Source organism: Schistocerca gregaria, chromosome 3 (genome assembly GCF_023897955.1).
Source record: "Schistocerca gregaria isolate iqSchGreg1 chromosome 3, iqSchGreg1.2, whole genome shotgun sequence".
NCBI lineage: Eukaryota > Metazoa > Arthropoda > Insecta > Orthoptera > Acrididae > Schistocerca > Schistocerca gregaria.
The window spans coordinates 46,760,632-46,832,720 of NC_064922.1; positions in this window are offsets into that span (position 1 = coordinate 46,760,632).

The window sequence follows — 72,089 nt, forward strand, 5'->3', positions numbered from 1 at the left end:
TGTTTGAGACATTACTCCAATGGGCAAATGGACGCATGGTGCCTGTTGTATTCAATCCCGATGCAATTTCTGTGTTTCCTCAACACTTTGAAGGTCCACAGATTACAGAATGCCTCCAGATGTGCATCGGAAACTACTACTGGGCTTCCAGGGAACGATCAAAGCGTAGACTGTTTGAGACATTACTCCCATGGAGGGAAGTCCGCATGGTGACAGTTGTATTCAATCCCGATGCAATTTCTGTGTTTCAACAACACTCTGATAGTAAACAGATTACAGAATGCCTCCAGATGTGCATCAGAAACTACTACTGGTCTTGAGGGAACGATCAAAGCGTAGACTGTTTCAGACATTACTCCCATGGAGGGAAGTGGTCAAGGTGACTGTTGTATTAAATCCCGATGCAATTTCAGTGTTTCAACAACACTCTGATAGTCCACAGATTACAGAATGCCTCCAGATGTGCATCGGAAACTACGCCTGGTCTTGAGGGAACGATTAAAGCGATGACAGTTTGAGACATTACTCCAATGGAGAAATGTACGCATGGTGCAAGTTGTATTCAATCCCGTTGCAATTTCTGTGTTCCATCAACATTTTGAAGGTCCACAGATTACAGAATGCCTCCAGATGTTCATCGGAAACTACTACTGGTCTTCCAGGGAACGATCAAAGCGTAGACTGTTTGAGACATTACTCCCATGGAGGAAAGTGCGCATGGTGACTGTTGTATTCAATCCCGATGCAATTTCAGTGTTTCAACAACACTCTGATAGTCCACAGATTACAGAATGCCTCCAGATGTGCATCGGAAAATACTACTGGTCTTCCAGGGAACGATCAAAGCGTAGACTGTTTGAGACATTACTCCCATGGAGGAAAGTCAGCATGGTGACTGTTGTATTCAATCCCGATCCAATATCTGTGTTTCATTAGCACTCGGATAGTCCACAGATTACAGAATGCCTCCAGATGTGCATCGGAAACTACTAATGGTCTTGAGGGAACGATCAAAGCGGTGACAGTTTGAGACATTACTCCAATGGGAAATGTACGCATGGTGCCTGTTGTAGTCAATCCCGATGCAATTTCTGTGTTTCCTCAACACTTTGAAGGTCCACAGATTACAGAATGCCTCCAGATGTGCATCGGAAACAACTACTGGTCCTGCAGGGGCGATCATAGCGTCGTCAGTTTGAGACATTACTCCAATGGGCAAATGTACGCATGGTGACAGTTGTATTCAATCCCGATGCGACTTCTGTGTTTCCTCAACACTTTGAAGGTCCACGGATTACAGAATGCCTCCAGATGTGCATCGGAAACTACTACTGGTCTTCCAGGGAACGATCAAAGCGTAGACTGTTTGAGACATTACCCCCATGGAGGGAAGTCCGCATGGTGACTGTTGTATTCAATCCCGATGCAATTTCTGTGTTTCAACAGCACTCTGATAGTAAACAGATTACAGAATGCCTCCAGATGTGCATCAGAAACTACTACTGGTTTTGAGGGAATGATCAAAGCGTAGACTGTTTCAGACATTACTCCCATGGAGGGAAGTGGTCAAGGTGACCGTTGTATTCAATCCCGATGCAATTTCAGTGTTTCAAGAACACTCTGATAGTCCACAGATTACAGAATGCCTCCAGATGTGCATCGGAAAATACTACTGGTCTTCCAGGGAACGATCAAAACGTTGACTGTTTGAGACATTACTCCCATGGAGGAAAGTCAGCATGGTGACTGTTGTATTCAATCCCGATGCAATTTCTGTGTTTCAACCACACTCTGATAGGAAACAGATTACAGAATGCCTCCAGATGTGCATCGGAAACTACTACTGGTCTTGATCGAACGATCAAAGCGTAGGATGTTTGAGACAGTACTCCCATGGAGGAAAGTGGTCATCATGACTGTTATATTCAATCCCGATCCAATTTCTGTGTTCATCAACACTCTGATAGACCACAGATTACAGAATGCCTCCAGATGTGCATCGGAAACTACTACTGGACTTCCAGGGAGCGATCAAAGCCTAAACTGTTTGAGACATTACTCCCATGGAGGAAAGTGCGCATGGTGACTGTTGTATTCAATCCCGATGCAATTTCAGTGTTTCAACAACACTCTGATAGTCCACAGATTACAGAATGCCTCCAGATGTGCATCGGAAACTACTACTGGTCTTCCAGGGGCGATCAAAGCGTCGACTGTTTGAGACATTACTCCAATGGGCAAATGTACGCATGGTGCCTGTTGTATTCAATCCCGATGCAATTTCTGTGTTTCATCAACACTTTGAAGGTCCACAGATTACAGAATGCCTCGAGATGTGCATCGGAAACTACTACTGGTCTTCCAGGGAACGATCAAAGCGTAGACTGTTTGAGACATTACTCCCATGGAGGAAAGTGCGCATGGTGGCTATTGTATTCAATCCCGATGCAATTTCTGTGTTTCAACAACACTCTGATAGTCCACAGTTTACAGAATGCTTCCAGATGTGCATCGGAAACTACTACTGGTCTTCCAGGGAACGTTCAAAGCGTAGACTGTTTGAGACATTACTCCCATGGAGGGAAGTCCGCATGGTGACTGTTGTATGCAATCCCGATGCAATTTCTGTGTTTCAACAACATTCTGATAGTAAACAGATTACAGAATGCCTCCAGATGTGCATCAGAAACTACTATTGGTCTTGAGGGAACGGTCAAAGCGTAGACTGTTTCAGACATTACTCCCATGGAGGAAAGTGGTATTGGTGAGTGTTGTATTAAATCCCGATGCAATTTCAGTGTTTCAACAACACTCTGATAGTTCACAGTTTACAGAATGCCTCCAGATGTGCATCGGAAACTACTACTGGTCTTGAGGGGACGATTAAAGCGATGACAGTTTGAGACATTACTCCGATGGAGAAATGTACGCATGGTGCCTGTTGTATTCAATCCGGATGCAATTTCTGTGTTTCATCAACACTTTGAAGGTCCACAGATTACAGAATGCCACCAGATGTTCAACGGAAACTACTACTGGTCTTCCAGGGATCGATTAAAGCGTAGACTGTTTGAGACATTACTCCCATGGAGGAAAATGCGCATGGTGACTGTTGTATTCAATCCCGATGCAATTCCAGTGTTTCAACAACACTCTGATAGTCCACAGATTAGAGAATGCCTCCAGATGTGCATCGGAAACTACTACTGGTCTTGAGGGAACGATCAAAGCGATGACAGTTTGAGACATTACTCCAATGGAGAAATGTACGCATGGTTCCTGTTGTATTCAATCCCGATGCAATTTCAGTGTTTCAAGAACACTCTGATAGTCCACAGATTACAGAATGCCTCCAGATGTGCATCGGAAAATACTACTGGTCTTCCAGGGAACGATCAAAACGTTGACTGTTTGAGACATTACTCCCATGGAAGAAAGTCCGCATGGTGACTTGTATTCAATCCCGATGCAATTTCTGTGTTTCAACAACACTCTGAAAGGAAACAGATTACAGAATGCCTCCAGATGTGCATCGGAAACTACTACTGGTCTTGATCGAACGATCAAAGCGTAGGATGTTTGAGACAGTACTCCCATGGAGGAAATTGGTCATCGTGACTGTTATATTCAATCCCGATCCAATTTCTGTGTTCATCAACACTCTGATAGACCACAGATTACAGAATGCCTCCAGATGTGCATCGGAAACTACTAATGGTCTTGAGGGAACGATCAAAGCGATGACAGTTTGAGACATTACTCCAATGGGCAAATGTACGCATGGTGACAGTTGTATTCAATCCCGATGCAACTTCTGTGTTTCCTCAACACTTTGAAGGTCCACGGATTACAGAATGCCTCCAGATGTGCATCGGAAACTACTACTGGTCTTCCAGGGAACGATCAAAGCGTAGACTGTTTGAGACATTACCCCCATGGAGGGAAGTCCGCATGGTGACTGTTGTATTCAATCCCGATGCAATTTCTGTGTTTCAACAACACTCTGATAGTAAACAGATTACAGAATGCCTCCAGATGTGCATCAGAAACTACTACTGGTTTTGAGGGAATGATCAAAGCGTAGACTGTTTCAGACATTACTCCCATGGAGGGAAGTGGTCAAGGTGACCGTTGTATTCAATCCCGATGTAATTTCAGTGTTTCAACAACACTCTGATAGTCCACAGATTACAGAATGCCTCCAGATGTGCATCGGAAACTACTACTGGGCTTGATCGAACGATCAAAGCGTAGGATGTTTGAGACAGTACACCCATGGAGGAAAGTGGTCATCGTGACTGTTGTATTCAATCCCGAACCAATTTCTGTGTTCATCAACACTCTGATAGACCACAGATTACAAAATGCCTCCAGATGTGCATCGGAAACTACTACTGGACTTCCAGGGAGCGATCAAAGCGTAGACTCTTTGAGTCATTACTCCCATGGAGGAAAGTGCGCATGGTGACTGTTGTATTCAATCCCGATGCAATTTCAGTGTTTCAAGAACACTCTGGTAGTCCACAGATTACAGAATGCCTCCAGATGTGCATCGGAAAATACTACTGGTCTTCCAGGGAACGATCAAAACGTTGACTGTTTGAGACATTACTCCCATGGAGGTAAGTCAGCATGGTGACTGTTGTATTCAATCCCGATGCAATTTCTGTGTTTCAACCACACTCTGATAGGAAACAGATTACAGAATGCCTCCAGATGTGCATCGGAAACTACTACTGGTCTTGATCGAACGATCAAAGCGTAGGATGTTTGAGACAGTACTCCCATGGAGGAAAGTGGTCATCGTGACTGTTATATTCAATCCCGATCCAATTTCTGTGTTCATCAACACTCTGATAGACCACAGATTACAGAATGCCTCCAGATGTGCATCGGAAACTACTACTGGACTTCCAGGGAGCGATCAAAGCCTAAACTGTTTGAGACATTACTCCCATGGAGGAAAGTGCGCATGGTGACTGTTGTATTCAATCCCGATGCAATTTCAGTGTTTCAACAACACTCTGATAGTCCACAGATTACAGAATGCCTCCAGATGTGCATCGGAAACTACTACTGGTCTTCCAGGGGCGATCAAAGCGTCGACTGTTTGAGACCTTACTCCAATGGGCAAATGTACGCATGGTGCCTGTTGTATTCAATCCCGATGCAATTTCTGTGTTTCATCAACACTTTGAAGGTCCACAGATTACAGAATGCCTCGAGATGTGCATCGGAAACTACTACTGGTCTTCCAGGGAACGATCAAAGCGTAGACTGTTTGAGACATTACTCCCATGGAGGAAAGTGCGCATGGTGGCTATTGTATTCAATCCCGATGCAATTTCTGTGTTTCAACAACACTCTGATAGTCCACAGTTTACAGAATGCTTCCAGATGTGCATCGGAAACTACTACTGGTCTTCCAGGGAACGATCAAAGCGTAGACTGTTTGAGACATTACTCCCATGGAGGGAAGTCCGCATGGTGACTGTTGTATGCAATCCCGATGCAATTTCTGTGTTTCAACAACATTCTGATAGTAAACAGATTACAGAATGCCTCCAGATGTGCATCAGAAACTACTATTGGTCTTGAGGGAACGGTCAAAGCGTAGACTGTTTCAGACATTACTCCCATGGAGGAAAGTGGTATTGGTGAGTGTTGTATTAAATCCCGATGCAATTTCAGTGTTTCAACAACACTCTGATAGTTCACAGTTTACAGAATGCCTCCAGATGTGCATCGGAAACTACTACTGGTCTTGAGGGGACGATTAAAGCGATGACAGTTTGAGACATTACTCCGATGGAGAAATGTACGCATGGTGCCTGTTGTATTCAATCCGGATGCAATTTCTGTGTTTCATCAACACTTTGAAGGTCCACAGATTACAGAATGCCACCAGATGTTCAACGGAAACTACTACTGGTCTTCCAGGGATCGATTAAAGCGTAGACTGTTTGAGACATTACTCCCATGGAGGAAAATGCGCATGGTGACTGTTGTATTCAATCCCGATGCAATTCCAGTGTTTCAACAACACTCTGATAGTCCACAGATTAGAGAATGCCTCCAGATGTGCATCGGAAACTACTACTGGTCTTGAGGGAACGATCAAAGCGATGACAGTTTGAGACATTACTCCAATGGAGAAATGTACGCATGGTTCCTGTTGTATTCAATCCCGATGCAATTTCAGTGTTTCAACAACACTCTGATAGTCCACAGATTACAGAATGCCTCCAGATGTGCATCGGAAAATACTACTGGTCTTCCAGGGAACGATCAAAACGTTGACTGTTTGAGACATTACTCCCATGGAGGAAAGTCCGCATGGTGACTTGTATTCAATCCCGATGCAATTTCTGTGTTTCAACAACACTCTGAAAGGAAACAGATTACAGAATGCCTCCAGATGTGCATCGGAAACTACTACTGGTCTTGATCGAACGATCAAAGCGTAGGATGTTTGAGACAGTACTCCCATGGAGGAAATTGGTCATCGTGACTGTTATATTCAATCCCGATCCAATTTCTGTGTTCATCAACACTCTGATAGACCACAGATTACAGAATGCCTCCAGATGTGCATCGGAAACTACTAATGGTCTTGAGGGAACGATCAAAGCGATGACAGTTTGAGACATTACTCCAATGGGCAAATGTACGCATGGTGCCTGTTGTATTCAATCCCGATGCAATTTCTGTGTTTCCTCAACACTTTGAAGGTCCATAGATTACAGAATGCCTCCAGATGTGCATCGGAAACAACGACTGGTCTTCCAGGGGCGATCAAATCGTCGAGTGTTTGAGAGATTACTCCAATGGGCAAATGTACGCATGGTGCCTGTTGTATTGAATCCCGATGCAATTTCTGTGTTTCCTCAACACTTTGAAGGTCCACAGATTACAGAATGCCTCCAGATGTGCATCGGAAACTACTACTGGTCTTCCAGGGAACGATCAAAGCGTAGACTGTTTTAGACATTACTCCCATTGAGGGAAGTCCGCATGGTGACTGTTGTATTCAATCCCGATGCAATTTCTGTGTTTCAACAACACTCTGATAGTAAACAGATTACAGAATGCCTCCAGATGTGCATCAGAAACTACTACTGGTCTTGAGGGAATGATCAAAGCGTAGACTGTTTGAGACATTACTCCCATGGAGGGAAGTCCGCATGGTGACTGTTGTATGCAATCCCGATGCAATTTCTGTGTTTCAACAACATTCTGATAGTAAACAGATTACAGAATGCCTCCAGATGTGCATCAGAAACTACTATTGGTCTTGAGGGAACGGTCAAAGCGTAGACTGTTTCAGACATTACTCCCATGGAGGAAAGTGGTATTGGTGAGTGTTGTATTAAATCCCGATGCAATTTCAGTGTTTCAACAACACTCTGATAGTTCACAGTTTACAGAATGCCTCCAGATGTGCATCGGAAACTACTACTGGTCTTGAGGGGACGATTAAAGCGATGACAGTTTGAGACATTACTCCGATGGAGAAATGTACGCATGGTGCCTGTTGTATTCAATCCGGATGAAATTTCTGTGTTTCATCAACACTTTGAAGGTCCACAGATTACAGAATGCCACCAGATGTTCAACGGAAACTACTACTGGTCTTCCAGGGATCGATTAAAGCGTAGACTGTTTGAGACATTACTCCCATGGAGGAAAATGCGCATGGTGACTGTTGTATTCAATCCCGATGCAATTCCAGTGTTTCAACAACACTCTGATAGTCCACAGATTAGAGAATGCCTCCAGATGTGCATCGGAAACTACTACTGGTCTTGAGGGAACGATCAAAGCGATGACAGTTTGAGACATTACTCCAATGGAGAAATGTACGCATGGTTCCTGTTGTATTCAATCCCGATGCAATTTCAGTGTTTCAACAACACTCTGATAGTCCACAGATTACAGAATGCCTCCAGATGTGCATCGGAAAATACTACTGGTCTTCCAGGGAACGATCAAAACGTTGACTGTTTGAGACATTACTCCCGTGGAGGAAAGTCCGCATGGTGACTTGTATTCAATCCCGATGCAATTTCTGTGTTTCAACAACACTCTGAAAGGAAACAGATTACAGAATGCCTCCAGATGTGCATCGGAAACTACTACTGGTCTTGATCGAACGATCAAAGCGTAGGATGTTTGAGACAGTACTCCCATGGAGGAAATTGGTCATCGTGACTGTTATATTCAATCCCGATCCAATTTCTGTGTTCATCAACACTCTGATAGACCACAGATTACAGAATGCCTCCAGATGTGCATCGGAAACTACTAATGGTCTTGAGGGAACGATCAAAGCGATGACAGTTTGAGACATTACTCCAATGGGCAAATGTACGCATGGTGCCTGTTGTATTCAATCCCGATGCAATTTCTGTGTTTCCTCAACACTTTGAAGGTCCATAGATTACAGAATGCCTCCAGATGTGCATCGGAAACAACGACTGGTCTTCCAGGGGCGATCAAATCGTCGACTGTTTGAGAGATTACTCCAATGGGCAAATGTACGCATGGTGCCTGTTGTATTGAATCCCGATGCAATTTCTGTGTTTCCTCAACACTTTGAAGGTCCACAGATTACAGAATGCCTCCAGATGTGCATCGGAAACTACTACTGGTCTTCCAGGGAACGATCAAAGCGTAGACTGTTTTAGACATTACTCCCATTGAGGGAAGTCCGCATGGTGACTGTTGTATTCAATCCCGATGCAATTTCTGTGTTTCAACAACACTCTGATAGTAATCAGATTACAGAATGCCTCCAGATGTGCATCAGAAACTACTACTGGTATGGAGGGAACGATCAAAGCGTAGACTGTTTCAGACATTACTCCCATGGAGGGAAGTGGTCAAGGTGACTTTTGTATTAAATCCCGATGCAATTTCAGTGTTTCAACAACACTCTGATAGTCCACAGATTACAGAATGCCTCCAGATGTGCATCGGAAACTACTACTGGTCTTGAGGGAACGATTAAAGCGATGACAGTTTGAGACATTACTCCAATGGAGAAATGTACGCATGGTGCCAGTTGTATTCAATCCCGTTGCAATTTCTGTGTTCCATCAACATATGAAGGTCCACAGATTACAGAATGCCTCCAGATGTTCATCGGAAACTACTACTGGTCTTCCAGGGAACGATCAAAGCGTAGACTGTTTGAGACATTACTCCCATGGAGGAAAGTGCGCATGGTGACTGTTGTATTCAATCCCGATGCAATTTCAGTGTTTCAACAACACTCTGATAGTCCACAGATTACAGAATGCCTCCAGATGTGCATCGGAAAATACTACTGGTCTTCCAGGGAACGATCAAAACGTTGACTGTTTGAGACATTACTCCCATGGAGGAAAGTCCGCATGGTGACTTGTATTCAATCCCGATGCAATTTCTGTGTTTCAACAACACTCTGATAGGAAACAGATTACAGAATGCCTCCAGATGTGCATCGGAAACTACTACTGGTCTTGATCGAACGATCAAAGCGTAGGATGTTTGAGACATTACTCCAATGGAGGAAAGTGGTCATGGTGACTGTTGTATTCAATCAAGATCCAATTTCTGTGTTCATCAACACTCTGATAGACCACAGATTACAGAATGCCTCCAGATGTGCATCGGAAACTACTAATGGTCTTGAGGGAACGATCAAAGCGATGACAGTTTGAGACATTACTCCAATGGGCAAATGTACGCATGGTGCCTGTTGTATTCAATCCCGATGCAATTTCTGTGTTTCCTCAACACTTTGAAGGTCCATAGATTACAGAATGCCTCCAGATGTGCATCGGAAACAACGACTGGTCTTCCAGGGGCGATCAAATCGTCGACTGTTTGAGAGATTACTCCAATGGGCAAATGTATGCATGGTGCCTGTTGTATTGAATCCCGATGCAATTTCTGTGTTTCCTCAACACTTTGAAGGTCCACAGATTACAGAATGCCTCCAGATGTGCATCGGAAACTACTACTGGTCTTCCAGGGAACGATCAAAGCGTAGACTGTTTTAGACATTACTCCCATTGAGGGAAGTCCGCATGGTGACTGTTGTATTCAATCCCGATGCAATTTCTGTGTTTCAACAACACTCTGATAGTAATCAGATTACAGAATGCCTCCAGATGTGCATCAGAAACTACTACTGGTATGGAGGGAACGATCAAAGCGTAGACTGTTTCAGACATTACTCCCATGGAGGGAAGTGGTCAAGGTGACTGTTGTATTAAATCCCGATGCAATTTCAGTGTTTCAACAACACTCTGATAGTCCACAGATTACAGAATGCCTCCAGATGTGCATCGGAAACTACTACTGGTCTTGAGGGAACGATTAAAGCGATGACAGTTTGAGACATTACTCCAATGGAGAAATGTACGCATGGTGCCAGTTGTATTCAATCCCGTTGCAATTTCTGTGTTCCATCAACATTTTGAAGGTCCACAGATTACAGAATGCCTCCAGATGTTCATCGGAAACTACTACTGGTCTTCCAGGGAACGATCAAAGCGTAGACTGTTTGAGACATTACTCCCATGGAGGAAAGTGCGCATGGTGACTGTTGTATTTAATCCCGATGCAATTTCAGTGTTCCAACAACACTCTGATAGTCCACAGATTACAGAATGCCTCCAGATGTGCATCGGAAAATACTACTGGTCTTCCAGGGAACGATCAAAACGTTGACTGTTTGAGACATTACTCCCATGGAGGTAAGTCCGCATGGTGACTTGTATTCAATCCCGATGCAATTTCTGTGTTTCAACAACACTCTGATAGGAAACAGATTACAGAATGCCTCCAGATGTGCATCGGAAACTACTACTGGTCTTGATCGAACGATCAAAGCGTAGGATGTTTGAGACATTACTCCAATGGAGGAAAGTGGTCATGGTGACTGTTGTATTCAATCCCGATCCAATTTCTGTGTTCATCAACACTCTGATAGACCACAGATTACAGAATGCCTCCAGATGTGCATCGGAAACTACTACTGGACTTCCAGGGAGCGATCAAAGCCTAAACTGTTTGAGACATTACTCCCATGGAGGAAAGTGCGCATGGTGACTGTTGTATTCAATCCCGATGCAATTTCTGTGTTTCAACAACACTCTGATAGTAAACAGATTACAGAATGCCACCAGATGTGCATCAAAAACTACTACTGGTCTTGAGGGAACGATCAAAGCGTAGACTGTTTCAGACATTACTCCCATGGAGGGAAGTGGTCAAGGTGACTGTTATATTAAATCCCGATGCAATTTCAGTGTTTCAACAACACTCTGATAGTAGACAGATTACAGAATGCCTCCAGATGTGCATCGGAAACTACTACTGGTCTTGAGGGAACGATTAAAGCGATGACAGTTTGAGACATTACTCCAATGGAGAAATGTACGCATGGTGCCAGTTGTATTTAATCCCGTTGCAATTTCTGTGTTCCATCAACACTTTGAAGGTCCACAGATTACAAAATGCCTCCAGATATTCATCGGAAACTACTACTGGTCTTCCAGGGAACGATCAAAGCGTAGACTGTTTGAGACACTACTCCCATGGAGGAAAGTGCGCATGGTGACTGTTGTATTCAATCCCGATGCAATTTCAGTGTTTCAACAACACTCTGATAGTCCACAGATTACAGAATGCCTCCAGATGTGCATCGGAAAATACTACTGGTCTTCCAAGGAACGATCAAAGCGTAGACTGTTTGAGACATTACTCCCATGGAGGAAAGTCCGCATGGTGACTGTTGTATTCAATCCCGATGCAATTTCTGTGTTTCAACAACACTCTGATAGGAAACAGATTACAGAATGCCTCCAGATGTGCATCGGAAACTACTACTGGTCTTGATCGAACGATCAAAGCGTAGGAAGTTTGAGACATTACTCCCATGGAGGAAAGTGGTCATGGTGACTGTTGTATTCAATCCCGATCCAATTTCTGTGTTTCATTAGCACTCGGATAGTCCACAGATTACAGAATGCCTCCAGATGTGCATCGGAAACTACTAATGGTCTTGAGGGAACGAACAAAGCAATCACAGTTTGAGACATTACTCCAATGGAGAAATGTACGCATGGTGCCTGTTGTATTCAATCCCGATGCAATTTCTGTGTTTCCTCAACATTTTGAAGGTCCACAGATTACAGAATGCCTCCAGATGTGCATCGGAAACTACTACTGGTCTTCCAGGGAACGATCAAATCGTAGACTGTTTCAGACATTATTCCCATGGAGGAAAGTGCACATGGTGTCTGTTGTGTTAAATCCCGATGCAATTTCAGTGTTTTAACAACACTCTGATAGTCCACAGATTACAGAATGCCACCAGATGTGCATCGGAAACTACTACTGGTCTTCCAGGGAACGATTAAAGCGTAGACTGTTTGAGACATTACTCCCCTGGAGGAAAGTGCGCATGGTGACTGTTGTATTCAATCCCGATGCATTTTCTTTGTTCATCAACACTCTGATAGACCACAGATTACAGAATGCCTCCAGATGTGCATCGGAAACTACTACTGGTCTTGAGGGAACGATTAATGCGATGACAGTTTGAGACATTACTCCAATGGAGAAATGTACGCATGGTGCCTATTGTATTCAATCCCGATGCAAAATCTGTGTTCCATCAACACTTTGAAGGTCCACAGATTACAGAATGCCTCCAGATGTTCATCGGAAACTACTACTGGTCTTCCAGGGAACGATCAAAGCGTAGACTGTTTGAGACACTACTCCCATGGAGGAAAGTGGTATTGGTGACTGTTGTATTAAATCCCGATGCAATTTCAGTGTTTCAACAACACTCTGATAGTTCACAGATTACAGAATGCCTCCAGATGTGCTTCGGAAACTACTACTGGTCTTGAGGGAACGATTAAAGCGATGACAGTTTGAGACATTACTCCGATGGAGAAATGTACGCATGGTGCCTGTTGTATTCAATCCCAATGCAATTTCTGTGTTTCAACAACACTCTGATAGTAAACAGATTACAGAATGCCTCCAGATGTGCATCGGAAACTACTACTGGTCTTGAGGGAACGATTAAAGCGATGACAGTTTGAGACATTACTCCAATGGAGAAATGTACGCATGGTGCCTGTTGTATTCAATCCCGATGCAATTTCTGTGTTTCATCAACACTTTGAGGGTCCACAGATTACAGAATGCCTCCAGATGTTCATCGGAATCTACTACTGGTCTTCCAGGGAACGATCAAAGCGTAGACTGGTTGAGACATTACTCCCATGGAGGAAAATGCGCATGGTGACTGTTGTATTCAATCCCGATGCAATTCCAGTGTTTCAACAACACTCTGATAGTCCACAGATTACAGAATGCCTCCAGATGTGCATCGGAAACTACTACTGGTCTTGAGGGAACGATCAAAGCGTAGACTGTTTGAGACATTACTCCCATGGAGGAAAATGCGCATGGTGACTGTTGTATTCAATCCCGATGCAATTCCAGTGTTTCAACAACACTCTGATAGTCCACAGATTACAGAATGCCTCCAGATGTGCATCGGAAACTACTACTGGTCTTGAGGGAACGATCAAAGCGATGACAGTTTGAGACATTACTCCAATGGAGAAATGTACGCATGGTGCCTGTTGTATTCAATCCCAATGCAATTTCTGTGTTTCAACAACACTCTGATAGTAAACAGAATACAGAATGCCTCCAGATGTGCATCGGAAACTACTACTGGTCTTCCAGGGAACGAACAAAAGCGTAGACTGTTTGAGACATTACTCCAATGGAGGAAAGTGGTCATGGTGACTGTTGTATTCAATCCCGATGCAATTTCTGTGTTTCATTAGCACTCGGATAGTCCACAGATTACAGAATGCCTCCAGATGTGCATCGGAAACTATTACTGGTCTTGAGGGAACGATCAAAGCGATGACAGTTTGAGACATTACTCCAATGGAGAAATGTACGCATGGTGCCTGTTGTATTCAATCCAAAAGCAATTTCTGTGTTTCATCAACACTTTGAAGGTCCACAGATTACAGAATGCCTCCAGATGTGCATCGGAAACTACTACTGGTCTTCCAGGGAGCGATCAAAGCGTCGACTGTTTGAGACATGACTCCCATGGAGGAAAGTGCGCATGGTGACTGTTGTATTCAATCCCGATGCAATTTCTGTGTTTCATCAACACTTTGAAGGTCCACAGATTACAGAATGCCTCCAGATGTTCATCGGAAACTACTACTGGTCTTCCAGGGAACGATCAAAGCGTAGACTGTTTGAGACATTACTCCCATGGAGGAAAGTGCGCATGGTGACTGTTGTATTCAATCCCGATGCAAAATCTGTGTTTCATCAACACTCTGATTGTCCACAGATCACCCAATGCCTCCAGATGTGCATCCGAAACTACTACTGGTCTTCCAGGGAACGATCAAAGCGTAGACTGTTTGAGACATTACTCCTATGTAGGAAAGTGAGCAGGGTGACTTTGTATTCAATCCCGATGTAATTTCTGTGTTATATCAACGCTCTGATAATTAACAGATTACAGAATGAATCCAGATTTGCATCGGAATCTACTACTGGTCTTCCAGGGAACGATCAAAGCGTAGACTGTTTGAGACAGTACTCCCATGGAGGAAAGTGCGGATGGTGACTGTTGTATTCAATCCCGATGCAATTTCTGTGTTTCAACATCACTCTGATAGTCCACAGATTGCAGAATGCCTCCAGATGTGCATCGGAAACTGCAACTGGCCTTCCAGGGATCGATAAAAGTGTAGACTGTTTGAGACATTACTCCCATGGAGAAAAGTGCGGATGGTTACTGTTGTATTCAATCCCGATGCAATTTCTGTGTTTCAACAACACTCTGATAGTCCACAGATTACAGAATGCCTCCAGATGTGCATCGAAAACTACTACTGGTCTTCCAGGGAACGATCAAAGCGTGGACTGTTTGAGACATTACTCCCATGGAGGGAAGTCCGCATGGTGAGTGTTGTATTCAATCCCGATGCAATTTCTGTGTTTCAACAACACTCTGATAGTAAACAGATTACAGATTGCCTAAAGATGTGCATCAGAAACTACTACTGGTCTTGAGGGAACGATCAAAGCGTAGACCGTTTCAGACATTACTCCCATAGAGGAAAGTGGTCATGGTGACTGTTGTATTAAATCCCGATGCAATTTCAGTGTTTCAACAACACTCTGATAGTCCACAGATTACAGAATGCCTCCAGATGTTCATCGGAAACTACTACTGGTCTTCCAGGGAACGATCAAAGCGTAGACTGTTTGAGACATTACTCCCATGGAGGAAAATGCGCATGGCGACTGTTGTATTCAATCCCGATGCAATTCCAGTGTTTCAACAACACTCTGATAGTCCACAGATTACAGAATGCCTCCAGATGTGAATCGGAAACTACTACTGGTCTTAAGGGAACGATCAAAGCGATGACAGTTTGAGACATTACTCCAATGGAGAAATGTACGCATGGTGCCTGTTGTATTCAATCCCAATGCAATTTCTGTGTTTCAACAACACTCTAATAGTAAACAGATTACAGAATGCCTCCAGATGTGCATCGGAAACTACTACTGGTCTTCCAGGGAACGATCAAAAGCGTAGACTGATTGAGACATTACTCCCATGGAGGAAAATGGTCATGGTGACTGTTGTATTCAATCCCGATGCAATTTCTGTGTTTCATTAGCACTCGGATAGTCCTCAGATTACAGAATGCCTCCAGATGTGCATCGGAAACTACTACTGGTCTTGAGGGAACGATCAAAGCGATGACAGTTTGAGACATTACTCCAATGGAGAAATGTACGCAAGGTGCCTGTTGTATTCAATCCCAAAGCAATTTCTGTGTTTCATCAACACTTTGAAGGTCCACAGATTACAGAATGCCTCCAGATGTGCATCGGAAACTACTACTGGTCTTCCAGGGAGCGATCAAAGCGTCAACTGTTTGACACATTACTCCCATGGAGGAAAGTGCGCGTGGTGACTGTTGTATTCAATCCCGATGCAATTTCTGTGTTTCATCAACACTCTGATAATCCACAGATTGCAGAATGCCGCCAGATGTTCATCGGAAACTACTACAGGTCTTCCAGGGAACGATCAAAGCGTAGACTGTTTGAGACATTTCTCCCATGGAGGAAAGTCCGCATGGTGACTGTCGTATTCAATCCCGATGCCATTTCTGTGTTTCATCAACACTCTGATTGTCCACAGATTACCCAATGCCTCCAGATGTGCATCGGAAACTACTACTGGTCTTCCAGGGAACGATCAAAGCGTAGACTGTTTGAGACATTACTCCTATGTAGGAAAGTGAGCAGGGTGACTTTGTATTCAATCCCGATGTAATTTCTGTGTTATATCAACACTCTGATAATCCACAGATTACAGAATGAATCCAGATTTGCATCGGAATCTACTACTGGTATTCCAGGGAACGATCAAAGCGTAGACTGTTTGAGACATTACTCCCATGGACTAAAGTGCGGATGGTGACTGTTGTATTCAATCCCGATGCAATTTCTGTGTTTCAACAACACTCTGATAGTAAACAGATTACAGAATGCCTCCAGATGTGCATCGGAAACTACTACTGGTCTTCCAGGGAACGATCAAAGCGTAGACTGTTTGAGACATTACTCCCATGGAGGAAAGTGCGGATGGTGACTGTTGTATTCAATGCCGATGCAATTTCTGTGTTTCAACAACACTCTGATAGTCCACAGATTACAGAATGCCTCCTGATGTGCATCAGAAACTACTACTGGTATTGAGGGAACGATCAAAGCATAGATTGTTTCAGACATTACTCCCATGGAGGAAAGTGGTCATGGTGACTGTTGTATTAAATCCAGATGCAATTTCAGTGTTTCAACAACACTCTGATAGTCCACAGATTACAGAATGCCTCCAGATGTGCATCGGAAACTACTACTGGTCTTGAGGGAACGATTAAAGCGATGACAGTTTGAGACATTACTCCCATGGAGAAATGTACGCATGGTGCCTGTTGTATTCAATCCCGATGCAATTTCTGTGTTTCATCAACACTTTGAAGGTCCACAGATTACAGAATGCCTCCAGATGATCATCGGAATCTATTACTGGTCTTCCAGGGAACGATCAAAGCGTAGACTGTTTGAGACATTACTCCCATGGAGGAAAATGCGCATGGTGACTGTTTTATTCAATCCCGATGCAATTCCAGTGTTTCAACAACACTCTGATAGTCCACAGATTACAGAATGCCTCCAGATGTGCATCGGAAACTACTACTGGTCTTGAGGGAACGATCAAAGCGTAGACTGTTTGAGACATTACTCCCATGGAGGAAAATGCGCATGGTGACTGTTGTATTCAATCCCGATGCAATTCCAGTGTTTCAACAACACTCTGATAGTCCACAGATTACAGAATGCCTCCAGATGTGCATCGGAAACTACTACTGGTCTTGAGGGAACGATCAAAGCGATGACAGTTTGAGACATTACTCCAATGGAGAAATATACGTATGGTGCCTGTTGTATTCAATCAAAATGCATTTTCTGTGTTTCAACAACACTCTGATAGTAAACAGATTACAGAATGCCTCCAGATGTGCATCGGAAACTACTACTGATCTTCCAGGGAACGATCAAAAGCGTAGACTGTTTGAGACATTACTCCAATGGAGGAAAGTGGACATGGTGACTGTTGTATTCAATCCCGATGCAATTTCTGTGTTTCATTAGCACTCGGATAGTCCACAGATTACAGAATGCCTCCAGATGTGCATCGGAAACTATTACTGGTCTTGAGGGAACGATCAAAGCGATGACAGTTTGAGACATTACTCAAATGGAGAAATGTACGAATGGTGCCTGTTGTATTCAATCCCAAAGCAATTTCTGTGTTTCATCAACACTTTGAAGGTACACAGATTAAAGAATGCCTCCAGATGTGCATTGGAAACTACTACTGGTCTTCCAGGAAGCGATCAAAGCGTCGACTGTTTGAGACATTACTCCCATGGAGGAAAGTCCGCATGGTGACTGTTGTATTCAATCCCGATGCAATTTCTGTGTTTCATCAACACTCTGATAATCCACAGATTGCAGAATGCCGCCAGATGTTCATCGGAAAGTACTACAGGTCTTCCAGGGAACGATCAAAGCGTAGACTGTTTGAGACATTACTCCCATGGAGGAAAGTCCGCATGGTGACTGCTGTATTCAATCCCGATGCCATTTCTGTGTTTCATCAACACTCTGATTGTCCACAGATTACCCAATGCCTCCAGATGTGCATCGGAAACTACTACTGGTCTTCCAGGGAACGATCAAAGCGTAGACTGTTTGAGACATTACTCCTATGTAGGAAAGTGAGCAGGGTGACTTTGTATTCAATCCCGATGTAATTTCTGTGTTATATCAACACTCTGATAATCCACAGATTACGGAATGAATCCAGATTTTCATCGGAATCTACTACTGGTCTTCCAGGGAACGATCAAAGCGTAGACTGTTTGAGACATTACTCCCATGGACTAAAGTGCGGATGGTGATTGTTGTGTTCAATCCCGATGCAATTTCTGTGTTTCAACAACACTCTGATAGTAAACAGATTACAGAATGCCTCCAGATGTGCATCGGAAACTACTACTGGTCTTCCAGGGAACGATAAAAGCGTAGACTGTTTGAGACATTACTCCCATGGAGGAAAGTGCGGATGGTGACTGTTGTATTCAATCCCGATGCAATTTCTGTGTTTCAACAACACTCTGATAGTCCACAGATTACAGTATGCCTCCTGATGTGCATCAGAAACTACTACTGGTATTGAGGGAACGATCAAAGCATAGATTGTTTCAGACATTACTCCCATGGAGGAAAGTGGTCATGGTGACTGTTGTATTAAATCCAGATGCAATTTCAGTGTTTCAACAACACTCTGATAGTCCACAGATTACAGAATGCCTCCAGATGTGCATCGGAAACTACTACTGGTCTTGAGGGAACGATTAAAGCGATGACAGTTTGAGACATTACTCCCATGGAGAAATGTACGCATGGTGCCTGTTGTATTCAATCCCGATGCAATTTCTGTGTTTCATCAACACTTTGAAAGTCCACAGATTACAGAATGCCTCCAGATGTTCATCGGAATCTACTACTGGTCTTCCAGGGAACGATCAAAGCGTAGACTGTTTGAGACATTACTCCCATGGAGGAAAATGCGCATGGTGACTGTTGTGTTCAATCCCGATGCAATTCCAGTGTTTCAACAACACTCTGATAGTCCACAGATTACAGAATGCCTCCAGATGTGCATCGGAAACTACTACTGGTCTTCCAGGAAGCGATCAAAGCGTCGACTGTTTGAGACATTACTCCCATGGAGGAAAGTGCGCATGGTGACTGTTGTATTCAATCCCGATGCAATTTCTGTGTTTCATCAACACTTTGAAGGTCCACAGATTACAGAATGCCTCCAGATGTTCATCGGAAACTACTACTGGTCTTCCAGGGAACGATCAAAGCGTAGACTGTTTGAGACATTACTCCCATGGAGGAAAGTGCGCATGGTGACTGTTGTATTCAATCCCGATGCAATTTCTGTGTTTCATCAACACTCTGATTGTCCACAGATTACCCAATGCCTCCAGATGTGCATCGGAAACTACTACTGGTGTTCCAGGGAACGATCAAAGCTTAGACTGTTTGAGACATTACTCCTATGTAGGAAAGTGAGCAGGGTGACTTTGTATTCAATCCCGATGTAATTTCTGTGTTATATCAACGCTCTGATAATTGACAGATTACAGAATGAATCCAGATTTGCATCGGAATGAACTACTGGTCTTCCAGGGAACAATCAAAGCGTAGACTGTTTGAGACAGTACTCCCATGGAGGAAAGTGCGGATGGTGACTGTTGTAATCAATCCCGATGCAATTTCTGTGTTTCAACATCACTCTGATAGTCCACAGATTGCAGAATGGCTCCAGATGTGCATCGGAAACTGCTACTGGTCTTCCAGGGAACGATAAAAGCGTAGACTGTTTGAGACATTACTCCCATGGAGAAAAGTGCGGATGGTGACTGTTGTATTCAATCCCGATGCAATTTTTGTGTTTCAACAGCGCTCTGATAGTCCACAGATTACAGAATGCCTCCAGATGTGCATCGAAAACTACTACTGGTCTTCCAGGGAACGATCAAAGCGTGGACTGTTTGAGACATTACTCTCATGGAGGGAAGTCCGCATGGTGAGTGTTGTATTCAATCCCGATGCAATTTCTGTGTTTCAACAACACTCTGATAGTAAACAGATTACAGAATGCCTCCAGATGTTCATCGGAAACTACTACTGGTCTTCCAGGGAACGATCAAAGCGTAGACTGTTTGAGACATTACTCCCATGGAGGAAAGTGCGCTTGGTGACTGTTGTATTCAACCCCGATGCAATTTCAGTGTTTCAACAACACTCTGATAGTCCACAGATTACAGAATGCCTCCAGATGTGCATCGGAAACTACTACTGGTCTTGAGGGAACGATCAAAGCGTAGACTGTCTGAGACATTACTCAATGGAGGAAAATGCGCATGGTGACTGTTGTATTCAATCCCGATGCAATTCCAGTGTTTCAACAACACTCTGATAGTCCACAGATTACAGAATGCCTCCAGATGTGCATCGGAAACTACTACTGGTCTTAAGGGAACGATCAAAGCGATGACAGTTTGAGACATTACTCCAATGGAGAAATGTACGCATGATGCCTGTTGTATTCAATCCCAATGCAACTTCTGTGTTTCAACAACACTCTGATAGTAAACAGATTACAGAATGCCTCCAGATGTGCATCGGAAACTACTACTGGTCTTCCAGGGAACGATCAAAAGCGTAGACTGTTTGAGACATTACTCCCATGCAGGAAAGTACGCATGGTGACTGTTGTATTCAATCCCGATGCAATTTCTGTGTTTCATCAACACTCTGATTGTCCACAGATTACCCAATGCCTCCAGATGTGCATCGGAAACTACTACTGGTCTTCCAGGGAACGATCAAAGCGTAGACTGTTTGAGACATTACTCCTATGTAGGAAAGTGAGCAGGGTGACTTTGTATTCAATCCCGATGTAATTTCTGTGTTATATCAACACTCTGATAATCCACAGATTACAGAATGAATCCAGATTTGCATCGGAATCTACTACTGGTCTTCCAGGGAACGATCAAAGCGTAGACTGTTTGAGACATTACTCCCATGGACTAAAGTGCGGATGGTGACTGTTGTATTCCATCCCGATGCAATTTCTGTGTTTCAACATCACTCTGATAGTCCACAGATTGCAGAATGCCTCCAGATGTGCATCGGAAACTGCTACTGGTCTTCCAGGGAACGATAAAAGCGTAGACTGTTTCAGACATTACTCCCATGGAGGAAAGTGCGGATGGTGACTGTTGTATTCAATCCCGATGCTATTTCTGTGTTTCAACAACACTCTGATAGTCAACAGATTACAGAATGCCTCCAGATGTGCATCGGAAACTACTACTGGTCTTCCAGGGAACGATCAAAGCGTAGACTGTTTGAGACATTACTCCCATGGAGGAAAGTGCGGATGGTGACTCTTGTATTCAATCCCGATGCAATTTCTGTGTTTCAACAACACTCTGATAGTCCACAGATTACAGAATGCCTCCTGATGTGCATCAGAAACTACTACTGGTCTTGAGGGAACGATCAAAGCGTAGACTGTTTCAGACATTACTCCCATGGAGGAAAGTGGTCATGGTGACTGTTGTTTTAAATCCAGATGCAATTTCAGTGTTTCAACAACACTCTGATAGTCCACAGACAACAGAATGCCTCCAGATGTGCATCGGAAACTACTACTGGTCTTGAGGGAACGATTAAAGCGATGACAGTTTGAGACATTACTCCCATGGAGAAATGTACGCATGGTGCCTGTTGTATTCAATCCCGATGCAATTTCTGTGTTTCATCAACACTTTGAAGGTCCACAGATTACAGAATGCCTCCAGATGTTCATCTGAATCTACTACTGGTCTTCCAGGGAACGATCAAAGCGTAGACTGTTTGAGTTATTACTCCCATGGAGGAAAATGCGCATGGAGACTGTTGTATTCAATCCCGATGCAATTCCAGTGTTTCAACAACACTCTGATAGTCCACAGATTACAGAATGCCTCCAGATGTGCATCGGAAACTACTACTGGTCTTGAGGGAACGATCAAAGCGATGACAGTTTGAGACATTACTCCAATGGAGAAATGTACGCATGGTGCCTATTGTATTCAATCCCAATGCAATTTCTGTGTTTCAACAACACTCTGATTGTAAACAGATTACAGAATGCCTCCAGATCTGCATCGGAAACTACTACTGGTCTTCCAGGGAACGATCAAAAGCGTAGACTGTTTGAGACATTACTCCAATGGAGGAAAGTGGTCATGGTGACTGTTGTATTCAATCCCGATGCAATTTCTGTGTTTCATTAGCACTCGGATAGTCCTCAGATTACAGAATGCCTCCAGATGTGCATCGGAAACTATTACTGGTCTTGAGGGAACGATCAAAGCGATGACACTTTGAGACATTACTCCAATGCAGAAATGTACGCATGGTGCCTGTTGTATTCAATCCCAAAGGAATTTCTGTGTTTCATCAACACTTTGAAGGTCCACAGATTACAGAATGCCTCCAGATGTGCATCGGAAACTACTACTGGTCTTCCAGGGAGCGATCAAAGCGTCGACTGTTTGAGATATTACTCCCATGGAGGAAAGTGCGCATGGTGACTGTTGTATTCAATCCCGATGCAAATTCTGTGTTTCATCAACACTTTGAAGGTCCACAGATTACAGAATGCCTCCAGATGTTCATCGGAAACTACTACTGGTCTTCCAGGGAACGATCATAGCGTAGACTGTTTGAGACATTACTCCCATGGAGGAAAGTGCGCATGGTGACTGTTGTATTCAATCCCGATGCAATTTCTGTGTTTCATCAACACTCTGATTGTCCACAGATTACCCAATGCCTCCAGATGTGCATCGGAAACTACTACTGGTCTTCCAGGGATCGATCAAAGCGTAGACTGTTTGAGACATTACTCCTATGTAGGAAAGTGAGCAGGGTGACTTTGCATTCAATCCCGATGTAATTTCTGTGTTATATCAACGCTCTGATAATTAACAGATTACAGAATGAAACCAGATTCGCATCGGAATCTAATACTGGTCTTCCAGGGAACGATCAAAGCGTAGACTGTTTGAGACATTACTCCCATGGAGGAAAGTGCGGATGGTGACTGTTGTATTCAATCCCGAAGCAATTTCTGTGTTTCAACATCACTCTGATAGTCCACAGATTACAGAATGCCTCCAGATGTGCATCGGAAACTGCTACTGGTCTTCCAGGGAACGATAAAAGCGTAGACTGTTTGAGACATTACTCCCATGGAGAAAAGTGCGGATGGTGACTGTTGTATTCAATCCCGATGCAATTTCTGTGTTTCAACAACACTCTGATAGTCCACAGATTACAGAATGCCTCCAGATGTGCATCGAAAACTACTACTGGTCTTCCAGGGAACGATCAAAGCGTGGACTGTTTGAGACTTTACTCCCATGGAGGGAAGTCCGCATGGTGAGTGTTGTATTCAATCCCGATGCAATTTCTGTGTTTCAACAACACTCTGATAGTAAACAGCTTACAGAATGCCTAAAGATGTGCATCAGAAACTACTACTGGTCTTGAGGGAACGATCAAAGCGTAGACCGTTTCAGACATTACTCCCATGGAGGAAAGTGGTCATGGTGACTGTTGTATTAAATCCCGATGCAATTTCAGTGTTTCAACAACACTCTGATAGTCCACAGATTACAGAATGCCTCCAGATGTGCATCGGAAGCTACTACTGGTCTTGAGGGAACGATTAAAGCGATGACAGTTTGAGACATTACTCCCATGGAGAAATGTACGCATGGTGCTTGTTGTATTCAATCCCGATGCAATTTCTGTGTTTCATCAACACTTTGAAGGTCCACAGATTACAGAATGCCTCCAGATGTTCATCGGAAACTACTACTGGTCTTCCAGGGAACGATCAAAGCGTAGACTGTTTGAGACATTACTCCCATGGAGGAAAATGCGCATGGTGACTGTTGTATTCAATCCCGATGCAATTCCAGTGTTTCAACAACACTCTGATAGTCCACAGATTACAGAATGCCTCCAGATGTGCATCGGAAACTACTACTGGTCTTGAGGGAACGATCAAAGCGATGACAGTTTGAGACATTACTCCAATGGAGAAATGTACGCATGGTGCCTGTTGTATTCAATCCCAATGCAATTTCTGTGTTTCAACAACACTCTGATAGTAAACAGATTACATAATGCCTCCAGATGTGCATCGGAAACTACTACTGGACTTCCAGGGAACCATCAAAAGCGTAGACTGTTTGAGACATTACTCCCATGGAGGAAAGTGGTCATGGTGACTGTTGTATTCAATCCCGATGTAATTTCTGTGTTTCATTAGCACTCGGATAGTCCACAGATTACAGAATGCCTCCAGATGTGCATCGGAAACTACTACTGGTCTTGAGGGAACGATCAAAGCGATGACAGTTTGAGACATTACTCCAATGGAGATATGTACGCATGGTGCCTGTTGTATTCAATCCGAAAGCAATTTCTGTGTTTCATCAACACTTTGAAGGTCCACAGATTACAGAATGCCTCCAGATGTGCATCGGAAACTACTACTGGTCTTCCAGGGAGCGATCAAAGCGTCGACTGTTTGACACATTACTCCCATGGAGGAAAGTGCGCATGGTGCCTGTTGTATTCAATCCCGATGCAATTTCTGTGTTTCATCAACACTCTGATAATCCACAGATTGCAGAATGCCGCCAGATATTCATCGGAAACTACTACAGGTCTTCCAGGGAACGATCAAAACGTAGACTGTTTGAGACATTACTCCCATGGAGGAAAGTCCGCATGGTGACTGTTGTATTCAATCCCGATGCAATTTCTGTGTTTCATCAACACTCTGAGTGTCCACAGATTACCCAATGCCTCCAGATGTGCATCGGAAACTACTACTGGTCTTCCAGGGAGCGATCAAAGCGTCGACTGTTTGACACATTACTCCCATGGAGGAAAGTGCGCATGGTGCCTGTTGTATTCAATCCCGATGCAATTTCTGTGTTTCAACAACACTCTGATAGTCCACAGTATACAGAATGCCTCCAGATGTGCATCGAAAACTACTACTGGTCTTCCAGTGAACGATCAAAGCGTGGACTGTTTGAGACATTACTCCCATGGAGGGAAGTCCGCATGGTGAGTGTTGTATTCAATCCCGATGCAATTTCTGTGTTTCAACAACACTCTGATAGTAAACAGATTACAGAATGCCTAAAGATGTGCATCAGAAACTACTACTGGTCTTGAGGGAACGATCAAAGCGTAGACCGTTTCAGACATTACTCCCATGGAGGAAAGTGGTCATGGTGACTGTTGTATTCAATCCCGATGCAATTTCTGTGTTTCAACAACACTCTGATAGTCCACAGATTACAGAATGCCTCCAGATGTGCATCGAAAACTACTACTGGTCTTGAGGAAACGATTAAAGCGATGACAGTTTGAGACATTACTCCCATGGAGAAATGTACTCATGGTGCCTCTTGTACTCAATCCCGATGCAATTTCTGTGTTTCATCAACACTTTGAAGGTCCACAGAATACAGAATGCCTCCAGATCTTCATCGGAAACTACTACTGGTCTTCCAGGGAACGATCAAAGCGTAGACAGTTTGAGACATTACTCCCATGGAGGAAAGTGCGCATGGTGACTGTTGTATTCAACCCCGATGCAATTTCAGTGTTTCAACAACACTCTGATAGTCCACAGATTACAGAATGCCTCCAGATGTGCATCAGAAACTACTACTGGTCTTCCAGGGAGCGATCAAATCCTAAACTGTTTGAGACATTACTCCCATGGAGGAAAGTCCGCATGGTGACTGTTGTATTCAATCCCGATGCAATTCCTGTGTTTCAACAACACTCTGATAGTAAACAGATTACAGAATGCCTCCAGATGTGCATCGGAAACTACTACTGGTCTTGAGGGAACGATCAAAGCGTAGGATGTTTGAGACATTACTCCCATGGAGGAAAGTGGTCATGGTGACTGTTGTATTCAATCCCGATGCAATTTTTGTGTGTCATTAGCACTCGGATAGTCCACAGATTACAGAATGCCTCCGGATGTGCTTCGGAAACTACTACAGGTCTTGAAGGAACGATCAAAGCGATGACAGTTTGAGACATTACTCCAATGGAGAAATGTACGCATGGTGCCAGTTGTATTCAATCACGATGCAATTTCTGTGTTTCATCAACACGTTGAAGGTCCACAGATTACAGAATGCATCCAGATGTGCATTGTAAACTACTACTGGTCTTCCAGGGAACGATCAAAGCGTAGACTGTTTCTGGCATTACACCCAAGGAGGAAAGTGCGCATGGTGACTGTTGTATACAATCCCGATCCAATTTCAGTGTTTCAACAACACTCTGATAGTCCACAGATTACAGAGTGCCTCCAGATGTCTATCGGAAACTACTACTGGTGTTCCAGGGAACGATCAAAGCGTATACTGTTTGAGACATTACTCCAATGGAGGAAAGTCAGCATGGTGACTGTTGTATTCAATCCCGATGCAATTATGTGTTTCAACAACACACTGATAGTAAACAGATTACAGAATGCCTCCAGATGTGCATCGGAAACTACTACTGGTCTTCCAGGGAACGATCGAAGCGTGGACTGTTTGAGACATTACTCCCATGGATGAAAGTGCGCATGGTGACTGTTGTATTCAATCCAGATGCAACTTCTGTGTTCATCAACACTCTGATAGTCCACAGATTACAGAATGCCTCCAGATGTGCATTGGAAACTACGACTGGACTTCCAGGGAACAATCAAAGCGTAAACTGTTTGAGACATTACTCCCATGGAAGAAAGTGCGCATGGTGACTGTTGTATTCAATCCCGATGCAATTTCTGTGTTGCATCAACACTCTGTTAGTCCACAGATTACAGAATGCATCCAGATGTGCATCGGAAACTAATACTGGTCCTCCAGGGAACGATCAAAGCGTAGACTGTTTAAGACATTACTCCTATGTAGGAAAGTGCGCAGGGTGACTTTGTATTCCATTCCGATTTAATTTCTGTGTTACATCAACACTCCGATAATCCACATATTACAGAATGCCGCCAGATATGCATCGGAATCTACTACTGGTCTTCCAGGGAACGATCAAAGCGTAGACTGTTTGAGACATTACTCCCATGGAGGAAAGTCCGCATGGTGACTGTTGAATTCAATCCCGATGCATTTTCTGTGTTCATCAACACTCTGATAGACCACAGATTACAGAATGCCTCCAGATGTGCATCGGAAACTACTACTGGCCTTCCTGGGAACGATCAAAGCGTAGACTGTGTGAGTCATTACTCCCATGGATGAATGTGCGCATGGTGACTGTTGTATTCAATCCCGATGAAATTTCAGTGTTTCAATAACACTCCGATAGTCCACAGATTACAGAATGCCTCCAGATGTGCATCGGAAACTACTACTGGTGTTCCAGGGAACGATCAAAGCGTATACTGTTTGAGACATTACTCCCATGGAGGAAAGTCAGCATGGTGACTGTTGTATTCAATCCCGATGCAATTTCTGTGTTTCATCAACACTCTGATAGTAAACAGATTACAGAATGCCTCCAGATGTTCATCGGAAACTACTACTGGTCTTCCAGGGAACGATTAAAGCTTAGACAGTTTGAGACATTACTCCCATGGAGGAAAGTCCGCATGGTGACTGTTGAATTCAATCCCGCCGCAATTTCTGTGTTTCAACAATACTCTGATAGTAAACAGATTACAGGATTCCTCCAGATGTGCATCTGAAACTACTACTGGTCTTGAGGGAACGGTCAAAGCGTAGACTGTTTCAGACATTACTCCCATGGAGGAAAGTGGTCATGGTGACTGTTGTATTAAATCCCGATGCAATTTCAGTGTTTCAACAACCCTCTGATAGTTCACAGATTACAGAATGCCTCCAGATGTGCATCGGAAACTACTACTGGTCTTGAGGGAATGATTAAAGTGATGACAGTTTGAGACATTACTCCGATGGAGAAATGTACGCATGGTGCCTGTTGTATTCAATCCGGATGCAATATCTGTGTTTCATCAACACTTTGAAGGTCCACAGATTACAGAATGCCTCCAGATGTTCATAGGAAACTACTACTGGTCTTCCAGGGAACGATCCAAGCGTAGAATGTTTGAGACATTACTCCCATGGAGGAAAATGCGCATGGTGACTGTTGTATTCAATCCCGATGCAATTCCAGTGTTTCAACAACACTCTGATAGTCCACAGATTACAGAATGCCTCCAGATGTGCATCGGAAACTACTACTGGTCTTGAGGGAACGATCAAAGCGATGACAGTTTGAGACATTACTCCAATGGAGAAATGTACGCATGGTGCCTGTTGTATTCAATCCCAATGCAATTTCTGTGTTTCAACAACACTCTGGAAGTAAACAGATTACAGAATGCCTCCAGATGTGCATCGGAAACTACTACTGGCCTTCCAGGGAACGATCAAAGCGTAGACTGTTTGAGACATTACTCCCATGGAGGAAAGTGGTCATGGTGACTGTTGTATTCAATCGCGATGCAATTTCTGTGTTTCATTAGCACTCGGATAGTCCACAGATTACAAAATGCCTCCAGATGTGCATCGGAAACTACTACTGGTCTTGAGGGAACGATCAAAGCGATGACAGTTTAAGACATTACTCCAATGGAGAAATGTACGCATGGTGCCTGCTGTATTCAATCCCAAAGCAATTTCTGTGTTTCATCAACACTTTGAAGGTCCACAGATTACAGAATGCCTCCAGATGTGCATCGGAAACTACTACTGGTCTTCCAGGGAGCGATCAAAGCGTCGACTGTTTGAGACATTACTCCCATGGAGGAAAGTGCGCATGGTGACTGTTGTCTTCAATACCGATGCAATTTCTGTGTTTCATCAACACTTAGAAGGTCCACAGATTCCAGAATGCCTCCAGATGTTCATCGGAAACTACTACTGGTCTTCCAGGGAACGATCTAAGCGTAGACTGTTTGAGCTATTACTCCCATGGAGGAAAGTGCGCATGGTGACTGTTGTATTCAATCCCGATGCAATTTCTGTGTTTTATCAATACTCTTATTGTCCACAGATTACACAATGCCTCCAGATGTGCATAGGAAACTACTACTGGTCTTCCACGGAACGATCAAAGCGTAGACTGTTTGAGACATTACTCCTATGTAGGAAAGTGAGCAAGGTGAGTTTGTATTCAATCCCGATGTAATTTCTGTGTTATATCAACACTCTGATAATCCACAGATTACAGAATGAATCCAGATTTGCATCGGAATCTACTACTGGTCTTCCAGGGAACGATCAAAGCGTAGACTGTTTGAGACACTACTCCCATGGAGGAAAGTGCGGATGGTGACTGTTGTATTCAATCCCGATGCAATCTCTGTGTTTCAACATCACTCTGATAGTCCACAGATTGCAGAATGCCTCCAGATGTGCATCGGAAACTGCTACTGGTCTTCCAGGGAACGATAAAAGCGTAGCCTGTTTGAGACATTACTCCCATGGAGGAAAATGCGGATGGTGACTGTTGTATTCAATCCCGATGCAATTTCAGTGTTTCAACAACACTCTGATAGTCCACAGATTACAGAATGCCTCCAGATGTGCATCGGAAACTACTACTGGTCTTGAGGGAACGATTAAAGCGATGACAGTTTGAGACATTACTCCCATGGAGAAATGTACGCATGGTGCCTGTTGTATTCAATCCCGATGCAATTTCTGTGTTTCATCAGCACTTTGAAGGTCCACAGATTACAGAATGCCTCCAGATGTTCATCGGAAACTACTACTGGTCTTCCAGGGAACGATCAAAGCGTGGACTGTTTGAGACATTACTCCCATGGAAGAAAGTCCGCATGGTGACTGTTGTATTCAATCCCGATGCAATTCCTGTGTTTCAACAACACTCTGTTAGTAAACAGATTACAGAATGCCTCCAGATGTGCATCGGAAACTACTACTGGTCTTGAGGGAACGATCAAAGCGTAGGTTGTTTGAGACATTACTCCCATGGAGGAAAGTGGTCATGGTGACTGTTGTATTCAATCCCGATGCAATTTCTAGGTGTCATTAGCACTCGGATAGTCCACAGATTACAGAATGCCTCCAGATGTGCATCGGAAACTACAACAGGTCTTGAGGGAACGATCATAGCGATGACAGTTTGAGACATTACTCCAATGGAGAAATGTACGCATGGTGCAAATTGTATTCAATCCCGATGCAATTTCTGAGTTACATCAACACGTTGAAAGTCCACAGAATACAGAATGCCTCCAGATGTGCATTTTAAACTACAACTGGTCTTCCAGGGAACGATCAAAGCGTAGACTGTTTCAGGCATTACTCCCATGGAGGAAAGTGCGCATGGTGACTGTTGTATTAAATCCCGATGCAATTTCAGTGTTTCAACAACACTCTGATAGTCCACAGATTACAGAATGCCTCCAGATGTGCATCGGAAACTACTACTGGTGTTCCAGGTAACGATCAAAGCGTATACTGTTTGAGACATTACTCCAATGGAGGAAAGTCAGCATGGTGACTGTTGTATTCAATCCCGATGCAATTATGTGTTTCAACAACACTCTGATTGTAAACAGATTACAGAATGCCTCCAGATGTGCATCGTTAACTACTACTGGTCTTCCAGGGAACGATTAAAGCTTAGACTGTTTGAGACATTACTCCCATGGGGGAAAGTGCGCATGGTGACTGTTGGATTCAATCCCGATGCAATTTCTGTGTTTCATCAACACTCTGATTGTCCACAGATTACACAATGTCTCCAGATGTGCATCGGAAACTACTACTGGTCTTCCAGGGAACGATCAAAGCGTAAACTGTTTGAGACATTACTCCCATGGAAGAAAGTACGCTTGGTGACTGTTGTATTCAATCCCGATGCAATTTCTGTGTTGCATCAACACTCTGTTAGTCCACAGATTACAGAATGCATCCAGATGTGCATCGGAAACTAATACTGGTCCTCCAGGGAACGATCAAAGCGTAGACTGTTTAAGACATTACTCCTATGTAGGAAAGTGCGCAGGGTGACTTTGTATTCAGTCCCGATTTAATTTCTGTGTTATATCAACACTCTGATAAACCACAGATTACAGAATGCCGCCAGATATGCATCGTAATCTACTACTGGTCTTCCAGGGAACGATCAAAGCGTAGACGGTTTGAGACATTACTCCCATGGAGGAAAGTCCGCATGGTGACTGTTGAATTCAATCCCGATGCATTTTCTGTGTTCATCAACACTCTGATAGACCACAGAATACAGAATGCCTCCAGATGTGCATCGGAAACTACTACTGGTCTTCCAGGGAGCGATCAAAGCCTAAACTCTTTGAGACATTACTCCCATGGAGGAAAGTGCGCATGGAACTGTTGTATTCAATCTCGATGCAATTTCTGTGTTTCATCAACACTCTGATAGTCCACAGATTACAGAATGCCTCCAGATGTGCATCGGAAACTACTACTGGCATTCCAGGGAACGATCAAAGCGTAGACTGTGTGAGTCATTACTCCCATGGATGAAAGTGCGCATGGTGACTGTTGTATTCAATCCCGATACAAATTCAGTGTTTCAACAACACTCTGATAGTCCACAGATTACAGAATGCCTCAAGATGTGCATCGGAAACTACTACTGGTGTTCCAGGGAACGATCAATGCTTAGACTGTTTGAGACATTACTCCCATGGATTAAAGTGCGCATGGTGACTGTTGTATTCAATCCAGATGTAATTTCTGTGTTCATCAACACTCTGGTAGTCCACAGATTACAGAATGCCTCCAGATGTGCAACGGAAACTACTACTGGTCTTCCAGGGAACGATCAAAGCGTAAAGTGTTGCAGACATTACTCCCATGGAAGAAAGTGTGCATGGTGACTGTTGTATTCAATCCCGATGCAATTTCTGTGTTGCATCAACACTCTGTTAGTCCACAGATTTCAGAATGCATCCAGATGTGCATCGGAAACTAATACTGGTCCTCCAGGGAACGATCAAAGCGTAGACTGTTGGAGACATTACTCCCATGGAGGAAAGTCCGCATGGTGACTGTTGTATTCAATCCCGATTTCATTTCTGTGTTGTATCAACACTCTGATAATCCACAGATTACAGAATGCCTCCAGATATGCATCGGAATCAACTACTGGCCTTCCAGGGAACGATCAAAGCGTAGACGGTTTGAGACATTACTCCCATATAGGAAAGTCCGCATGGTGACTGTTGTATTCAACCCCGATGCAATTCCAGTGTTTCAACAACACTCTGATAGTCCACAGATTACATAATGCCTCCAGATGTGCATCGGAAACTACTACTGGTCTTGAGGGAACGATCAAAGCGATGACAGTTTGAGACATTACTCCAATGGAGAAATGTACGCATGGTGCCTGTTGTATTCAATCCCAATGCAATTTCTGTGTTTCAACAACACTCTGATAGTAAACAGATTACAGAATGCCTCCAGATGTGCATCGGAAACTACTACTGGTCTTCCAGGGAACGATCAAAAGCGTAGACTGTTTGAGACATTACTCCAATGGAGGAAAGTGGTCATGGTGTCTGTTGTATTCAATCCCGATGCAATCTCTGTGTTTCATCAACACTCTGATTGTCCACAGATGACCCAATGCCTCCAGATGTGCATCGGAAACTACTACTGGTCTTCCAGGGAACGATCAAAAGCGTAGACTGTTTGAGACATTACTCCTATGTAGGAAAGTGATCAGGGAGACTTTGTATTCAATCCCGATGTAATTTCTGTGTTATATCAACGCTCTGATGATTAACAGATTACAAAATGAATCCAGATTTGCATCGGAATCTACTACTGGTCTTCCAGGGAACGATCAAAGTGTAGACTGTTTGAGACATTACTCCCATGGAGGAAAGTGCGGATGGTGACTGTTGTATTCAATCCCGATGCAATTTCTGTGTTTCAACATCACTTTGATAGTCCACAGATTGCAGAATGCCTCCAGATGTGCATCGGAAACTGCTACTGGTCTTCCAGGGAACGATAAAAGCGTAGACTGTTTGAGACATTACTCCCATGGAGAAAAGTGCGGATGGTGACTGTTGTATTCAATCCCGATGCAATTTCTGTGTTTCAACAACACTCTGATAGTCCACAGATTACAGAATGCCTCCAGATGTGCATCGAAAACTACTACTGGTCTTCCAGGGAACGATCAAAGCGTGGACTGTTTGAGACATTACTCCCATGGAGGGAAGTCCGCATGGTGAGTGTTGTATTCAATCCCGATGCAATTTCTGTGTTTCAACAACACTCTGATAGTAAACAGATTACAGAATGCCTAAAGATGTGCATCAGGAACTACTACTGGTCTTGAGGGAACGATCAAAGCGTAGAACGTTTCAGACATTACTCCCATGGAGGAAAGTTGTCATGGTGACTGTTGTATTAAATCCCGATGCAATTTCAGTTTTTCAACAACACTCTGATAGTCCACAGGTTACAGAATGCCTCCAATTGTGCATTGGAAACTACTACATGTCTTCCACGGAACGATTAATGCGTAGACTGTTTGAGACATTACTCCCATGGATGAAAGTGCGCATGGTGACTGTTGTATTCAATGCCGATGCAATTTCTGTGTTTCAGCAACAATCTGTTAGTCCACAGATTACAGATTGCTTCCAGATGTGCATCGGCCACTACTACTGGTCTTCCAGGGAACGATCAAAGCGTAGACTGTTTGAGACACTACTCCCATGGAGGAAAGTGCGCATGGTGACTGTTGTATTCAATCCCGATGCATTTTCTGTGTTCATCAACACTCTGATAGACCACAGATTACAGAATGCCTCCAGATGTGCATCGGAAACTACTACTGGACTTTCAGGGAACGATCAAAGCGTAGACGGTGTGAGACATTACTCCCATGGATGAAAGTGCGCATGGTGACTGTTGTATTCAATCCCGATGCAATTTCAGTGTTTCAACAACACTCTGATAGTAAACAGATTACAGAATGCGTCCAGATGTGCATCGGAAACTACTACTGGTCTTCCAGGGAACGATTAAAGCGTAGATTGTTTGAGACATTACTCCCATGGAGGAAAGTGCGCATGGTGAGTGTTGTATTCAATCCCGATGCAATTTCAGTGTTTCAACAACACTCTGATAGTCCACAGATTACAGAATGCCTAGAGATGTACATCGGAAACTACTACTGGTCTTCCAGGGAACGATCAAAGCGTTGACGGTTTGAGACATTACTCCCATGACGGAAAGTCCGCATGGTGACTGTTGTATTCAATCCCGATGCAATTTCTGTGTTTCAACAACACTCTGATAGTAAACAGATTACAGAATTCCTCCAGATGTGCATCTGAAACTACTACTGGTCTTGAGGGAACGATCAAAGCGTAGGATGTTTGAGACATAACTCCCATGGAGGAAAGTGGTCATGGTTACTGTTGTATTCAATCCCGATGCAATTTCTGTGTTCATTAGCACTCGGATAGTCCACAGATTACAGAATGATTCCAGATGTGCATCGGAAACTACTACTGGTTTTGAGGGAACGATCAAAGCGATGACAGTTTGAGACATTACTCCAATGGAGAAATGTACGCATGGTGCCAGTTGTATTTAATCCCGATGCAATTTCTGTGTTTCATCAACACTTTGAAGGTGCACAGATTACAGAATGCCTCCAGATGTGCATTTGAAACTACTACTGGTCTTCCAGGGAACGATCAAAGCGTAGACTGTTTCAGGCATTACTCCCATGGAGGAAAGTGCGCATGGTGACTGTTGTATTAAATCCCGATGCAATTTCTGTGTTTCAACAACACTCTGATAGTAAACAGATTACAAAATGCCTCCAGATGTGCATCGAAAACTACTACTGGTCTGCCAGGGAACGAACAAAGCGTAGAATGTTTGAGACATTACTCCCATGGAGGAAAGAGCGCATGGTGACTGTTGTATTCAATCCCTATGTAATTTCTGTGTTCATCAACACTCTGATAGACCACAGATTACAGAATGCCTCCAGATGTGCATCGGAAACTACTACTGGTCTTCCAGGGAGCGATCAAAGCCTAAACTGTTTGAGACATTACTCCCATGGAGGAAAGTGCGCATGGTGACTGTTGTATTCAATCCCGATGCAATTTCTGTGTTTCATCAACACTCAGATAGTCCACAGATCACAGAATGCCTCCTGATGTGCATCGGAAACTACTACTGGACTTTCAGGGAACGATCAAAGCGTAGACGGTGTGAGACATTACTCCCATGGATGAAAGTGCGCATGGTGACTGTTGTATTCAATCCCGATGCAATTTCTGTGTTTCAACAACACTCTGATAGTAAAGAGATTACAGAATGCCTCCAGATGTGCATCGGAAACTACTACTGGCCTTCCAGGAAACGATTAAAGCGTAGATTGTTTGAGACATTACTCCCATGGAGGAAAGTGCGCGTGGTGAGTGTTGTATTCAATCCCGATGCAATTTCAGTGTTTCAACAACACTCTGATAGTCCACAGATTACAGAATGCCTCCAGATGAGCATCGGAAACTACTACTGGTCTTCCAGGGAACGATCAAAGCGTAGACGGTTTGAGACATTACTCCCATGACGGAAAGTCCGCATGGTGACTGTTTTATTCAATCCCGATGCAATTTCTGTGTTTCAACAACACTCTTATAGTAAACAGATTACAGAATTCCTCCAGATGTGCATCTGAAACTACTACTGGTCTTGAGGGAACGATCAAAGCGTAGGATGTTTGAGACATAACTCCCATGGAGGAAAGTAGTCATGGTTACTGTTGCATTCAATCCCTATGCAATTTCTGTGTTTCATTAGCACTCGGATAGTCCACAGATTACAGAATGCCTCCAGATGTGCATCGGAAACTACTACTGGTTTTGAGGGAACGATCAAAGCGATGACAGTTTGAGACATTACTCCAATGGAGAAATGTACGCATGGTGCCAGTTGTATTTAATCCCGATGCAATTTCTGTGTTTCATCAACATTTTGAAGGTGCACAGATTACAGAATGCCTCCAGATGTGCATTTGAAACTACTACTGGTGTTCCAGGGAACGATCAAAGCGTAGACTGTTTCAGGCATTATTCCCATGGAGGAAAGTGCGCATGGTGACTGTTGTATTAAATCCCGATGCAATTTCAGTGTTTCAACAACACTCTGATAGTCCACAGATTACAGAATGCCTCCAGATGTGCATCGGAAACTACTACTGGTCTTCCAGGGAACGATCAAAGCGTATCCTGTTTGAGATATTACTCCCATGGAGGAAAGAGCGCATGGTGACTGTTGTATTCCATCCCGATGCAATTTCTGTGTTCATCAACACTCTGATGGACCACAGATTACAGAATGCCTCCAGATGTGCATCGGAAACTACTACTAGTCTTCCAGGGAACGATCAAAGCGTATACTGTTTGAGACATTACTCCCATGGTGGAAAGTCCGCATGGTGACTGTTGTATTCAATCCAGATGCAATTTCTGTGTTTCATCAACACTCTGATTGACCACAGATTACACAATGCCTCCAGATGTACATGGGAACTACTACTGGTCTTCCAGGGAGCGATCAAAGCGTCGACTGTTTGAGACATTACTCCCATGGAGGAAAGTGCGCATGGTGACTGTTGTATTCAATCCAGATGCAATTTCTGTGTTCATCAACACTCTGATAGTCCACAGATTACAGAATGACTCCAGATGTGCATCGGAAACTACTACTGGTCTTCCAGGGAGCGATCAAAGCGTCGACTGTTTGAGACATTACTCCTATGTAGGAAAGTGCGCAGGGTGACTTTGTATTCAATCCCGATGCAATTTCTATGTTACAACAACACTCTGTTAGTCCACAGATTACAGAATGCTTCCAGATGTGCATCGGAATTACTACTGGACTTCCAGGGAACAATCAAAGCGTAGATTGTTTTGAGACATTACTCCTATGTAGGAAAGTGAGCAGGGTGACTTTGTATTCAATCCCGATGTAATTTCTGTGTTATATCAACACTCTGATAATATACAGATTACAGAATGGATCCAGATTTCCATCGGAATCTACTACTGGTCTTCCAGGGAACGATAAAAGCGTAGACTGTTTGAGACATTACTCCCATGGAGGAAAGTGCGGATGGTGACTGTTGTATTCAATCCCGATGCAATTTCTGTGTTTCAACAACACTGTGATAGTCCACAGATTACAGAATGCCTCCAGATGTGCATCGGAAGCTACTACTGGTCTTCCAGGGAACGATCAAAGCGTGGACTGTTTAGACATTACTCCCATGGAGGAAAGTCCGCATGGTGAGTGTTGTATTCAATCCCGATGCAATTTATGTGTTTCAACAACACTCTGATAGTAATCAGATTACAGAATGCCTCCTGATGTGCATCAGAAACTACTACTGGTCTTGAGGGAACGATCAAAGCGTAGACTGTTTCATACATTACTCCCATGGAGGAAAGTGGTCATGGTGACTGTTGTATTAATTCCCGATGCAATTTCAGTGTTTCAACAACACTCTGATAGTCCACAGATTACAGAATGCCTCCAGATGTGCATCGGAAACTACTACTGGTCTTGAGGCAACGATTAAAGCGATGACAGTTTGACACATTACTCCCATTGAGGAAAGTGCGCATGGTGACTGTTGTATTCAACCCCGATGCAATTTCAGTGTTTCAACAACACTCTGATAGTCCACAGATTACAGAATGCCTCCAGATGTGCATCGGAAACTACTACTTGTCTTCCAGGGAACGATTAAAGAGTAGAGTGTTTGAGACATTACTCCCATGGAAGAAAGTGCGCATGGTGCCTGTTGTATTCAATCCCGATGCAATTTCTGTGTTTCATCAACACTTTGAAGGTCCACAGATTACAGAATGCCTCCAGATGTTAATCGGAAACTACTACTGGTCTTCCAGGGAACGATCAAAGCGTAGACTGTTTGAAACATTACTCCCATTGAGGAAAGTGCGCATGGTGACTGTTGTATTCAACCCCGATGCAGTTTCAGTGTTTCAACAACACTCTGATAGTCCACAGATTACAGTATGCCTCCAGATGTGCATCGGAAACTACTACTGGTCTTGAGGGAACGATCAAAGCGTAGGATGTTTGAGACATTACTCCCATGGAGGAAAGTGGTCATGGTGACTGTTGTATTCAATCCCGATGCAATTTCAGTGTTTCAACAACACTCTGATAGTCCACAGATTACAGAATGCCTCCAGATGTGCATCGGAAACTACTACTGGTCTTCCAGGGAACGATCGAAGGGTAGACGGTTTGAGACATTACTCCCATGAAGGGAAGTTTGCATGGTGACTGTTCTATTCAATCCCGATGCAATTTCTGTGTTTCAACAACACTCTGATAGTAAACAGATTACAGAATGCCTCCAGATGTGCATCGGAAACTACTACGGGTCTTCCAGGGAAAGATTAAACCTTAGACTGTTTGAGACATTACTCCTATGGAGGAAAGTGCGCATGGTGACTGTTGTATTCAATCCCGATGCAATTTCTGTGTTCATCAACACTCTGATGGACCACAGATTACAGAATGCCTCCAGATGTGCATCGGAAACTACTACTAGTCTTCCAGGGAACGATCAAAGCGTATACTGTTTGAGACATTACTCCCATGGTGGAAAGTCCGCATGGTGACTGTTGTATTCAATCCTGATGCAATTTCTGTGTTTCAACAACACTCTTATGGTAAACAGATTACAGAATGCCTCCAGATGTGCATCAGAAACTACTACGGGTCTTCCAGGGAACGATCAAAGCGTAGACTGTTTCAGGCATTACGCCCATGGAGGAAAGAGCGCATGGTGACTGTTGTATTAATTCCCGATGCAATTTCAGTGTTTCAACAACACTCTGATAGTCCACAGATTACAGAATGCCTCCAGATGTGCATCGGAAACTACTACTGGCCTTCCAGGGAACGATCAAAGCGTAGACTGTGTGAGTCATTACTCCCATGGATGAAAGTGCGCATGGTGACTGTTGTATTCAATCCCGATGCAATTTCAGTGTTTCAACAACATTCTGATAGTCCACAGATTACAGAATGCCTCCAGATGGGCATCGGAAACTACTACTGGTGCTCCAGTGAACGATGAAAGCGTATACTGTTTGAGACATTACTCCCATGGAGGAAAGTCAGCATGGTGATTGTTGTATTCAATCCCGATGCAATTTCTGTGTTTCAACAACACTCTGATAGTAAACAGATTAGAGAATGCCTCCAGATGGGCATCGAAAACTACTACTGGTCTTCCAGGGAACGATTAAATCTTAGACTGTTTGAGACATTACTCCCATGGAGGAAAGTGCGCATGGTGTCTGTTGTATTAAATCCCGATGCAATTTCTGTGTTTCATCAGCACTCTGATTGTCCACAGATTACACAATGCCTCCAGATGTGCATCGGAACTACTACTGGTCTTCCAGGGAGCGATCAAAGCATCGACTGTTTGAGACACTACTCCCATGGAGGAAAGTGCGCATGGTGATTGTTGTATTCAATCCAGAAGCAATTTCTGTGTTCATCAACACTCTGATAGTCCACAGATTACAGAATGCCTCCAGATGTGCATCGGAAACTACTACTGGTCTTCCAGGGAACGATCAAAGCGTAAACTCTTTGAGACATTACTCCCATGAAAGAAAGTGCGCATGGTGACTGTTGTATTCAATCCCGATGCAATTTCTGTGTTGCATCAACACTCTGTTAGTCCACAGATTACAGAATGCCTCCAGTTGTGCATCGGAAACTAATACTGGTCCTCCATTGAACGATCATAGTTTAGAGTGTTTGAGACATTACTCCTATGTATTAAAGTGCGCAGGGTGACTTTGTATTCAATCCCGATTTAATTTCTGTGTTATATCAACACTCTGATAATCCACAGATTACAGAATGCCTAAATATATGCATCGGCATCTACTACTGGTCTTCCAGGGAACGATCAAAGCGTAGACGGTTTAAGACATTACTCCCATGGAAGAAAGTGGTCATGGTGAGTGTTGTATTTAATCCCGATGCAATTTCAGTGTTTCAACAACACTCTGATAGTCCACAGATTACAGAATGCCTCCAGATGTGCATCGGAAACTACTACTGGTCTTCCATGGAACGATCAAAGCGTAGACGGTTTGAGACATTACTCCCATGAAGGAAAGTTTGCATGGTGACTGTTGTATTCAATCCCGATGCAATTTCTGTGATTCAACAACACTCTGATAGTAAACAGATTACAGAATGCCTCCAGATGTGCATCGGAAACTACTACGGGTCTTCCAGGGAAAGATTAAACCTTAGACTGTTTGAGACATTACTCCTATGGAGGAAAGTGCGCATGGTGACTGTTGTATTCAATCCCGATGCAATTTCTGTGTTCATCAACACTCTGATGGACCACAGATTACAGAATGCCTCCAGATGTGCATCGAAAACTACTACTAGTCTTCCAGGGAACGATCAAAGCGTATACTGTTTGAGACATTATTCCCATGGTGGAAGTCCGCATGGTGACTGTTGTATTCAATCCCGATGCAATTTCTGTGTTTCAACAACACTCTGATGGTAAACAGATTACAGAATGCCTCCAGATGTGCATCGGAAACTACTACGGGTCTTCCAGGGAACGATCAAAGCGTAGACTGTTTCAGGCATTACTCCCATGGAGGAAAGAGCGCATGGTGACTGTTGTATTAAATCCCGATGCAATTTCAGTGTTTCAACAACACTCTGATAGTCCACAGATTACAGAATGCCTCCAGATGTGCATCGGAAACTACTACTGGCCTTCCAGGGAACGATCAAAGCGTAGACTGTGTGAGTCATTACTCCCATGGATGAAAGTGCGCATGGTGACTGTTGTATTCAATCCCGATGCAATTTCAGTGTTTCAACAACATTCTGATAGTCCACAGATTACAGAATGCCTCCAGATGGGCATCGGAAACTACTACTGGTGTTCCAGTGAACGATCAGAGCGTATACTGTTTGAGACATTACTCCCATGGAGGAAAGTCAGCATGGTGACTGTTGTATTCAATCCCGATGCAATTCCTGTGTTTCAACAACACTCTGATAGTAAACAGATTACAGAATGCCTCCAGATGGGCATCGAAAACTACTACTGGTCTTCCAGGGAACGATTAAATCTTAGACTGTTTGAGACATTACTCCCATGGAGGAAAGTGCGCATGGTGACTGTTGTATTCAATCCCGATGCAATTTCTGTGTTTCATCAACACTCTGATTGTCCACAGATTACACAATGCCTCCAGATGTGCATCGGAACTACTACTGGTCTTCCAGGGAGCGATCAAAGCATCGACTGTTTGAGACACTACTCCCATGGAGGAAAGTGCGCATGGTGATTGTTGTATTCAATCCAGAAGCAATTTCTGTGTTCATCAACACTCTGATAGTCCACAGATTACAGAATGCCTCCAGATGTGCATCGGAAACTGCTACTGGTCTTCCAGGGAACGATCAAAGCGTAGACTCTTTGAAACATTACTCCCATGGAGGAAAGTGCGGATTGTGACTGTTGTATTCAATCCCGATGCAATTTCTGTGTTTCAACAACACTCTGATAGTCCACAGATTACAGAATGCTTCCAGATGTGCTTCGGAAACTACTACTGGACTTCCAGGGAACAATCAAAGCGTAGACTGTTTTGAGACATTACTCCTATGTAGGAAAGTGAGCAGGGTGTCTTTGTATTCAAACCCGATGTAATTTCTGTGTTATATCAACACTCTGATAATATACAGATTACAGAATGAATCCAGATTTCCATCGGAATCTACTACTGGTCTTCCAGGGAACGATCAAAGCGTAGACTGTTTGAGACATTACTCCCATGGAGGAAAGTGCGGATGGTGACTGTTGTATTCAATCCCGATGCAATATCTGTGTTTCAACAACTCTCTGATAGTCCACATTGCAGAATGCCTCCAGATGTGCATCGTAAACTGCTACTGGTCTTCCAGGGAACGATAAAAGCGTAGACTGTTTGAGACATTACTCCCATGGAGGTAAGTGCGGATGGTGACTGTTGTATTCAATCCCGATGCAATTTCTGTGTTTCAACAACACTCTGATAGTCCACAGATTACAGAATGCCTCCAGATGTGCATCGGAAGCTACTACTGGTCTTCCAGGGAACGATCAAAGCGTGGACTGTTTGAGACATTACTCCCATGGAGGGAAGTCCGCATGGTGAGTGTTGTATTCAATCCCGATGCAATTTATGTGTTTCAACAACACTCTGATAGTAATCAGATTACAGAATGCCTCCTGATGTGCATCAGAAACTACTACTGGTCTTGAGGGAACGATCAAAGCGTAGGATGTTTGAGACATTACTCCCATGGAGGAAAGTGGTCGTGGTGACTGTTGTATTAAATCCCGATGCAATTTCAGTGTTTCAACAACACTCTGATAGTCCACAGATTACAGAATGCCTCCAGATGTGCATCGGAAACTACTACTGGTCTTGAGGCAACGATTAAAGCGATGACAGTTTGACACATTACTCCCATTGAGGAAAGTGCGCATGGTGACTGTTGTATTCAACCCCGATGCAATTTCAGTGTTTCAACAACACTCTGATAGTCTACAGATTACAGAATGCCTCCAGATGTGCATCGGAAACTACTACTTGTCTTCCAGGGAACGATCAAAGAGCAGAGTGTTTGAGACATTACTCCCATGGAGGAAAGTGCGCATGGTGCCTGTTGTATTCAATCCCGATGCAATTTCTGTGTTTCTTCAACACTTCGAAGGTTCACAGATTACAGAATGCCTCCACATGTTAATCGGAAACTACTACTGATCTTCCAGGGAACGATCAAAGCGTAGACTGTTTGAAACATTACTCCCATTGAGGAAAGTGCGCATGGTGACTGTTGTATTCAACCCCGATGCAATTTCAGTGTTTCAACAACACTCTGATAGTCCACAGATTACAGAATGCCTCCAGATGTGCATCGGAAACTACTACTGGTCTTGAGGGAACGATCAAAGCGTAGGATGTTTGAGACATTACTCCCATGGAGGAAAGTGGTCATGGTGACTGTTGTATTCAATCCCGATGCAATTTCAGTGTTTCAACAACACTCTGATAGTCCACAGATTACAGAATGCCTCCAGATGTGCATCGGAAACTACTACTGGTCTTCCAGGGAACGATCAAAGCGTAGACGGTTTGAGACATTACTCCCATGAAGGAAAGTTTGCATGGTGACTGTTGTATTCAATCCCGATGCAATTTCTGTGTTTCAACAACACTCTGATAGTAAACAGATTACAGAATGCCTCCAGATGTGCATCGGAAACTACTACTAGTCTTCCAGGGAACGATCAAAGCGTATACTGTTTGAGACATTACTCCCATGGTGGAAAGAGCGTATGGTGACTTTTGTATTCAATCCCGATGCAATTTCAGTGTTTCAACAACACTCTGATAGTCCACAGATTACAGAATGCCTCCAGATGTGCATCGGCATCTACTACTGGTCTTGCAGGGAACGATCAAAGCGTAGACGGTTTAAGACATTACTCCCATGGAGGAAAGTCCGCATGGTGACTGTTGAATTCAATCCCGATGCAATTTCTGTGTTTCAACAACACTCTGATAGTAAACAGATTACAGAATTCCTCCAGATGGGCATCGAAAACTACTACTGGTCTTCCAGGGAACGATTAAATCTTAGACTGTTTGAGACATTACTCCCATGGAGGAAAGTCCGCATGGTGACTGTTGAATTCAATCCCGATGCAATTTCTGTGTTTCAACAACACTCTGATAGTAAACAGATTACAGAATGCCTCCAGATGGGCATCGAAAACTACTACTGGTCTTCCAGGGAACGATTAAATCTTAGACTGTTTGAGACATTACTCCCATGGAGGAAAGTGCGCATGGTGACTGTTGTATTCAATCCCGATGCAATTTCTGTGTTCATCAACACTCTGATGGACCACAGATTACAGAATGCCTCCAGATGTGCATCGGAAACTACTACTAGTCTTCCAGGGAACGATCAAAGCGTATACTGTTTGAGACATTACTCCCATGGTGGAAAGAGCGCATGGTGACTGTTGTATTAAATCCCGATGCAATTTCAGTGTTTCAACAACACTCTGATAGTCCACAGATTACAGAATGCCTCCAGATGTGCATCGGCATCTACTACTGGTCTTCCAGGGAACGATCAAAGCGTAGACGGTTTAAGACATTACTCCCATGGAGGAAAGTCCGCATGGTGACTGTTGAATTCAATCCCGATGCAATTTCTGTGTTTCAACAACACTCTGATAGTAAACAGATTACAGAATTCCTCCAGATGTGCATCTGAAACTACTACTGGTCTTGAGGGAACGATCAAAGCGTAGGATGTTTGAGACATTAATCCCATGGAGGAAAGTGGTCATGGTGACTGTTGTATTTAATCCCGATGCAATTTCTGTGTTTCATTAGTACTCGGATAGTCCACAGATTACAGAATGCCTCCAGAAGTGCATCGGAAACTACTACTGGTCTTCCAGGGAATGATCAAAGCGTAGACTGTTTAAGACATTACTCCCATGGAGGAAAGTACGCATGGTGACTGTTGTATTCAACCCAGATGCAATTCCTGTGTTTCAACAACACTCTGATAGTAAACAGATTACAGAATGCCTCCAGATGTGCATCGGAAACTACTACTGGTCTTGAGGGAACAATCAAAGCGTAGGATGTTTGAGACATTACTCCCATGGAGGAAAGTGGACATGGTGACTGTTGTATTCAATCCCGATGCATTTTCTGTGTTCATCAATACTCTGATAGACCACAGTTTACAGAATGCCAAAAGATGTGCATCGGAAACTACTACTGGTCGTCCAGGGAGCGATCAAAGCCTAAACTGTTTGAGACATTACTCCCATGGAGGAAAGTGCGCATGATGACTGTTGTATTCAATCACGATGCAATTTTTGTGTTTCATCAACATTCTGATAGTCCACAGATTACAGAATGCCTCCAGATGTGCATCGGAAACTACTACTGGACTTCCAGGGAACGATCAAAGCGTAGACTGTGTGAGACATTACTCCCATGAATGAAAGTGCGCATGGTGACTGTTGTATTCAATCCCGATACAATTTCAGTGTTTCAACAACACTCTGATAGTAAACAGATTACAGAATGCCTCCAGATGTGCATCGGAAACTACTACTGGTCTTCCAGGGAACGATTAAAGCCTAAATTGTTTGAGACATTACTCTCATGAATGAAAGTGCGCATGGTGACTGTTGTATTCAATCCCGATGCAATTTCAGTGTTTCAACAACACTCTGATAGTAAACAGATAACACAATGCCTCCAGATGTGCATCGGAAACTACTACTGGTCTTCCAGGGAGAGACCAAAGCGTCGAATGTTTGAGACATTGCTCCCATGGAGGAAAGTGCGCATGGTGACTGTTGTATTCAATCCCGATGCATTTTCTGTGCTTATCAACACTCTGATAGACCACAGATTACAGAATGCCTCCAGATGTGCATCGGAAACTAGAACTGGTCTTCCAGGGAGCGATCAAAGCCTAAACTGTTTGAGACATTACTCCCGTGTAGGTAGGTGCGCATGGTGACTGTTGTATTCAATCCAGATGCAATTTCTGTGTTTCATCAACACTCTGATAGTCCACAGATTACAGAATGCCTCCAGATGTGCATCGGAAACTACTACTGGCCTTCCAGGGAACGATCAAAGCGTAGACTGTGTGAGTCATTACTCCCATGGATGAAAGTGCGCATGGTGACTGTTGAATTCAATCCCGATGCAATTTCTGTGTTTCAACAACACTCTGATAGTGAACAGATTACAGAATTCCTCCAGATGTGCATCTGAAACTACTACTGGTCTTGAGGGAACGATCAAGGCGTAGGATGTTTGAGACATTACTCCCATGGAGGAAAGTGGTCATGGTGACTGTTGTATTCAATCCCGTTGCAATTTCTGTGTTTCATTAGCACTCGGATAGTCCACAGATTACAGAATGCCTCCAGATGTGCATCGGAAACTACAACTGGACTTATAGGGAGCGATCAAAGATTAAACTGTTTGAGACATTACTACCATGGAGGAAAGTGCGCATGGTGACTGTTGTATTAAATCCCGATGGAATTTCAGTGTTTCAACAACACTCTGATAGTCCACAGATTACAGAATGCCTCCAGATGTGCATCGGAAACTGCTACTTGTCTTCCAGGGAACGATCAAAGCGTAGAATGTTTGAGACATTACTCCCATGGAGGAAAGTGCGCATGGTGACTGTTGTATTCAATCCCGATGGAATTTCTGTGTTCATCAACACTCTGATAGACCACAGATTACAGAATGCCTCCAGATGTGCATCGGAAACTACAACTGGTCTTATAGGGAGCGATCAAAGCCTAAACTGTTTGAGACATTACTCCCATGTAGGGAAGTGCGCATGGTGACTGTTGTATTCAATCCCGATGCAATTTCAATGTTTCAACAACACTCTGATAGTCCACAGATTACAGAATGCCTCCAGATGAGCTTCGGAAACTACTACTGGTCTTCCAGGGAATGATCAAAGCGTATACAGTTTGAGACATTACTCCCATTGAGGAAAGTCCACATGGTGACTGTTGTATTCGATCCCGATGCAATTTCTGTGTTTCATCAACACTCTGATTGTCCACAGATTACAGAATGCCTCCAGATGTGCATCGGAAACTACTACTGGTCTTCCTGGGAACGATTAAAGCGTAGACTGTTTGAGACATTACTCCCGTGGAGGAAAGTGCGCATGGTGAGTGTTGTATTCAATCCCGATGCAATTTCTGTGTTTCATCAGCTCTCTGATTGACCACAGATTACACAATGCCTCCAGATGTGCATCGGAAACTACTACTGGTCTTCCAGGGAGCGATCAAAGCGTCGAATGTTTGAGACATTACTCCCATGGAGGAAAGCGCGCATGGTGAGTGTTGTATTCAATCCAGATGCAATTTCTGTGTTCATCAACACTCTGATAGTCCACAGATTACAGAATGCCTCCAGATGTGCATCGGAAACTACTACTGGTCTTCCAGGGAACGATCAAAGCGTAAACTGTTTGAGACATTACTCCCATGGAAGAAAGTGCGCATGGTGACTGTTGTATTCAATCCCGATTGAATTTTTGTGTTTCAACAAAACTGTGATAGTAAACAGATTACAGAATGCCTCCAGATGTGCATCGGAAACTACTACTGGTTTTCCAGGGAACGATCAAAGCGTAGGCTGTTTGAGACATTACTCCCATGGAGGAAAGTGCGTATGGTGACTGTTGTATTCAATCCCGATGCAATTTCTGTGTTTCATCAACACTCTGATAGTAAACAGATTACAGAATTCCTCCAGATGTGCATCTGAAACTACTACTGGTCTTCAGGGAACGATCAAAGCGTAGGATGTTTGAGACATTACTCCCATGCAGGAAAGTGCGGATGGTGCCTGTGGTATTCAATCCCGATGCAATTTCTGTGTTCATCAACACTCTGATAGACTACATATTGCAGAATGCCTCGAGATGTGCATCGGAAACTACAACTGGTCTTCCAGGGAGCGATCAAAGCCTAAACTGTTTGAGACATTACTCCCATGTACGGATGAGCGCATGGTGACTGTTGCATTCAATCCCGATGCAATTTCTGTCTTTCATCAACACTCTGATAGTCCACAGATTACAGAATGCCTCCAGATGTGCATCGGAAACTACTACTGGTCTTCCAGGGAACGATCAAAGCGTAAACTGTTTGAGACATTACTCCCATGGAAGAAAGTGCGCATGGTGACTGTTGTATTCAATCCCGATGCAATTTTTGTGTTTCAACAAAACTGCGATAGTAAACAGATTACAGAATTCTTCCAGATGTGCATCGGAAACTACTACTGGTATTCCAGGGAACGATCAAAGCGTAGACTTTTTGAGACATTACTCCCATGTACGGATGAGCGCATGGTGACTGTTGTATTCATCCCGATGCAATTTCTGTGTTTCAACAACACTCTGATAGTAAACAGATTACAGAATTCCTCCAGATGTGCATCTGAAACTACTACTGGTCTTCAGGGAACGATCAAAGCGTAGGATGTTTGAGACATTACTCCCATGCAGGAAAGTGCGGATGGTGCCTGTGGTATTCAATCCAGATGCAATTTCTGTGTTCATCAACACTCTGATAGACTACATATTGCAGAATGCCTCGAGATGTGCATCGGAAACTACAACTGGTCTTCCAGGGAGCGATCAAAGCCTAAACTGTTTGAGACATTACTCCCATGTACGGATGAGCGCATGGTGACTGTTGTATTCAATCCCGATGCAACTTCTGTCTTTCATCAACACTCTGATAGTCCACAGATTACAGAATGCCTAAAGATGTGTATCGGAAACTACTACTGGCCTTCCAGGAAAGATCAAAGCGTAGACTGTGTGAGACATTACTCCCATGGATGAAAGTGAGCATGGCGACTGTTGTATTCAATCCCGATGCAATTTCAGTGTTTCAACAACACTCCGATAGTCCACAGATTACAGAATGCCTCCAGATGTGCATCGGAATCTACTACTGGTCTTCCAGGGAACGATCAAAGCGTAGAATGTTTGAGACATTACTCCCATGGAGGAAATTGCGCATGGTGACTGTTGTATTCAATCCAGATGCAATTTTTGTGTTCATCAACACTCTGATAGTCCACAGATTACAGAATGCCTCCAGATATGCATTGGAATCTACTACTGGTCTTCCAGGGAACGATCAAAGCGTAGTCAGTTTGAGACATTACTCCCATGGAGAAAAGTCCTCATGGTGACTGTTGTATTCAATCCCGATGCAATTTCAGTGTTTCAACAACACTCTGATAGTCCACAGAATACAGAATGCCTCCAGATGTGCATCGGAATCTACTACTGGTCTTCCAGGGAACGACAAAGCGTATACTGTAGGAGACATTACTCCCATGGAGGAAAGTCCGCATGGTGACTGTTGTATTCAATCCCGATGCAATTTCTGTGTTTTAACAACACTCTGATAGTAAACAGATTACAGAATGCCTCCAGTTGTGCATCGGAAACTACTACTGGTCTTCCAGGGAACGATTAAAGCGTAGACTGTTTGAGACATTACTCCCATGGAGGAAAGTGCGTATGGTGAGTGTTGTATTCAATCCCGATGCAATTTCTTTGTTTCATCAACACTCTGATTGTCCACAGATTACACAATGCCTCCAGATGTGCATCGGAAACTACTACTGGTCTTCCAGGGAGCGACCAAAGCGTCGACTGTATGAGACATTGCTCCCATGGAGGAAAGTGCGCATGATGACTGTTGTGTTCAATCCGGATGCAATTTCAGTGTTTCAACAACACTCTGATAGTCCACAGATTACAGAATGCGTCCAGATGTGCATCGGAAACTACTACTGGTCTCCAGGGAACGATCAAAGCGTAGACAGTTTGAGACATTACTCCCATGGAGGAAAGTGCGCATAGTGAGTGTTGTATTCAATCCCGATGCAATTTCTGTGTTTCATCAGCTCTCTGATTGTCCACAGATTACACAATGCCTCCAGATGTGCATCGGAAACTACTACTGGTCTTCTAGGGAGCGATCAAAGCGTCGAATGTTTGAGACATTACTCCCATGGAGGAAATTGCGCATGGTGACTGTTGTATTCAATCCAGATGCAATTTTTGTGTTCATCAACACTCTGATAGTCCACAGATTACAGAATGCCTCCAGATGTGCATCGGAAACTACTACTGGTCTTCCAGGGAACGATCAAAGCGTAAACTGTTTGAGACATTACTCCCATGGAAGAAAGTGCGCATGGTGACTGTTGTATTCAATCCCGATGCAATTTTTGTGTTTCAACAAAACTCTGATAGTAAACAGATTACAGAATGCCTCCAGATGTGCATCGGAAACTACTACTGGTCTTCCAGGGAACGATCAAAGCGTAGGCTGTTTGAGACATTACTCCCATGGAGGAAAGTGGTCATGGTGACTGTTGTATTCAATCCCGCAGCAATTTCTGTGTTTCATCAACACTTTGAAGGTCCACAGATTACAGAATGCCTCCAGATGTGCATCGGAAACTACTACTGGTCTTCCAGGGAACGATCAAAGCGTAGACTGTTTGAGACATTACTCCCATGGAGGAAAGTGCGCATGGTGACTGTTGTATTCAATCCCGATGCATTTTCTGTGTTTATCAACACTCTGATAGACCACAGATTACCGAAGGCCTCCAGATGTGCATCGGAAATTACTACTGGTCTTCCAGGGAGCGATCAAAACCTAAACTGTTTGAGACATTACTCCCATGGAGGAAAGTGCGCATGGTGAATGTTGTATTTAATCCCGATGCAATTTCTGTGTTTCATCAACACTCTGATAGTCCACAGATTACAGAATGCCTCCAGATGTGCATCGGAAACTACTACTGGACTTCCAGGGAACGATCAAAGCGTAGACTGTGTGAGACATTACTCCCATGGATGAAACTGCGCATGGTGACTTTTGTATTCAATCCCGATGCAATTTCTGTGTTTCAACAACTCTCTGATAGTAAACAGATTACAGAATTCCTCCAGATGTGCATCTGAAACTACTACTGGTCTTGAGGGAACGATCAAAGCGTAGGATGTTTGAGACATTACTCCCATGGAGGAAAGTGCGGATGGTGCCTGTGGTATTGAATCCCGATGCAATTTCTGTGTTCATCAACACTCTGATAGACTACATATTGCAGAATGCCTCGAGATGTGCATCGGAAACTACAACTGGTCTTCCAGGGAGCGATCAAAGCCTAAACTGTTTGAGACATTACTCCCATGTACGGATGAGCGCATGGTGACTGTTGTATTCAATCCCGATGCAATTTCTGTCTTTCATCAACACTCTGATAGTCCACAGATTACAGAATGCCTAAAGATGTGTATCGGAAACTACTACTGGCCTTCCAGGAAAGATCAAAGCGTAGACTGTGTGAGACATTACTCCCATGGATGAAAGTGAGCATGGCGACTGTTGTATTCAATCCCGATGCAATTTCAGTGTTTCAACAACACTCCGATAGTCCACAGATTACAGAATGCCTCCAGATGTGCATCGGAATCTACTACTGGTCTTCCAGGGAACGATCAAAGCGTATACTGTTGGAGACATTACTCCCATGGAGGAAAGTCCGCATGGTGACTGTTGTATTCAATCCCGATGCAATTTCTGTGTTTCAACAACACTCTGATAGTAAACAGGTTACAGAATGCCTCCATATTTGCATCGGAAACTACTACTGGTCTTCCAGTGAACGATTAAAGCGTAGACTGTTTGAGACATTACTCCCATGGAGGAAAGTGCGCATGGTGACTGTTGTATTCAATCCCGATGCAATTTCTGTGTTTCATCAACACTCTCGTTGTCCACAGATTACACAATGCCTCCAGATGTGCATCGGAAACTACTACTCGTCTTCCAGGGAGCGATCAAAGCGTCGACTGTTTGAGACATTACTCCCATGGAGGAAAGTGCGCAGGGTGACTTTGTATTCAATCCCGACGCAATTTCTGTGTTATATCAACACTCTGATAATCCACAGATTACAGAATGCCTCCAGATATGCATTGGAATCTACTACTGGTCTTCCAGGGAACGATCAAAGCGTAGACAGTTTGAGACATTACTCCCATGGAGGAAAGTCCTCATGGTGACTGTTGTATTCAATCCCGATGCAATTTCAGTGTTTCAACAACACTTTAATAGTCCACAGATTACAGAATGCCTCCAGATGTGCATCGGAATCTACTACTGGTCTTCCAGGGAACGACAAAGCGTATACTGTAGGAGACATTACTCCCATGGAGGAAAGTCCGCATGGTGACTGTTGTATTCAATCCCGATGCAGTTTCTGTGTTTTAACAACACTCTGATAGTAAACAGATTACAGAATGCCTCCAGTTGTGCATCGGAAACTACTACTGGTCTTCCAGGGAACGATTAAAGCGTAGACTGTTTGAGACATTACTCCCATGGAGGAAAGTGCGTATGGTGAGTGTTGTATTCAATCCCGATGCAATTTCTGTGTTTCATCAACACTCTGATTGTCCACAGATTACACAATGCCTCCAGATGTGCATCGGAAACTACTACTGGTCTTTCAGGGAGCGACCAAAGCGTCGACTGTATGAGACATTGCTCCCATGGAGGAAAGTGCGCATGATGACTGTTGTGTTCAATCCGGATGCAATTTCAGTGTTTCAACAACACTCTGATAGTCCACAGATTACAGAATGCGTCCAGATGTGCATCGGAAACTACTACTGGTCTCCAGGGAACGATCAAAGCGTAGACAGTTTGAGACATTACTCCCATGGAGGAAAGTCTGCATGGTGACTGTTGTATTCAATCCCGATGCAATTTCTGTGTTTCAACATTACTCTGATAGTAAACAGATTACAGAATTCCTCCAGATGTGCATCCGAAACTACTACTGGTATTGAGGTAACGATCAAAGCGTAGGATGTTTGTGACATTACTCCCATGGAGGAAAGTGCGGATGGTGACTGTTGTATTCAATCCCGATGCAATTTCTGTGTTCATCAACACTCTGATAGACTACAGATTACAGAATGTCTCCAGATGTGCATCGGAAACTACAACTGGCCCTACAAGGAGCGATCAAAGCCTAAACTGTTTGAGACATTACTCCCATGTACGGAAGAGCGCATGGTGACTGTTGTATTCAATCCCGATGCAATTTCTGTGTTTCATCAACACTTTGAAGGTCCACAGTTTGCAGATTGCCTCCAGATGTGCATCGGAAACTATTACTGGTCTTCCAGGGAACAATAAAAGCGTAGACTGTTTCAGACATTACTTTCATTTATAAAGTGCGCATGGTGCCTGTTGTATTCAACACCGATGCAATATCAGTGTTTCAACAACACTCTGATAGTCCTCGGATTACAGAATGCTTCCAGATGTGCATCGGAAACTACTACTGGTCTTCGAGGGAACGATCAAAGCGTAGACTGTTTCAGATGTTACTCCCATGGAGGAAAGTGCGCATGGTGACTGTTGTATTCAATCCCGATGCAATTTCTGTGTTTCAACACCATTCTGATAGTCCACAGATTACAGAATGCCTCCAGATGTGCATCGGAAACTACTACTGGTCTTTCAGGGAGCAATCAAATCCTAAACAGTTTGAGACATTACTCAGATGGAGGAAAGTGCGCTAGGTGACTGTTGTATTCAATCCCGATACAATTTGTGTGTTTCATCAACACTCTGATAGTCCACAGATTACAGAATGCCTCCTGATGTGCATCGGAAACTACTACTGGTCTTCCAGGGAGCGATCAAATCCTAAACTGTTTGAGACATTACTCCCATGGAGGATAGTGCGCATGGTGACTGTTGTACTCAATCCCGAAGCAATATCTCTGTTTCATCAACACTCTCATAGTCCTCAGATTACAGAATGCCTCCAGATGTGCATCGGAACCTAGTACTGGTCTTCCAGGGAACGATCAAAGCGTAAACTGTTTGGGACATTACACCCATGGAAGAAAGTGCGCATGGTGACTGTTGTATTCAATCCCGATGCAATTTCTGTGTTTCAACAACACTCTGATAGTAAACAGATTACAGAATTCCTCCAGATGTGCATCGGAAACTACTACTGGTCTTCCAGGGAACGATTAAAGCGTAGACAGTTTGAGACATTACTCCCATGGAGGAAAGTCCGCATGTTGACTGTTGTATTCAATCCCGATGCAATTTCTGTGTTTCAACAACACTCTGATAGTCCACAGATTACAGAATGCCTCCAGATGTGCATCGGAATCTACTACTGGTCTTCCAGGGAACGACAAAGCGTATACTGTAGGAGACATTACTCCCATGGAGGAAAGTCCGCATGGTGACTGTTGTATTCAATCCCGATGCAATTTCTGTGTTTTAACAACACTCTGATAGTAAACAGATTACAGAATGCCTCCAGTTGTGCATCGGAAACTACTACTGGTCTTCCAGGGAACGATTAAAGCGTAGACTGTTTGAGACATTACTCCCATGGAGGATAGTGCGTATGGTGAGTGTTGTATTCAATCCCGATGCAATTTCTTTGTTTCATCAACACTCTGATTGTCCACAGATTACACAATGCCTCCAGATGTGCATCGGAAACTACTACTGGTCTTCCAGGGAGCGACCAAAGCGTCGACTGTATGAGACATTGCTCCCATGGAGGAAAGTGCGCATGATGACTGTTGTGTTCAATCCGGATGCAATTTCAGTGTTTCAACAACACTCTGATAGTCCACAGATTACAGAATGCGTCCAGATGTGCATCGGAAACTACTACTGGTCTCCAGGGAACGATCAAAGCGTAGACAGTTTGAGACATTACTCCCATGGAGGAAAGTGCGCATGGTGAGTGTTGTATTCAATCCCGATGCAATTTCTGTGTTTCATCAGCTCTCTGATTGTCCACAGATTACACAATGCCTCCAGATGTGCATCGGAAACTACTACTGGTCTTCCAGAGAGCGATCAAAGCGTCGAATGTTTGAGACATTACTCCCATGGAGGAAAGTGCGCATGGTGACTGTTGTATTCAATCCAGATGCAATTTTTGTGTTCATCAACACTCTGATAGTCCACAGATTACAGAATGCCTCCAGATGTGCATCGGAAACTACTACTGGTCTTCCAGGGAACGATCAAAGCGTAAACTGTTTGAGACATTACTCCCATGGAAGAAAGTGCGCATGGTGACTGTTGTATTCAATCCCGATGCAATTTTTGTGTTTCAACAAAACTCTGATAGTAAACAGATTACAGAATGCCTCCAGATGTGCATCGGAAACTACTACTGGTCTTCCAGGGAACGATCAAAGCGTAGGCTGTTTGAGACATTACTCCCATGGAGGAAAGTGGTCATGGTGACTGTTGTATTCAATCCCGCGGCAATTTCTGTGTTTCATCAACACTTTGAAGGTCCACAGATTACAGAATGCCTCCAGATGTGCATCGGAAACTACTACTGGTCTTCCAGGGAACGATCAAAGCGTAGACTGTTTGAGACATTACTCCCATGGAGGAAAGTGCGCATGGTGACTGTTGTATTCAATCCCGATGCATTTTCTGTGTTTATCAACACTCTGATAGACCACAGATTACCGAAGGCCTCCAGATGTGCATCGGAAATTACTACTGGTCTTCCATGGAGCGATCAAAGCCTAAACTGTTTGAGACATTACTCCCATGGAGGAAAGTGCGCATGGTGAATGTTGTATTCAATCCCGATGCAATTTCTGTGTTCATCAACACTCTGATAGACTACATATTGCAGAATGCCTCCAGATGTGCATCGGAAACTACAACTGGTCTTCCAGGGAGCGATCAAAGCCTAAACTGTTTTAGACATTACTCCCATGTACGGATGAGCGCATGGTGACTGTTGTATTCAATCCCGATGCAATTTCTGTCTTTCATCAACACTCTGATAGTCCACAGATTACAGAATGCCTAAAGATGTGGATCGGAAACTACTACTGGCCTTCCAGGAAAGATCAAAGCGTAGACTGTGTGAGACATTACTCCCATGGATGAAAGTGAGCATGGCGACTGTTGTATTCAATCCCGATGCAATTTCAGTGTTTCAACAACACTCCGATAGTCCACAGATTACAGAATGCCTCCAGATGTGCATCGGAATCTACTACTGGTCTTCCAGGGAACGATCAAAGCGTATACTGTTGGAGACATTACTCCCATGGAGGAAAGTCCGCATGGTGACTGTTGTATTCAATCCCGATGCAATTTCTGTGTTTCAACAACACTCTGATAGTAAACAGATTACAGAATGCCTCCAGATTTGCATCGGAAACTACTACTGGTCTTCCAGTGAACGATTAAAGCGTAGACTGTTTGAGACATTACTCCCATGGAGGAAAGTGCGCATGGTGACTGTTGTATTCAATCCCGATGCAATTTCTGTGTTTCATCAACACTCTCGTTGTCCACAGATTACACAATGCCTCCAGATGTGCATCGGAAACTACTACTCGTCTTCCAGGGAGCGATCAAAGCGTCGACTGTTTGAGACATTACTCCCATGGAGGAAAGTGCGCAGGGTGACTTTGTATTCAATCCCGACGCAATTTCTGTGTTATATCAACACTCTGATAATCCACAGATTACAGAATGCCTCCAGATATGCATTGAAATCTACTACTGGTCTTCCAGGGAACGATCAAAGCGTAGACAGTTTGAGACATTACTCCCATGGAGGAAAGTACTCATGGTGACTGTTGTATTCAATCCCGATGCAATTTCAGTGTTTCAACAACACTCTAATAGTCCACAGATTACAGAATGCCTCCAGATGTGCATCGGAATCTACTACTGGTCTTCCAGGGAACGACAAAGCGTATACTGTAGGAGACATTACTCCCATGGAGGAAAGTCCGCATGGTGACTGTTGTATTCAATCCCGATGCAGTTTCTGTGTTTTAACAACACTCTGATAGTAAACAGATTACAGAATGCCTCCAGTTGTGCATCGGAAACTACTACTGGTCTTCCAGGGAACGATTAAAGCGTAGACTGTTTGAGACATTACTCCCATGGAGGAAAGTGCGTATGGTGAGTGTTGTATTCAATCCCGATGCAATTTCTGTGTTTCATCAACACTCTGATTGTCCACAGATTACACAATGCCTCCAGATGTGCATCGGAAACTACTACTGGTCTTCCAGGGAGCGACCAAAGCGTCGACTGTATGAGACATTGCTCCCATGGAGGAAAGTGCGCATGATGACTGTTGTGTTCAATCCGGATGCAATTTCAGTGTTTCAACAACACTCTGATAGTCCACAGATTACAGAATGCGTCCAGATGTGCATCGGAAACTACTACTGGTCTCCAGGGAACGATCAAAGCGTAGACAGTTTGAGACATTACTCCCATGGAGGAAAGTCCGCATGGTGACTGTTGTATTCAATCCCGATGCAATTTCTGTGTTTCAACATTACTCTGATAGTAAACAGATTACAGAATTCCTCCAGATGTGCATCCGAAACTACTACTGGTATTGAGGTAACGATCAAAGCGTAGGATGTTTGTGACATTACTCCCATGGAGGAAAGTGCGGATGGTGACTGTTGTATTCAATCCCGATGCAATTTCTGTGTTCATCAACACTCTGATAGACTACAGATTACAGAATGTCTCCAGATGTGCATCGGAAACTACAACTGGCCCTACAAGGAGCGATCAAAGCCTAAACTGTTTGAGACATTACTCCCATGTACGGAAGAGCGCATGGTGACTGTTGTATTCAATCCCGATGCAATTTCTGTGTTTCATCAACACTTTGAAGGTCCACAGATTGCAGATTGCCTCCAGATGTGCATCGGAAACTATTACTGGTCTTCCAGGGAACAATAAAAGCGTAGACTGTTTCAGACATTACTTTCATTTATAAAGTGCGCATGGTGCCTGTTGTATTCAACACCGATGCAATATCAGTGTTTCAACAACACTCTGATAGTCCTCGGATTACAGAATGCTTCCAGATGTGCATCGGAAACTACTACTGGTCTTCGAGGGAACGATCAAAGCGTAGACTGGTTCAGATGTTACTCCCATGGAGGAAAGTGCGCATGGTGACTGTTGTATTCAATCCCGATGCAATTTCTGTGTTTCAACACCATTCTGATAGTCCACAGATTACAGAATGCCTCCAGATGTGCATCGGAAACTACTACTGGTCTTCCAGGGAGCAATCAAATCCTAAACTGTTTGAGACATTACTCAGATGGAGGAAAGTGCGAATGGTGACTGTTGTATTCAATCCCGATACAATTTGTGTGTTTCATCAACACTCTGATAGTCCACAGATTACAGAATGCCTCCTGATGTGCATCGGAAACTACTACTGGTCTTCCAGGGAGCGATCAAATCCTAAACTGTTTGAGACATTACTCCCATGGAGGATAGTGCGCATGGTTACTGTTGTATTCAATCCCGATGCAATTTCTGTGTTCATCAACACTCTGATAGTCCACAGATTACAGAATGCCTCCAGATGTGCATCGGAAACTACTACTGGTCTTCCAGGGAGCGATCAAAGCGAAACTGTATGAGACATTACTCCCATGGAGGAAAGTGCGCATGGTGACTGTTCTATTCAGTCCCGATGCAATTTCTGTGTTTCATCAACACTCTGATAGTCCACAGATTACAGAATGCCTCCTGATGTGCATCGGAAACTACTACTGGTCTTCCAGGGAGCGATCAAATCCTAAACTGTTTGAGACATTACTCCCATGGAGGATAGTGCGCATGGTTACTGTTGTATTCAATCCCGATGCAATTTCTGTATTCATCAACACTCTGATAGTCCACAGATTACAGAATGCCTCCAGATGTGCATCGGAAACTACTACTGGTCTTCCAGGGAGCGATCAAAGCGAAACTGTATGAGACATTACTCCCATGGAGGAAAGTGCGCATGGTGACTGTTCTATTCAATCCCGATGCAATTTCTGTGTTTCATCAACACTCTGATAGTCCACAGATTACAGAATGCTTCCAGATGTGGTTCGGAAACTACTACTGGTCTTCCAGTTAACGATCAAAGCGTAGACTATTTGAGACATTACTCCTATGTAGGAAAGTGCGCATGGTGACTGTTGTACTCAATCCCGAAGCAATATCTCTGTTTCATCAACACTCTCATAGTCCCCAGATTACAGAATGCCTCCAGATGTGCATCGGAATCTAGTACTGGTCTTCCAGGGAACGATCAAAGCGTAAACTGTTTGAGACATTACACCCATGGAAGAAAGTGCGCATGGTGACTGTTGTATTCAATCCCGATGCAATTTCTGTGTTTCAACAACACTCTGATAGTAAACAGATTACAGAATTCCTCCAGATGTGCATCGGAAACTACTACTGGTCTTCCAGGGAACGATTAAAGCGTAGACAGCTTGAGACATTACTCCCATGGAGGAAAGTCCGCATGGTGACTGTTGTATTCAATCCCGATGCAATTTCTGTGTTTCAACAACACTCTGATAGTAAACAGATTACAGAATTCCTCCAGATGTGCATCCGAAACTACTACTGGTATTGAGGTAACGATCAAAGCGTAGGATGTTTGAGACATTACTCCCATGGAGGAAAGTGCGGATGGTGACTGTTGTATTCAATCCCGATGCAATTTCTGTGTTCATCAACACTCTGATAGACTACAGATTACAGAATGCCTCCAGATGTGCATCGGAAACTACAACTGGCCTTCCAAGGAGCGATCAAAGCCTAAACTGTTTGAGACATTACTAACATGTACGGAAGAGCGCATGGTGACTGTTGTATTCAATCCCGATGCAATTTCTGTGTTTCATCAACACTTTGAAGGTCCACAGATTACAGATTGCCTCCAGATGTGCATCGGAAACAACTACTGGTCCTCCAGGGAGCGATCAAAGCGTAGACTGTTTGAGACATTACTCCCATGGAGGAAAGTGCGCATGGTTACTGTTGTATTCAAACCCGATGCAATTTCTGTGTTTCATCAACACTTTGAAGGTCCACAGATTACAGAATGCCTCCAGATGTTCATCGGAAACTACTACTGGTCTTCCAGGGAACGATCAAAGCGTTGACTGTTTGAGACTTTACTCCCATGGAGGAAAGTGCGCATGGTGACTGTTGTGTTCAATCCGGATGAAACTTCAGAGTTTCATCAACACTCTGATTGTCCACAGATTACACAATGCCTCCAGATGTGCATCGGAAACTACTACTGGACTTCAAGGGAGCGACGAAAGCGTCGACTGTTTGAGACATTGCTCCCATGGAGGAAAGTGCGCTTGGTGACTGTTGTATTCAAACCCGATGCAATTTCTGTGTTTCATCAACACTTTGAAGGTCCACAGATTACAGAATGCCTCCAGATGTTCATCGGAAACCACTACTGGTCTTCCAGGGAACGATCAAAGCGTAGACTGTTTGAGACTTTACTCCCATGGAGGAAAGTGCGCATGGTGACTGTTGTGTTCAATCCGGATGCAATTTCAGTGTTTCAACAACACTCGGATAGTCCACAGATTACAGAATGCCTCCAGATGTGCATCGGAAACTACTACTGGTCTCCAGGGAACGATCAAAGCGTAGACAGTTTGAGACATTACTCCCATGGAGGAAAGTCCGCATGGTGACTGTTGTATTCAATCCCGATGCAATTTCTGTGTTTCAACAACACTCTGATAGTAAACAGATTACAGAATTCCTCCAGATGTGCATCCGAAACTACTACTGGTCTTGAGGTAACGATCAAAACGTAGGATGTTTGAGACATTACTCCCATGGAGGAAAGTGCGTATGGTGAGTGTTGTATTCAATCCCGATGCAATTTCTGTGTTTCATCAACACTCTGATTGTCCACAGATTACACAATGCCTCCAGATGTGCATCGGAAACTACTACTGGTCTTCCAGGGAACGATCAAAGCGTTGACTGTTTGAGACATTACTCCCATGGAGGAAAGTGCACATGGTGACTGTTGTGTTCAATCCGGATGCAATTTCAGTGTTTCAACAACACTCTGATAGTCCACAGATTACAGAATGCGTCCAGATGTGCAACGGAAACTGCTACTGGTCTCCAGGGAACGATCAAAGCGTAGACAGTTTGAGACATTACTCCCATTGAGGAAAGTCCGCATGGTGACTGTTGTATTCCATCCCGATGCAATTTCTGTGTCTTCAACAACACTCTGATAGTAAACTGATTACAGAATTCCTCCAGATGTGCATCCGAAACTACTACTGGTCTTGAGGTAACGATCAAAGTGTAGGATGTTTGAGACATTACTCCCATGGAGGAAAGTGCGGATGGTGACTGTTGTATTCAATCCCGATGCAATTTCTGTGTTCATCAACACTCTGATAGACTACAGTTTACAGAATGCCTCCAGATGTGCATCGGAAACTACAACTGGCCTTCCAAGGAGCGATCAAAGCCTAAACTGTTTGAGACATTACTCCCATGTACGGAAGAGCGCATGGTGACTGTTGTATTCAATCCCGATGCAATTTCTGTGTTTCATCAACACTTTGAAGGTCCCCAGATTACAGATTGCCTCCAGATGTGCATCGGAAACTACTACTGGTCTTCCAGGGAACGATCAAAGCGTAGATTGTTTCAGATGTTACTCCCATGGAGGAAAGTGCGCATTTTGACTGTTGTATTCAATCCCGATGCTATTTCTGTGTTTCAACACCATTCTGATAGTCCACAGATTACAGAATGCCTCCTGATGTGCATCGGAAACTACTACTGGTCTTTCAGGGAGCGATCAAATCCTAAACTGTTTGAGACATTACTCCCATGGAGGAAAGTGCGCATGGTGCGCATGTATTCAATCCCGATGCAATTTGTGTGTTTCATCAACACTCTGATAGTCCACAGATTACAGAATGCCTCCAGATGTGCATCGGAAACTACTACTGGTCTTCCAGTTAACGATCAAAGCGTAGACTATTTGAGACATTACTCCTATGTAGGAAAGTGCGCATGGTGACTGTTGTATTCAATCCCGATGCAATATCTCTGTTTCATCAACACTCTCATAGTCCACAGATTACAGAATGCCTCCAGATGTGCATCGGAATCTACTACTGGTCTTCCAGGGAACGATCAAAGCGTAAACTGTTTGAGACATTACTCCCATGGAAGAAAGTGCGCATGGTGACTGCTTAATTAAATCCCGATGCAATTTCTGTGTTTCAACAACACTCTGATAGTAAACAGATTACAGAATTCCTCCAGATGTGCATCGGAAACTACTACTGGTCTTCCAGGGAACGATTAAAGCGTAGACTGTTTGAGACATTACTCCCATGGAGGAAAGTGCGTATGGTGAGTGTTGTATTCAATCCCGATGCAATTTTTGTGTTTCATCAACACTCTGATTGTCCACAGATTACACAATGCCTCCAGATGTGCATCGGAAACTACTACTGGTCTTCCAGGGAGCGACCAAAGCGTCGACTGTATGAGACATTGCTCCCATGGAGGAAAGTGCGCATGGTGACTGTTGTGTTCAATCCGGATGCAATTTCAGTGTTTCAACAACACTCTGATAGTCCACAGATTACAGAATGCCTCCAGATGTGCATCGGAAACTACTACTGGTCTCCAGGGAACGATCAAAGCGTAGACAGTTTGAGACATTACTCCCATGGAGGAAAGTCCGCATGGTGACTGTTGTATTCAATCCCGATGCAATCTTCTGTGTTTCAACATTACTCTGATAGGAAACAGATTACAGAATTCCTCCAGATGTGCATCCGAAACTACTACTGGTATTGAGGTAACGATCAAAGCGTAGGATGTTTGAGGCATTACTCCCATGGAGGAAAGTGCGGATGGTGACTGTTGTATTCAATCCCGATGCAATTTCTGTGTTCATCAACACTCTGATAGACTACAGATTACAGAATGCCTCCAGATGTGCATCGGAAACTACAACTGGCCTTCCAAGGAGCGACCAAAGCCTAAACTGTTTGAGACATTACTCCCATGTACGGAAGAGCGCATGGTGACTGTTGTATTCAATCCCGATGCAATATCTGTGTTTCATCAACACTTTGAAGGTCCCCAGATTACAGATTGCCTCCAGATGTGCATCGGAAACTACTACTGGTCTTCCAGGGAACGATCAAAGCGTAGACTGTTTCAGATGTTACTCCCATGGAGGAAAGTGCGCATTTTGACTGTTGTATTCAATCCCGATGCTATTTCTGTGTTTCAACACCATTCTGATAGTCCACAGATTACAGAATGCCTCCAGATGTGCATCGGAAACTACTACTGGTCTTTCAGGGAGCGATCAAATCCTAAACTGTTTGAGACATTACTCCCATGGAGGAAAGTGCGCATGGTGCGCATGTATTCAATCCCGATGCAATTTGTGTGTTTCATCAACACTCTGATAGTCCACAGATTACAGAATGCCTCCAGATGTGCATCGGAATCTACTACTGGTCTTCCAGTTAACGATCAAAGCGTAGACTATTTGAGACATTACTCCTATGTAGGAAAGTGCGCATGGTGACTGTTGTATTCAATCCCGATGCAATATCTCTGTTTCATCAACACTCTCATAGTCCACAGATTACAGAATGCCTCCAGATGTGCATCGGAATCTACTACTGGTCTTCCAGGGAACGATCAAAGCGTAAACTGTTTGAGACATTACTCCCATGGAAGAAAGTGCGCATGGTGACTGTTTTATTCAATCCCGATGCAATTTCTGTGTTTCAACAACACTCTGATAGTAAACAGATTACAGAATTCCTCCAGATGTGCATCGGAAACTACTACTGGTCTTCCAGGGAACGATTAAAGCGTAGACTGTTTGAGACATTACTCCCATGGAGGAAAGAGCGTATGGTGAGTGTTGTATTCAATCCCGATGCAATTTCTGTGTTTCATCAACACTCTGATTGTCCACAGATTACACAATGCCTCCAGATGTGCATCGGAAACTACTACTGATTTCCAGGGAGCAACCAAAGCGTCGACTGTATGAGACATTGCTCCCATGGAGGAAAGTGCGCATGGTGACTGTTGTGTTCAATCCGGATGCAATTTCAGTGTTTCAACAACACTCTGATAGTCCACAGATTACAGAATGCGTCCAGATGTGCATCGGAAACTACTACTGGTCTCCAGGGAACGATCAAAGCGTAGACAGTTTGAGACATTACTCCCATGGAGGAAAGTCCGCATGGTGACTGTTGTATTCAATCCCGATGCAATCTTCTGTGTTTCAACATTACTCTGATAGTAAACAGATTACAGAATTCCTCCAGATGTGCATCCGAAACTACTACTGGTATTGAGGTAACGATCAAAGCGTAGGATGTTTGAGGCATTACTCCCATGGAGGAAAGTGCGGATGGTGACTGTTGTATTCAATCCCGATGCAATTTCTGTGTTCATCAACACTCTGATAGACTACAGATTTCAGAATGCCTCCAGATGTGCATCGGAAACTACAACTGGCCTTCCAAGGAGCGATCAAAGCCTAAACTGTTTGAGACATTACTCCCATGTACGGAAGAGCGCATGGTGACTGTTGTATTCAATCCCGATGCAATTTCTGTGTTTCATCAACACTTTGAAGGTCCACAGATTACAGATTGCCTCCAGATGTGCATCGGAAACTACTACTGCTCTTCCAGGGAACGATCAAAGCGTAGACTTTTTCAGACATTACTTTCATGGAATAAAGTGCGCATGGTGCCTGTTGTATTCAACACCGATGCAATTTCAGTGTTTCAACAACACTCTGATAGTCCTCGGATTACAGAATGCCTCCAGATGTGCATCGGAAACTACTACTGGTCTTCGAGGGAACGATCAAAGCGTAGACTGTTTCAGATGTTACTCCCATGGAGGAAAGTGCGCATGGTGACTGTTGTATTCAATCCCGATGCAATTTCTGTGTTTCAACACCATTCTGATAGTCCACAGATTACAGAATGCCTCCAGATGTGCATCGGAAACTACTACTGGTCTTCCAGGGAGCGATCAAATCCTAAACTGTTTGAGACATTACTCAGATGGAGGAAAGTGCGCATGGTGACTGTTGTATTCAATCCCGATACAATTTGTGTGTTTCATCAACACTCTGATAGTACACAGATTACAGAATGCCTCCAGATGTGCAACGGAAACTACTACTGGTCTTCCAGGGAGCGATCAAATCCTAAACTGTTTGAGACATTACTCCCATGGAGGATAGTGCGCATGGTTACTGTTGTATTCAATCCGGATGCAATTTGTGTGTTCATCAACACTCTGATAGTCCACAGATTAAAGAATGCCTCCAGATATGCATCGGAAACTACTACTGGTCTTTCAGGGAGCGATCAAAGCGAAACTGTATGAGACATTACGCCCATGGAGGAAAGTGCGCATGGTGACTGTTGTATTCAATCCCGACGCAATTTCTGTGTTCCATCAACACTCTGATAGTCCACAGATTACAGAATGCTTCCAGATGTGGTTCGGAAACTACTACTGGTCTTCCAGTTAACGATCAAAATGTAGACTATTTGAGACATTACTCCTATGTAGGAAAGTGCGCATGGTGACTGTTGTATTCAATCCCGATGCAATATCTCTGTTTCATCAACACTCTCATAGTCCCCAGATTACAGAATGCCTCCAGATGTGCATCGGAATCTACTACTGGTCTTCCAGGGAACGATCAAAGCGTAAACTGTTTGAGACATTACTCCCATGGAAGAAAGTGCGCATGGTGACTGTTGTATTCAATTCCGATGCAATTTCTGTGTTTCAACAACACTCTGATAGTAAACAGATTACAGAATTCCTCCAGATGTGCATCGGAAACTACTACTGGTCTTCCAGGGAACGATTAAAGCGTAGACTGTTTGAGACATTACTCCCATGGAGGAAAGTGCGTATGGTGAGTGTTGTATTCAATCCCGATGCAATTTCTGTGTTTCATCAACACTCTGATTGTCCACAGATTACACAATGCCTCCAGATGTGCATCGGAAACTACTACTGGTCTTCCAGGGAGCGACCAAAGCGTCGACTGTTTGAGACATTGCTCCCATGGAGGAAAGTGCGCATGGTGACTGTTGTATTCAAACCCGATGCAATTTCTGTGTTTCATCAACACTTTGAAGGTCCACAGATTACAGAATGCCTTTAGATGTTCATCGGAAACTACTACTGGTCTTCCAGGGAACGATCAAAGCGTTGACTGTTTGAGACTTCACTCCCATGGAGGAAAGTGCGCATGGTGACTGTTGTGTTCAATCCGGATGCAATTTCAGTGTTTCAACAACACTCGGATAGTCCACAGATTACAGAATGCGTCCAGATGTGCATCGGAAACTACTACTGCTCTTCCAGGGAACGATCAAAGCGTAGACTGTTTCAGATGTTACTCCCATGGAGGAAAGTGCTCATGGTGACAGTTGTATTCAATCCCGATGCAATTTCTGTGTTTCAACACCATTCTGATAGTCCACAGATTACAGAAAGCCTCCAGATGTGCATCGGAAACTACTACTGGTCTTCCAGGGAGCGATCAAATCCTAAACTGTTTGAGACATTACTCCCATGGAGGAAAGTGCGCATGGTGACTGTTGTATAAAATCCCGATGCAATTTCTGTGTTTCATCAACACTCTGATAGTCCACAGATTACAGAATGCCTCCAGATGTGCATCGGAAACTACTACTGTTCTTCCAGGGAGCGATCAAATCCTAAACTGTTTGAGACATTACCCCCATGGAGGAAAGTGCGCATGGTTAGTGTTGTATTCAATCCCGATGCAATTTCTGTGTTCATCCACACTCTGATAGTCCACAGATTACAGAATGCCTCCAGATGTGCATCGGAAACTACTACTGGTCTTTTAGGGAACGATCAAAGCGAAACTGTATGAGACATTACTCCCATGGAGGAAAGTGAGCATGGTGACTGTTGTATTCAATCCCGACGCAATTTCTGTGTTTCATCAACACTCTGATAGTCCACAGATTACAGAATGCTTCCAGATGTGGTTCGGAAACTACTACTGGTCTTCCAGTTAACGATCAAAGCGTAGACTATTTAAGACATTACTCCTATGTAGGAAAGTGCGCATGGTGACTGTTGTATTCAATCCCGATGCAATATCTCTGTTTCATCAACACTCTCATAGTCCACAGATTACAGAATTCCTCCAGATGTGCATCGGAAACTACTACTGGTCTTCCAGCGAACGATTAAAGCGTAGACTGTTTGAGACATTACTCCAATGGAGGAAAGTGCGTATGGTGAGTTTTGTATTCAATCCCGATGCAATTTCTGTGTTTCATCAACACTCTGATTGTCCACAGATTACACAATGCCTCCAGATGTGCATCGGAAACTACTACTGGTCTTCCAGGGAGCGACTAAAGCGTCGACTGTTTGAGACATTGCTCCCATGGAGGAAAGTGCGCATGTTGACTGTTGTATTCAAACCCGATGCAATTTCTGTGTTTCATCAACACTTTGAAGGTCCACAGATTACAGAATGCCTCCAGATGTTCATCGGAAACTACTACTGGTCTTCCAGGGAACGATCAAAGCGTTGACTGTTTGAGACATTACTCCCATGGAGGAAAGTGCGCATGGTGACTGTTGTGTTCAATCCGGATGCAATTTCAGTGTTTCAACAACACTCTGATAGTCCACAGATTACAGAATGCGTCCAGATGTGCATCGGAAACTACTACTGGTCTCCAGGGAACGATCAAAGCGTAGACAGTTTGAGACATTACTCCCATGGAGGAAAGACCGCATGGTGACTGTTGTATTCAATCCCGATGCAATTTCTGTGTTTCAACAACACTCTGATAGTAAACAGATTACAGAATTCCTCCAGATGTGCATCCGAAACTACTACTGGTCTTGAGGTAACGATCAAAGCGTAGGATGTTTGAGACATTACTCCCATGGAGGAAAGTGCGGATGGTGACTGTTGTATTCAATCCCGATGCAATTTCTGTGTTCATCAACACTCTGATAGACTACAGATTACAGAATGCCTCCAGATGTGCATCGGAAACTACAACTCTCCTTCCAAGGAGCGATCAAAGCCTAGACTGTTTGAGACATTACTCCCATGTACGGAAGAGCGCATGGTGACTGTTGTATTCAATCCCGATGCAATTTCTGTGTTTCATCAACACTTTGAAGGTCCTCAGATTACAGATTGCCTCCAGATGTGCATCGGAAACTACTACTGGTCTTCCAGGGAACGATCAAAGCGTAGACTGTTTCACACATTACTTTCATGGAATAAAGTGCGCATGGTGCCTGTTGTATTCAACACCAATGCAATTTCAGTGTTTCAACAACACTCTGATAGTCCTCGGATTACAGAATGCCTCCAGATGTGCATCGGAAACTACTACTGGTCTTCGAGGGAACGATCAAAGCGTAGACTGTTTCAGATGTTACTCCCATGGAGGAAAGTGCGCATGGTTAGTGTTGTATTCAATCCCGATGCAATTTCTGTGTTCATCCACACTCTGATAGTCCACAGATTACAGAATGCTTCCAGATGTGGTTCGGAAACTACTACTGGTCTTCCAGTTAACGATCAAAGCGTAGACTATTTGAGACATTACTCCTATGTAGGAAAGTGCGCATGGTGACTGTTGTATTCAATCCCGATGCAATATCTCTGTTTCATCAACACTCTCATAGTCCCCAGATTACAGAATGCCTCCAGATGTGCATCGGAATCTACTACTGGTCTTCCAGGGAACGATTAAAGCGTAGACTGTTTGAGACATTACTCCCATGGAGGAAAGTGCGTATGGTGAGTGTTGTATTCAATCCCGATGAAATTTCTGTGTTTCATCAACACTCTGATTGTCCACAGATTACACAATGCCTCCAGATGTGCATCGGAAACTACTACTGGTCTTCCAGGGAGCGACCAAAGCGTCGACTGTTTGAGACATTGCTCCCATGGAGGAAAGTGCGAATGGTGACTGTTGTATTCAAACCCGATGCAATTTCTGTGTTTCATCAACACTTTGAAGGTCCACAGATTACAGAATGCCTTTAGATGTTCATCGGAAACTACTACTGGTCTTCCAGGGAACGATCAAAGCGTAGACTGTTTCAGACATTACTTTCATGGAATAAAGTGCGCATGGTGCCTGTAGTATTCAACACCGATGCAATTTCAGTGTTTCAACAACACTCTGATAGTCCTCGGATTACAGAATGCCTCCAGATGTGCATCGGAAACTACTACCGGTCCTCGAGGGAACGATCAAAGCGTAGACTGTTTCAGATGTTACTCCCGTGGAGGAAAGTGCGCATGGTGACAGTTGTATTCAATCCCGATGCAATTTCTGTGTTTCAACACCATTCTGATATTCCACAGATTACAGAATGCCTCCAGATGTGCATCGGAAACTACTACTGGTCTTCCAGGGAGCGATCAAATCCTAAACTGTTTGAGACATTACTCCCATGGAGGAAAGTGCGCATGGTGACTGTTGTATTCAATCCCGATGCAATTTCTGTGTTTCATCAACACTCTGATAGTCCACAGATTACAGAATGCCTCCAGATGTGCATCGGAAACTACTACTGTTCTTCCAGGGAGCGATCAAATCCTAAACTGTTTGAGACATTACTCCCATGGAGGAAAGTGCGCATGGTTAGTGTTGTATTCAATCCCGATGCAATTTCTGTGTTCATCCACACTCTGATTGTCCACAGATTACAGAATGCCTCCAGATGTGCATCGGAAACTACTACTGGTCTTTTAGGGAACGATCAAAGCGAAACTGTATGAGACATTATTCTCATGGAGGAAAGTGAGCATGGTGACTGTTGTATTCAATCCCGATGCAATTTCTGTGTTTCATCAACACTCTGATAGTCCACAGATTACAGAATGCTTCCAGATATGGTTCGGAAACTACTACTGGTCTTCCAGGGAGCGATCAAATCCTAAACTGTTTGAGACATTACTCCCATGGAGGAAAGTGCGCATGGTGACTGTTGTATTCAATCCCGATGCAATTTCTGTGTTTCATCAACACTCTGATAGTCCACAGATTACAGAATGCCTCCAGATGTGCATCGGAAACTACTACTGTTCTTCCAGGGAGCGATCAAATCCTAAACTGTTTGAGACATTACTCCCATGGAGGAAAGTGCGCATGGTTAGTGTTGTATTCAATCCCGATGCAATTTCTGTGTTCATCCACACTCTGATTGTCCACAGATTACAGAATGCCTCCAGATGTGCATCGGAAACTACTACTGGTCTTTTAGGGAACGATCAAAGCGAAACTGTATGAGACATTACTCCCATGGAGGAAAGTGAGCATGGTGACTGTTGTATTCAAACCCGATGCAATTTCTGTGTTTCATCAACACTTTGAAGGTCCACAGATTACAGAATGCCTCCAGATGTTCATCGGAAACTACTACTGGTCTTCCAGGGAACGATCAAAGCGTTGACTGTTTGAGACATTACTCCCATGGAGGAAAGTGCGCATGGTGACTGTTGTGTTCAATCCGGATGCAATTTCAGTGTTTCAACAACACTCTGATAGTCCACAGATTACAGAATGCGTCTAGATGTGCATCGGAAACTACTACTGGTCTCCAGGGAACGATCAAAGAGTAGACAGTTTGAGACATTACTCCCATGGAGGAAAGACCGCATGGTGACTGTTGTATTCAATCCCGATGCAATTTCTGTGTTTCAACAACACTCTGATAGTAAACAGATTACAGAATTCCTCCAGATGTGCATCCGAAACTACTACTGGTCTTGAGGTAACGATCAAAGCGTAGGATGTTTGAGACATTACTCCCATGGAGGAAAGTGCGGATGGTGACTGTTGTATTCAATCCCGATGCCATTTCTGTGTTCATCAACACTCTGATAGACTACAGATTACAGAATGCCTCCAGATGTGCATCGGAAACTACAACTCTCCTTCCAAGGAGCGATCAAAGCCTAGACTGTTTGAGACATTACTCCCATGTACGGAAGAGCGCATGGTGACTGTTGTATTCAATCCCGATGCAATTTCTGTGTTTCATCAACACTTTGAAGGTCCACAGATTACAGATTGCCTCCAGATGTGCATCGGAAACTACTACTGGTCTTCCAGGGAACGATCAAAGCGTAGACTGTTTCACACATTACTTTCATGGAATAAAGTGCGCATGGTGCCTGTTGTATTCAACACCGATGCAATTTCAGTGTTTCAACAACACTCTGATAGTCCTCGGATTACAGAATGCCTCCAGATGTGCATCGGAAACTACTACTGGTCTTCGAGGGAACGATCAAAGCGTAGACTGTTTCAGATGTTACTCCCATGGAGGAAAGTGCGCATGGTGACTGTTGTATTCAATCCCGATGCAATTTCTGTGTTTCAACACCATTCTGATAGTCCACAGATTACAGAATGCCGCCAGATGTGCATCGGAAACTAGTACTGGTCTTCCAGGGAGCGATCAAATCCTAAACTGTTTGAGACATTTCTCCCATGTACGGAAGAGCGCATGGTGACTGTTGTATTCAATCCCGATGCAATTTCTGTGTTTCATCAACACTTTGAAGGTCCACAGATTACAGATTGCCTCCAGATGTGCATCGGAAACTACTACTGGTCTTCCAGGGAACGATCAAAGCGTAGACTGTTTCAGACATTACTTTCATGGAATGAAGTGCGCATGGTGCCTGTTGTATTCTACACCGATGCAATTTCTGTGTTCATCAACACTCTGATAGTCCACAGATTACAGAATGCCTCCAGATGTGCATCGGAAACTACTACTGGTCTTTCAGGGAGCGATCAAAGCGAAACTGTATGAGACATTACTTCCATGGAGGAAAGTGCGCATGGTGACTGTTGTATTCAATCCCGATGCAATTTCTGTGTTTCATCAACACTCTGATAGTCCACAGATTACAGAATGCTTCCAGATGTGGTTCGGAAACTACTACT